Source organism: Staurois parvus, unplaced genomic scaffold, assembly GCF_062004578.1.
Source record: "Staurois parvus isolate SC_StPar_1 unplaced genomic scaffold, SC_StPar_1.0 ptg000019l, whole genome shotgun sequence".
Lineage (NCBI taxonomy): Eukaryota > Metazoa > Chordata > Amphibia > Anura > Ranidae > Staurois > Staurois parvus.
Window position 1 is genome coordinate 27,560,931 of NW_028317815.1, and position 72,089 is coordinate 27,633,019.

Below are 72,089 nucleotides of genomic sequence, written 5' to 3' on the forward strand. Positions count from 1 at the left end.
CGTGGATGACAGGATGCTACGCATGCGCAGTGGGACCCGCGGGCGCGCCTCGGGCGGCCAATGACAGCCCGGGGGCGCGTCCCGAGCGGCCAATGACAGTGCAGGGCGCAATATTTAAAGATGCCCTGCACTGTCAGTAATCGCAGCAAGGTCTGAGTTCCTGAGTCCTGTACCTGTGTTTTTGACCCTGATTGACCCTGACTACGCTGCCTACTCCTGTGTTGACCCGGATTGTCCTGACTACTCTGCCTTCTCCCATCCTGACCCCCGGCTTGTTTTGACCTCTCTACGGACTGACTTATCCTGCTGACCCTGCGTGTGACCTGGCGATTCTCCGCCTGCCTATTCTGTACCTCACCTACCCCACGGGATCCCTGCTCGTGATCCATCCTGCTAGGTCCTGCCGTCCTCCTCACATCTGGCTCTCCCGGTACCAATACATCCCCGGAGGTTGCCCCTGCCACTGGTGGGCCTGCTCGGAGGTCGTGACCTGGTCCCGGTCTGTTTCAAGTCCATCCCCACCATCAGGGGCCCTGGTGAAAGCACAGACCGGGACTTAGACTCCACGCTTTGGGTAGGTCTGTCAAGTGGGCAGCCAGGGGCACCACCTGGCGGATCCTAACAGTACCTTGCGGCCATGACAGAGCCAGGAAGAGGACCGGCGTCCCTAGAGGATATATGCCAGCACCTGGCGACTCTGACCCAGGCCTTCCAGAATTTTCACAGCCGCTGCACCCGTCTTGAGGACCGCATGGAGACGTTTGCCACCCAGACTCCCCCTGCTCCAATTTCCGCAACTGCGGAGTCACCCGCTGCTCCAGCATCCGGAGCAGTTGCGGCACCCCTAGCTCCCGAACCCCGCGTTCCCCTGCCAGAATGATTCCGTGGAGACCGAAGCCGCTTTCGGGCCTTCCGGAACGCGTGCACTTTATTTTTTGACCTGCAGCCCCGCACGTTCACCGTCGAGACCGTCAAGGTGGGGTTTATAATCTCTCTCCTTCAGGATGAGCCCCAGGATTGGGCTCACCGCCTGATGGAGAAGCGTGACCCCCATCTCGATTCCGTGACTGAGTTCTTTCAGGCCATGGCCGTCCTATATGACGACCCCCAGCGGGCTGCTTCCGCAGAGGCTACTCTATACTCTCTGCGGCAAGGCCGCCGGGCGGCCGAAGAGTATGCGTCCGATTTCAGGCGTTGGATGGGAGATACCAGATGGAACAATGCGGCATTATGTCACCAGTTCCGCATTGGGCTGTCTGAGTCGCTAAAAGACGAATTAGCACGAGTAGGACTACCGGACTCTCTTGAGAAACTGATAGAGTTGGCCATCCAAATTGACCGCAGACTGAGAGAGCGTCGCCTGGAAAGGAGTAGCCAGGGTCAAAGGGTGGCATGGATCCCACCGAGAGAAGCAGCTCCAACCCCAGGGAACCATGCCCGGAGCACGGAAGCAGGGGACACCTCAGAACCCATGCAACTGGGACTGGCCCGTTCCACTTTATCGGCCGAGGAACAACAGAGGAGATGATCGCAGAACCTATGTCTGTACTGTGGGGAAGCTGGTCACCAGGTGCGCTCCTGTCCTGCAAAAATGAGTAAGTCCGCTTCCTGTTTTCCTTTACCTACAGAAAGGGGTGACCTATCTAGTTACCTGGCAATACCTGTGTCGTTACAGCTCCCCGGAGGAACCCTGTCGGTGACCGCAATCATTGATTCGGGAGCATGTAGTTGTTTCATTGATCTTACTTTTGCTCACCGGCAAAAGATTCCCCTCCAGACCAAAGAAAGGGGGTTTAACATCTTCCTGGCAGACGGGTCTAGCATAAAGTCGGGAGTGGTGGATCAGGAGACTCCCCCTATTTTTACCACGATGGCTGACCATCATCAGGAGTTCCTCCGTCTGGATGCCATCGCATCCCCCCTTTTCCCAGTCATTCTGGGGCTTCCTTGGCTGCGGGCCCATAACCCCCAGGTTGATTGGGAGAAGGGAACGGTTCAATTTTGGTCACCATACTGCCGGGATCACTGCCACGTCCCAGGGCCCGTGCCTCCCTGGTTTCTCCTATGCATGGATGGTGATACGGATCTGTCTCAGGTTATCCCTCCGGCCTACCACGATTTCTTAGATGTGTTCAGTAAGCGAGGAGCAGACATTCTTCCCCCACACCATTCCTACGATTGCCCCATAGACCTCCTACCCGGATCTGAGATTTCATTCGGTCGCATTTTTCCTTTATCGGAACTAGAATCAGGGGTTTTGAGGGAGTATATTGATGACAATCTGCGGAAGGGATTTATTCGCCCGTCCACGTCCCCGGCCGGGGCTGGGTTGTTTTTTGTAGAAAAAAAAGACAAATCGTTACGGCCCTGTATTGACTACCGAGACCTGAATAAAATCACAGTAAAAAAAATCGCTATCCGTTACCCCTAGTCCCTGAGCTCCTCCAGAGGTTAGGGTCAGCAGCGATTTTTACTAAATTAGACTTGCGGGGGGCATATAACCTTGTTCGTATCAGGGAGGGGGATGAATGGAAGACAGCCTTTCGTACGAGATTCGGTCATTTCGAATATTTGGTGATGCCGTTCGGGCTCTGTAACGCACCGGCCACCTTCCAACACTTTATTAACGATGTCTTTCGTGATTTCCTCGATGTCTTCGTGGTTGTCTACCTAGATGACATCCTGATATTTTCACCCTCACTGGAGGCTCATAGGGAGCATGTGGCAAGGGTCCTAACACGTTTACGCCAACACGGGCTTTACGCCAAGGCAGAAAAATGCTGTTTTGAACAGTGTAAAATAACGTTCTTGGGACTGGTCCTCTCTCCCGCGGGGGTCGCGATGGATCCCCAGAAAGTCACGGCGATCTTAGATTGGCCAACACCCAACGATAAGAGGGGGGTACAGCGTTTCATTGGATTCGCAAACTTTTATAGAAAGTTTGTCAGGAACTTCTCAGGGCTGGTCTCCCCAATCACGCAACTGACTAAACAAGGGACTCATTTTAAATGGACCCCTGAAGCCCAGACCGCGTTCAACACGCTCAAGAAATTGTTTACTTCTGCTCCCATTCTCTGCCATCCGGATTCTTCTCTTCCATATGTTTTGGAAGTGGACGCCTCCGAAAACGCGGTAGGAGCGATTCTTTCCCAAAGGAGTGGTACCAAGGAGTTACTGCATCCCGTGGCGTTTTTCTCCAGGAAGTTGACTCCGGCGGAGCGCAATTACGATATTGGAGATCGGGAACTCCTGGCCATCAAGTCCGCTCTAGAAGAATGGAGGTATCTCCTGGAAGGAGCCACACACCCAATCCTAATATTCACGGATCACAAGAACCTCGAGTATTTAAGGACGGCGAAACGACTGAGACCACGCCAGGCGAGATGGGCTCTTTTCTTCTCTCGGTTTACCTTTCATATAACGTACCGACCTGGGTCTAAGAATACAAAACCAGATGCTCTGTCCCGCATGTTTGAGGACCCCAACGATACAGTGTTACCTGACACAATTTTGCCATCCGGAAGCTTCCTCGTCCTGCAAACGGAACTTCGCTCCAGACTGATTGACGCTTCCGTTGGACTGCCAGTCCCGCCTGGGTCGCCTCTCCAGAACCGCGATGGTCTGCTTTGGAAGGAAAATCGGATCGTGGTGCCAGAAGGAGTTCAAACTTTCGTCCTGGGGCACTGCCACGACCATCCAATGGCAGGGCACTTTGGGGTGACGAAGACTCTGGAGCCACTACAGCGCTCATTCTGGTGGCCAAACATGGTCAAAGACTGCGAGCGCTACGTCCAGACCTGTCCCACCTGCCAAAGGAACAAGCCCTCCAGAAGCAAGGCCTGGGGATTGTTGCGTCCATTGCCGATACCCAAACGGGCCTGGCAAATGATTGCCATGGATTTTGTAGTCGAACTCCCACCGTCTCAAGGCTACACTGCTATAATGGTGATCGTGGATCGCTTTTCAAAGATGGCTCATTTTGTGCCCTTGGAAAGAACCCCGTCGGCACCGGAGACTGCACGGATATTCATCAAGGAAGTAGTGAGGCTACATGGGATACCCGAAGACATAGTATCGGATCGGGGAGTCCAGTTCACATCAAGATTCTGGAAAGCCTTATGTGAAGCATTAGGAATCAAACTGTCACTGTCATCCGCTTACCATCCACAGACCAACGGGCAAACGGAAAGGACCAAACGTTGGAACAGTACCTCAGATGCTACACCTCCTATCTTCAGGACGACTGGCTAACACTGTTGCCTTCTGCAGAGTTTGCCTATAATAACTCGAGCCACTCAGCGACGGGACAATCACCGTTTTTTACCAATTTCGGATATCATCCTACGTTTCTCCCCGACCTAATGCCCGAAAGTCCGGTACCCGCATCTCAAGATGTCTTGCATTTCTTTTCTGTCAATAACAAAACGATTCAGGAGGCCATCACTAAAGCCCAAGAAGATAGTAAAAAGGCGTTCGACAGGAAGAGAAGAGGAGAGCTGTTGCTCCAGCCGGGGGATCAGGTTTGGTTGGCTACGACCAACTTGAAAATGCTGTGTCCTTCCAGGAAGTTAGGACCGAAGTACCTTGGACCGTTTCCAATTAAACGGGTGATCAATGAAGTGGCCTACGAACTTGAGCTCCCGGAGTCTTTCAAAATACACCCTGTGTTCCATGTCTCTCTCCTGAAACCATCCAGACCAAATTCCTTCCCGGATCGCCAATCCAGACCTCCTGAGGCAGTCACCATAGGTGACCAAGAGGAATATGAGGTAGAAACTATTCTCAGTTGCCGAAAGAGGGGGGGCCAGACGCAGTTCCTGATAAAATGGAAGGGTTATGGCCCTGAGGAGAATTCTTGGGTACCCATCCAGAATGTTCACGCCCCCAGGCTCATCCGGGAATTTTTTCGTGGCCACCCGCGGTGGAGAGATCAGTGGGGCTCCCGGAGGGTGTCCATAGGGAGGGGCAATGTCAGGGATCGCGGCGTCCTGCCGGCCGGCGCATGCGCGCTGGCGACGGCTCACGCCGGGACACAGGCACTAGGTCCCGGCGAGCCGTGGATGACAGGATGCCGCGCATGCGCAGTGGGACCCGCGGGCGGCCAATGACAGCCCGGGGGCGCATCCCGAGCAGCCAATGACAGTGCAGGGCACAATAGTTAAAGATGCCCTGCACTGTCAGTAATCGCCGCAAGGTCTATCTGAGTTCCTGAGTCCTGTACCTGTGTTTTTGACCCTGATTGACCCTGACTACGCTGCCTACTCCTGTGTTGACCCGGATTGTCCTGACTACTCTGCCTTCTCCCATCCTGACCCCCGGCTTGTTTTGACCTCTCTACGGACTGACTTATCCTGCTGACCCTGCGTGTGACCTGACGATTCTCCGCCTGCCTATTCTGTACCTCGCCTACCCCACGGGATCCCTGCTCGTGATCCATCCTGCTAGGTCCTGCCGTCCTCCTCACATCTGGCTCTCCCGGTACCAATACATCCCCGGAGGTTGCCCCTGCCACTGGTGGGCCTGCTCGGAGGTCGTGACCTGGTCCCGGTCTGTTTCAAGTCCATCCCCACCATCAGGGGCCCTGGTGAAAGCACAGACCGGGACTTAGACTCCACGCTTTGGGTAGGTCTGTCAAGTGGGCAGCCAGGGGCACCACCTGGCGGATCCTAACAATACCACTGTCAGCGCAGGCAGAGATATATACCGAAGTTTAAAACACACACACAAAAGCGCTTTTCAGAGGCAGGGATTCTTAGTTTGCATTAAAGAGCTTTAGAAACAGTTCTCAACACTTTCAGAAAGTAAGATTTATTACTAAAAGGTCAAAAGGGTGCAATAAAAATATTTACAGAAAAAGATATAGCCAATATATATATCTAAATATACAGAAAGCAATAGCACAGCAAAGAGATAACAGAAGTTTAGAGGGATAAAGTACTTGCCGTCAGCCTTGGTTTTAAGCAGATCAGGTTTCAGAGCCAAAAGGATGTCTTATCTCCCAACGTTAGTTCCAATGTTAAAAGGGAGCTTCTTCAACTTTGCTCAACTCAGCTTTTTCCAGGAACTCCACAGGGTGTCTCCCTGAAGCAGAGAACCAATCACTTCATTTGGGGAGGGGGTTGTGTAGGCGGGGAGCTCAGGCTATGACCAAAGCCTTCGCAAATTATACTATGACAAATAACTTTTCCTAGGTACATATAGCATTCTATCCACCAGTAGATTAATACCCAGAATCTTCTGCTGAACATCTACATATGAAATATGATATACCTGCTTGGATGGTTAAGGAGATATAGTTTTCTGCTCTCCTGTATATGCCAGCTAGGGGGTGCAATATACCAGGCGACTTGTTTTAACGTGAGCCATCCGTATATGTGCTCCTTGCTTATGTAATTATGTCCTATTTGAAGATATAAAATTATATGGAAAAGTGAGTTTTTAAATGTAAGTCTGTTTTTACGACTACCTGGAATGTCTGTGAACTCAGTGAAGGACTTGGTTTATGGTGTTATGATATCCCAGATTGCGAAGCTAACAGGCATCTAGTCACCTGCTCGGCTGGGGTTTTATAGCCATGGGGCTCTCTCACTGGGGCCTGTTGCCTTTTGAACTCTGCATCAAACAGACCACATGTCACTCAACAGAGAGGGAGGGGGTATATCGGAGGAATCTAATTGGGAGAGAGAGATACAAAATGGAGGGGTTTGGAGCAAAATGGATGATCGTGTCCATCTCTGTGTGCATGATTGCTACACAAGAATACAAGTAACTAATAAAAAGTGTGTGAGACAAGTTCTAGCTTAACTGGTGTCATTGCCCATAGCAGTGGGATCCTCCTGGGTCTTCTACCATAGCATCCCTTTTCATTCAGATTGTGATGTATAGTGCGAGCTGACACATTTGTACCCTGTGCCTGAAGGTCAGCTTGAATTTGTTTGGAAGTTGATCAAGGTTATTTATCCACCATTTGAACAATTTTTCTGATCAGGTTTTTCTTTTTCGTCTACGTCCAGGGAGAACAGTTACAGTGCCATTAGCTGTAAACTTCAAATTACAGGAGCATCACAAATCTGGCATGCAATTATTTCTTACAATTTTGAGAAGGTGCCAATAATTTTGTCCAGTCCATTTTTGGGGTTTTGAGTGGAATGTGTCAGATTTGTCTTTTTGTTTCTCCACTTCTTTGTGTCATACCAATACAAACAAAAGAAGTAAACATGAGAATGCCTAAACATTTGTAATTGCAACAATTTTTTTGGTGAAGTGGTGCATTATCTGACAGAAATTCAGGGGTGCCAATATTTGTGGCCATGATTGTATGTAAATATGTAAATATATTTTTGAGTATGACTGTTTAACATGTTCTAAGCCCTGTCATTTTCTTCAGGTAGTAATATTGTATATACAGTATATATTTGAAAAATGCACTGCTTAGTCAGCCTCTGTTACTTCATACACCTAAGTATAAATTTTAGCTCTGTATAAGTAAGCTAGCACAAAGATCTCAGTCTAACAGTTGGATTGGCATGACATTTCTTTTTATTTTGCTATAGTTAAATATTGTCACCCATTAAGTTTTGATTTTACAAGGTCATGTAAGATTTCACAAGTTAATAGACATGATGTGTAGGTGCCTTACTGTCCTAGAATTAGCATGCAGCTTGTCAGTCAGGCAATAGTACCAAAAAGTTATTTAGCAACATTTCCCAAGGCTCGCTAGATACCCATATTTCCTGGTAGATCCTAGTAAATTGTTGGTATATTAAGTTATTACGTAATATGGTGTTGGACCGCTTTTGGCATTCAAGACGGCTTGGATTTTCTATAATAGAATCTAATATCACTTTTCATGCAAAAATCGTTCCAGTTCTCGTAGATATGTTAGAGGCGGAAAACGAGCCCAAACCTTGTTCTCCAAAATTGACCATAGTGGCTCTATGATATTGAGGTCCGGCAACTGCAGTGACCAGAGAAGGTGCGAGACTTTGTCAGCATGCTCGTCAAACCACAATTTGACGACATCAGCTGTGTGAATCTGAGCATTATGGTCTTGCTAATTCCTTGTCTTCAGGAAACAATGTTTGCACAAAGGGGTGCACAATGTAGGCCAAAATTTGTACATTTCTGGCAATGACTCTACCTTTCAAGGTGATTATGGAGCTTACAGAATGCCAAGATATGGCTGCCCAAACCATGATTGTGCCACCATTATGCCTTAATGTTGGCATAAGACGATCCTGGTCGTAAGCACGTAAACAAGTCCTGTGGTTGGGAAAAATGTGATGCTTAATTCATCGGAAATTATTAGTCTTCCATTGATCTCTATTCCACGATTTATGATTGTTGCTCCACTCGTTCCTCGTCTGAGCATTAATATCGATCACACAGTTCCCTCCACACAGTTTTTGTGGGCACAGGCTTTGGGAGACTGAGATTGACCTTTGCAGTCACTTTTGCAGCAGTTGTTTTCTTATTCCAGGTCACAATCCTGTGCAATATCCTTTTGTCTCTTTCAGTCAGTTGACTACGTCAACCGTGCTTATGCTTATCAGATGATATTTTCCCTGAAAATACACTATATGATCAAAAGCTTGTGGACACCTGACCATCAGACCTATAGTATACAAGTTTGTTAAATATGTCATTCCAAAACCATGAGCATTGATATACAATTGAACAACACTTTGGGGCTATAACAGGTTCCATTGGAAAGTGTGTCTGTGGCAATTTGGCCCATTTAGTAAAAAGAGTATTTGAGGTCTAGTACTGAGATTGAACAAGAAGGCATGCAATAGGCATTTGAGTATATCCCAAATACTTTAAATGGGGTTGAGGTCAAGGCAACTCAGGTTCCTCCAAACCAAGCTCATCAAACCATATAATTCTGGACCTGAATTTTGGGCACAGTCACATCCTAAAACTGTCATCACAAGATTGGAAGCATACAGTTGTTTAATTTATCTTTGTATGCTGTAACATTAACAAGAACATTCACTGGAAACATCTGCACTCAATAATTAGGAGCGGGTGTCACATACAGTTATTTTTGCCATATAGTATGTGAGATTATCAGGCGTCCACAAACCTTTTCTCATATAGTGCAGGGGTCTTGAATTAAAATTTACGGAGCTCCGGTCAGAAAAATTTCCTTCCAGCAGAGGTCTGAATCTCATTAGCAATATAACACACCACAGTTCCCGGTACATTATGATCTTTAGCGGACCTTTCTCACTGTAGTCCCCTCTACATCACAGTCCCCTCTTTAAAGAAGTCCCATAGTGTCCTCTTTTCCCCTTCACATCACTGCCCCCCTGTACATCACAGCACCCCTTAACACAACACTGTGCCCCTAACACAACACAGCAACCCTTAACATAACACAGAGCCCCTTAACATAACATAGTGCCCCTTAACACAACACAGCACCCCCTAACACAACAGCATTCTCCTAACACAACACAGCACCCCTAACACAACACAGCACCCATAAAACACACAGCACCCATAACATAACACAGCACTCTTAAAAAAACACTGCGCTCCTAACATAACACAGTACCTCTAAAACACACAGCACCCCAACACAACACAGTGCCCCTGTCAGGAATCCCAGAGATCACATTGCCGTATGGTCTTCATTTCCTGTTCCCTGCTCGTCTGTTCCTGCGTGAGATACCTTGTTGCCGACCCTGCTTGATCCTGACCTCTGTTGACCGTCTCCTGCTCTGATCCCTGGCTCATCTGACTATTCTTTTGCTTACTCCTGATTACCTGACCTCCTGTTGCTGAAACCTGGCTTGTGACCCGACTACTCCCTGTCAGCTGCTCTGTACCGTTCTGCCTCTGCTGTTACCGACCCGGCCTGCCTGACTACGCTACAGGTACTCTGTCATTCATCCATCCTGCACGAATCCGGTCACCACTGCCCAGGTCTGCCAGCCTCTTCACATCAGGCTCTCTTCCGATACATACCTCCAGCGTTTCCCTCTACCACAGTCGGGTGCACTCAGGGGTCACGACCTGGTCTCAGTCTGCTCCAAGTCCATCCCCACCATCAGGGGCCCTGGTGAATAAGCAGATTGGGGCTTAGACCCCGCACCCTGGGGAATCCCGTTCTGTGGGTTGCTAGAGATACCGCTGGGTGGATCATGACAGCCCCTAACAACACAGTGTCCTTTAACACAACACAGAGCCCCTTTTAATGCAAGCCTTTCCCTGTAGAGTCCTATGGTAACTAGGCAGGGCAGAGACACTAATCCTACTGGAGTGTCCTCTCCTGGACTCTGGCCCCCCACCGAAGTCATCCTCATGGTGGGCAGGGTGTAGGGGTTGGGAGCTGCCTAGGTTGTTGTGTTGGCAGGTGGGCGATTGCCTGGCTTGCTGGTGTGGGGGGCTCCCACTTTCTGTCTCGAGCTGCAGAGAACGGAGGTCTTTGCATGTTGACTGGCTGGGTGGTTGCCGGCTCCTGCCCCTTGATCCCATTCTGCAGCTCCTTGCATCCTGCCCACCAAGGGGCAGTCCTATCTGGACCGTGGCCATGCCACTTCTGCTGCTGCTGCTGGGTGTCCTCTTCCAGGCCTCCATCCCCGCCACCGGTGTCATCCTCATGATGGGCAAGGCTTGGAGGGTGGGAGCTGGTGATTGACTGGCTTCTTGGTGTGTGGGGACTTACGTTCTTTGCGGCTCGAGGCGGGAATCTTTTCATCTTGGCGGGCCGGGTGGTCGCCCACTTGATGACATTGTGATTTGGGCAGCTCCTGCCCCTTGGTCCTGACCTGCAGCTCCTCGCACCCCACCCGATGTGGGGATGGCGCCGGTGGCTGGGCGGGGGGCCCGTGGGAGGGCACCCGGTGGTGGCTTAGCTGCGGTCCAGACGGGACTCTCCCTCAGTCCAGTTCCGAACTGAGGTCCGTGATTTGATGACCACTGATATAGAGTATATATGTCATCGTAAACTTTGGTATTGTACATCGCGACACCACTAGGTGATTACCAACAATCTGCCCCTCTGAAGCTCAGTAAGCTCTGACATGACTCTGTAGTAACAGCAATGCACACAGTGAATGATGAAATTGAGGCTTCCCACCTGTTAGCTAGGTATCTCATCAGACAGCGGAAGCAAAAGAATGTAGCTTCCTTTTTCAATGCAAACATGTCACTTTAACTCCTGCAAATCATGTACTGTTTCCATATTTTTGTCCAATCCATTTTATATATATATATATATATATATATATATACACATACATACACATACACACACACATTTCCAGTTTATGTTGATATTTATTGAGCCAAAAACCTCTGTAATCGCTATAATTGTCATATTTGTATGATAATCCTGTATTGCTTTAGGTACATCAATTAAAATAAAATTCTAAGCAATCCTAAAATATAACATTTATACCTCCTGCAGTCTTGACTTTATTGAATTTTCTTCCTCACTTTGAGGGAACTTGTAGATTTTAAATAGAAGGTGAAAATGAAATAGTGCATCTGTGGAACATTCCTCCATAGCGCCAGGCTTCGCTCTTCTCTAATCCTTTAAGCACCAACGTTCTCTGTGCTGTGGGTTAAATATAGTTGCTCCCATCTCCTGTTATTAACAAGCTGTGATATGAAAGCCTACAGCACATAATGTAAGTGTTTTAACAGAATGCTTAACTAGATGTCTGTCACCTCAGAGTTGAAAATGAACACCACCAGTTAGCTTTATACAGTACATCCTGCTGAACACTATTTGCCTGGAACTAGCTAGGACGCAGAAGAAAACTGCAATAGATAAAAACGTTTCTACTGCTCAATGCAGAAATATACTTATCTTTTATATCAATGTATATTGAAATGTAGAATAATATGGAACCATCTTCCAATATGTATGTACCGGTACCTTTATTAAAGTATTCATTTAAGTATGACTGTAAAAAACAAACAAACATAAAAACAAACAGTGGCTTAGTGGTTAGCACGTCTGCCTTGCAGTAAATGGGTCATGGGTTCAATTCCCGACCATGGCGTCTCCTGCATGGAGTTTGCATGTTTTCCCTGTGCTTGTGTGGGGATACTCTGGTTTCCTCCCACACTCCAAAGACATGCTGGTAGGTTAATTGGATCCTGTCTAAAATTGGCCCTAATATGTGTATGTATGATTGTAAGTTAGGGACCTTAGATTGTACACCCCTTGAGGGTTAGGGACTGATGTGAATGTACAATATATATGTGTAAAGCGCTGCGTAAATTGACAGTGCTATATAAGTACCTGAAATCAATCAAGATATGCAGGGTTAAGTAGCTTAGAGTGCCAGCATCTTTTCAGAAGACTATACAGTGTGCTTTCACTACACTGTCCTCTATGGACCTCAGTGTATGTCAAAGAAGCTTCTGTTCATACTTCAGGCATGCATAGATTATGTGCAGGTAGGCAGACGCAGCACTTTGAAACATATTGACTGTTCATTGGTCATATCAAAAGTATGTACAGAGACTGCTTCCAGTGTGAAAACATGCAGCACAATCACTGCACTGTATTGTCTGTTGACTAGAAAGATCTAGACCAGAAAAACACATACTGAATTTTTTCCAAACTATAAGGACAATTCCATCATTAGTAATCATGGGGCATAGTATGGTCAATTTCAAGGCAAGTATACATTTGAGCAGGTCAGCTGATGTGAGTATGTGAGCTGATCAGCAATAAGTGGAACAATTCCTGCTCTACATAGGCATTCCATCAAAAAATTTGGTTCTTTAGACAAAAAAAATAAGTCAGAAGGGCATATGTTTTAAAATGGGATTCCCTTGTGCCCACTGCAGATGATTTCAATAAATGCTACCTACACAAGTGAGCATGTACTGGTATGATAGGTGTGATATGTGTCTGTCAGTCATCCCTAGTTATAAAAAATAATAGCAGTATTGACCATCCAATTGCAATCTTGGTTATGCCACAAATAAACGGATTTTTTTGGCAGAAAGCAAAAAAAAAAAAAGTATATCAATGGCAACCTGGTTAGTTTTCTGCAACATGTGTTCAACACTGGCAGGTTATGACACAGGCACAGAGACCAAATGAGAATATCAAGCAACCTAATGTCTTTAACTACTTGAATAACGGGGACTTTTACCCCCTTCCTGCCAAGGCCAATTTTCAGCTTTCAGCGCTGTCACACTTTGAATGACAATTGCACAGTCATGCAACACTGTACCCATATGAAATTGTTATTTTTTTGAGACAGATAGAGATTTATTTTGGTGGTATTTAATCACCACTGGGTTTTTTATTTTTTGATAAACCAAAAACAACTGAAAATTTTGAAAAGAAAAAGTTTTTTCTTAGTTTCTGTTATAAAATGTTGTAAATGAGTAATTTTTATCCTTCACTGATGTGCGCTAATGAGGCTGCAGTGATGGGCAGTGATAGGCTGCACTGATGGGCACTAATAGGCAGCATTGATGGACACTGATGAGGAGGCACAGGTAGGTGGCACTGATGGGCATTGACAAGCATTACTGATGGGCACTGAAAGGCAGTACTCATATATGGCACTCATAGGCAGCAGTGACTGGCACTGTTAGGTGGCACTGATGGGCACTGACAGGCAGCACTGAGGAGCACTGATAGGCGGCACTGACCGTGCCCTGATGATCAGTGTAGATGCCCCCTCTGAGAAATTCTGATTAACGGCTCTCCTCACGAGCTGTCAGCGTGACAGCTCATGAGGAGAAAAATGCCAATAACCGGCATTTCCTTATTTACATGTGATCAGCTGTGATTGGACACAGCTGATCACATGACAGAGGTGAAGTCTTCGGCTCTTTCCACTGATTGGTGATCCGCTGTGTCCCAGAGACACAGCAGACCACCGATAGCCGTGCTGCAATCCCCCCCCCCCCCCGGGACTGTGCTCGCACGGTTAGAGTGGGAGGACGTCATATAACATCCTCCCAGAACCAGGGAACCACCTTGAGCCCATCATTACCTTATAGGCGGTTAAAATGTAAAGTGTCTCTAACACTTTAGCAAATTCTAACATTTGACTTCCTCCCAGTCCCACCCTGAACCCTTCGCACTTAACCTAAACCAAAAAAAAGGCCTTTAACTTTTAAACACATTTTCAGTGTATCTCCATGAAAATGTAACAATGTGCATGCAAATACTGCAAAATTCTGTGTATTTCATAATCATCATCAGCCTAGTTTATCTCCCTTCTCTGCCCTTGGATTTTAAATATTAATCTGCTATTTCTTTTCGATCCACTTAATTTCCTGTTTTTAGGATCAGTAATTTGCATGTAATAGTACTTGTACTTATGCACGCCCAGGGACATAAAGTGGTTCTAAAGGCTCACCTTCTGTGTGCAGCAGCTCTCCCAGCCTCCACGATACTTACCTGAGCCTCATCGTGATCCAGCGATGTGAATGACAGCCTTGGCTATTCTGCGTCTCTGCCTCCTCATTGTCAATCACAGCCAGTCAGCCAATGAGGAGAGATAGGGGGTGGAGCCAAGCCATGGCTCTGTGTGTGAATGCACACATGGAGCAGCAGGTGCCCCCATAGCAAGCTGCTTGCTGTGGGGGCACCCAAGAGACAGGAGGAGCCAGGAGAGCCTGTGGGGGACCCCAGAAGAGGAGGATCCAGGCTTCTCTGTGCAAAACCACTGCACACAGCAGGTAAGTATAGACATGATTGTTATTTTACAAAACAAATTAACCTTTAGAATCGCTTTAAGCTCTGAAATGTCTTATAGAAACCAGATCTTTCTTTATGTGTGCCTTTGTCCCCAGCCCAATGCTGTGGTTACGTTTTTCAAATCCTATGACACTAGTTTCATGTAATGACATTGCGATCAGATGATGGAACCACAGCTTGTTGTGGGGGGACCAATGCATCCAACACTCCTAATAGTGGTAAATTTGGAAAAGTCTGGCTGCAGCACTGGAATAAAGGTAGTAGACACAAGCCACCAAGGAGGCATGCATTAACATTTTTCTATTGCATGGTGCCTTATATTTTTTCAAACTGAATGGGTCACTTTATAGACCAACTCTGTACTCCCATACCCGTAATCCCTCCCCTAGTCTTAGATTGTAAGCTCCATGGAGCAGGGCCCTCCTAACCCTCTTGTATTGAACTGTATTGTTGTTGTATTGTCTCCCGTTATATTGTAAAGTGCTGAGCAAACTGTTGGCGCTATATAAATCATGTATAATAATAATAGTCTGGCTGATCACATGACTCACTTGGTCCTTAACTCCCCTCAGTCTTCTACTGGTGGTAGGTTGTTCTGGATGATGCAGAGAGCAGTGATAACATGACACCCTGCACTTATATCTTTCTTCAGTCTTCCTGGATGAATAACAGTGGATACCATTCAACCCAAAAGACTAAGGCTACATGTACACTGCAGCTGATAAACTCACTTTTAGGAACTTTTCTACATTTTTTTCAGCAGCCCCTGAACTCTCCCTAATGTTTTCCTATGTGCCCATGTACACTATGTCGTTTACAATCATTTACAGGCTGTTTAGTTTACAGTCTTTTTTTGAACGCATCAAACTTGCGTTCAGGAGTAGATTTTATCAGCGTTTCAAATGCCAAACGCTTGTAAACGTGTGTAAATGCATGTAAATGTGGCTAACCGATTTTATAAGTGTTTGCGTTTTTAACTCTTCCATTTCCAGATGCTGTCCAGCATGAAAAATGCATGCAAAGGATTTTCCCGGTACTCAAATGGACCTGGTACACCATGCTTTGAAGTTTCACATGAAAGAAAATATGTTAGACACTGCTGCAATAATTTCTGCACAGAAATGAGCTGGAACACATCCAAACACCACAAAAAAAAAAAAGACAGCTAATCTCAACAAATACTGCTCTCTCTGCTTCTGCTCTCTCTATTTATCTAAAAATGTCTGAATTAGTTAATTTTTTTACGTTTTTTCAGTGTACTCTGGCCATTTTGGAAGGTCTCCTGAGGTTATCTTTAAAAAACACTTCTAAACACAAACGCTCATAACAAAACATAACTCTGATGACTAAAGGTGAGTATTGCAGTTTGAGTATCTTTTTTTTTTTACTCATAGTTGATTTGAAGGTCTTTAAATATTATCTTGCTGTTTAAATATGCAGCCAGCAATGATTTTCTTGAACTTGAAAAAATCAAATGTGTCTTCCTTGTAATGTTTTTGTCGGTTTTGCTACCACACTTATTCACTTGGTTCTATCTAAGATTATACAACCTTTTGTCTATATATGAATTTGGCCAATCCTGATGTGGCTAATACCAATAAAGTTAATACCAAATGATAACAACTGTGTAAAAAATAAAGATCTACTTTATTTACACAGAAAAGAAGCTTGCAATTACTGAAATATAACAAAATATAATGTAACTGGTATAATTTTATAAGTAGTAATATTACAATGCAAATACAGAATGTTACCAATACAAAGAGATGACTACAGGAAAGAAAGTTACAGAAAAGAAACACAGAATGATACATTACACAGACATCCTGATGACTGAGCTTCAAGAGAAGGAAAAGGGGAAAGAAACAAATTGAGCAATGGCATACTTTTATATCCCCTCCCCCTCCATTCCAAGTAAAGGCACACCCTTCAATAAGTTTCAATATTTTGCCATTTCTGTTCAAAGGGGGGCTCTGTGACTTGTGAAAGTTATTGGCCAACTGTATAGGCCAATGTCCAGGGAAGCATACCTCCTTTGAAGCCAGTTCCCAAAGGAAGATCTATGACAATACTCCCTAGGAGGTGTTAGAAATGACTACGCCAAGGCTTATTCAGATAGGTTGCCATACTGCCATAAACCTCTGCAGGAACCCTTGTAAGGGGGGGTGTTGAGATGATGCAACAGATGGTAAATAAGTTGCAGGAATTGAGACCCCTATCAGAAGTTCACAACAATGTTAAAAATTATTGTAGGCCCAAAATATCTATCACAGTAACCAGAAATGTCATTTTCAATTGACAGGATTTTGTTAATATATTTTAAGTTTATTTTCTCTTATTTCAAACCGGAGACTTGTCATGTGACTAAAGCAGGCAGACCCTAACACTCAGCATTAAAGTGGTTGTACAGGCTGAAGGTTTTTACCTTCATGAATGCTATGCATGAAAGTAAAAAAACCTTCTGTGTGCTGCTCCCCCCCAAAGCCCCCATAATACCCACCTGAGCCCCCTCTTTATCAAGTGATGCTCAGCTGTCCCAGGTCTCTCTCTCCTCATTGGCTGAGACACAGCAGCTGGAGCCATTGGCAGCCAATCACAGCCAATGAGGAGGGAGCTGGGGTGGGTCTGAGCTGTGTCTCTATGGGGTTTATTTACTAAAGCTGGAGAGTCCAAAATCAGACTCCCTTCTGCATAGAAACCAATCAGCTTCTAACCTCAGCTTGTTCAATGAAGCTTTGGCAATGAAACCTGGAAGCTGATTGGTTTCTATGCAGAAGGGAGTCTGATTTTGGACTCTCCAGCTTTAGTAAATAAACCCCTATGTGTCTGATGAACACACAGAGTGGGGTTAGGGAGCGAGTACACATCAGTGCCCCAATAGCAAGTGGCTTGCTCTTGGGGGCACTGGTCAAGGAGGAGGAGCCAGGAACACAGGCAGGGGACCCGAGAAAAAGAGGAATGGGGCTGATCTGTGCAAAACAACTGTACAGAGAAGGTAAGTATGACATGTTTGTTATTAAAAAAAAAAAAGTTAAATCTTAAATATCACTTTAATAAAGCAGGAAGTAAGTGGAGTACTGCAATGACATTTGTCAAAATGCTCACAATACATTTGACCAGGAGAGTTTTTTTTTCAAAAGTGATGTTACACTATTAAATAACAAAATCTACTATACACCATGATAAAAGAGAGCAAAATATATTTATTGTCCTAATTATTATTCTTTTATTCCATCACTTTTTAGTATGGATTTATTTTGTTATAATTCATCAAGGCCACTTATGCTTGTTACTGTGAAAGATTACATTGCTCTTATAGTTAGTGACTTTGTTACAAAGTAAAGGTTTTAATCATTTCATGTACTTTACACTGTGTAGTATATCCACTTTTGTATTTTCATACTGCTGTGTAATTGTACAATGCACTTTTTTCAGTCTGATTTGGCAGCTCTCAAGAGGTTAACTGCTTGCAAAGGTTAGGCTAATCAAGACATTTCCCAGAATTAAATAATGGACTATTCTAGAGGACCAAACCTAGGAGTGTGCAAGTGTTCAGCCCTGTTCTCTCCTTACCTTCCCTTTTATCTCAAAAAGACACATTTCCTGCCAGCAGCATTAATAATTAGTTCATGTTACTAAAGATTATCAGTAGAATATTCTGCTGCTTTGAAAGCAAGTGCAACGGCATTTTATTGTCACTTTGCTGCATAGAGTGTCTCTTTTTTTCCTCCCTAATACTATAATACAATATCTCAGCAGGATACAGTTCATTCATAGTGACTTGGAAAAGTTAAGCAGAAAGGAAAGTTTCACTGACTAAGGCGTTGCCTTCCCTACTGCTCTGCTATCTATTGATTACAAACTTCCAACATGCTTTGTAGTTCCATCATTGTCACTTAATTTAAAAAAGAACTCCAAACAAGACAAAGACAGTCTGAACAATAATGTTAGGCATATGTGGTATAATTTAGCAAAATATGGCTAGTATTTATAACTGGAAGAATATAGAAGTCAGGGAATAGTAATCTGACATATGAAATCTGGGAAACTTGAACAATCTCTATTGCAGTGGGGCTGCAATAGTGAGGGTTAATTGCTTGTTTAGGTCTAGGGGACATAAAAAAAAAAAAAGATACACTTACCCAGTCCTCTGATCCTCTATGCTGCTAGACCAGTCCCAACAGCATCTTCCCCCCATGCTCTGGTGGTCCTGATGCCATCATGATGATGCAGGGTCCATAGCCCTGCATTGAACATGATGATGTCATGGAATAGTCCATCAGCAGAACATGGGAGGGCTTTGTCTGTTGAAGTTGCAGAGGATCAGGTAAGTAAAAGAGCATTTACTCTTCCCTAAAATACACAGGCAGTTAAACATTGCAGTGTGGGAAAAGCACCACAGTAAGAAAGAGTATTCAGAGATCCCAGAATTGGGCTTTAAATAGAGTACATATTTTTATAATGCTTTTAAAAAGAAAAAAGAAGAAACAGTCAGAAATAAATGATCACATTTGCACGTAAACATGTATACCTTCTAAAAAAATTGATTTATCTTTTTGTACTATAGATCGGTTTACTTGTCTTGTGAGCTGCTTTGCAGATGTACTGTACACTTGTTTTAAAACATCTAAGCAGCCCCCACCTACAAAACACTCTCATATACAGTATCTTCACTAAAAATTAATTAACCAAGGTGTGGTGCTTATTAGTCCTATAGTGTAAAATCCTTCATTTGCTATCATACCAATATTCCATCACTCATACATACAGTAAATAGATGCATATGAAATTGAATATAAATAAACCTACAAATATTAAAAAATATTAAAAATTAAAAAAATTTAATAAACCCATAACATCCCGATAGAAATGATTATGAGTTGATTCTGTTTTGTTTATTCAATGTTGATTCTATTTATATTCAATTTCACTCGCATCTACAGTATGCATGTATGATTGGTGGAATATCGGTTTGATAGCAAGATTACCCTAGAGGACTATTAGTGCCACACCTTGGTTAATTAGTCTGGTTCATAACCTTCACTCACTGAACTCGGCATTCTAGCATTTTAGAAACCTCTTTTATTGTGTTAGTTAAATGCAGGGCACTCTTCCAGTCTAGAACTGTGGCACAACACTGCTCTTACCCATTCTCTGCAGAAAGGATAAAAAGAGCCGCCACTAATTGCAGACTGTTTTAGATTTATTAAAAGATAAATTAAAATGCACTCATATGCATAAAGTAAAATACACGCACATCTAGGATCAAGTGAAGTCTGGGACCAACAGGTGTCTCTACTGCGGGCAACGCAGTTTTCTTCCTAGGTCCATAGGCAGCTTGGTGATGAGAGAGGACCGGGACAAGGACTGGGTCGCAGGTGGAGCATAGATGTAATGCAGCGCTGGGCGTAGTGACATCACCAGATATTATAATTCTTGTGTAAAATGTACTTGTGAGCCACTGAGGAATACAAATATCTGTGTGTATATAAACAAAAATGTTGCAGGCTTCTTTGCTCACCCTCACGTGATGTGCGTTTAGAAAAATAGCTATAAAGAGATTGGATGCCGCGCTCTATTAGTTGTTTTAAAACAACTAATAGAGCGCGGCATCCAATCTCTTTATGACATCACCAGATATGATGCAACAGTGTTTCAGAGCATGCTCGCAATGGAGTCAAGCAAACAGGACCAGCTGTCTTTTACTTTATGCATGGGAGTGCATTTTAATTTGTTTTTTTAATAAATCTTAAACAGTCTGCACTTAGTATCACCTTTTTATCCTTTCTGCATGTTCCTTGGAGACTGCTCCTTCTTTGTTACAGAAGGCCCACCTTTAGTGGAAACCTGGGAGGTGTTTTGGCACAGAACCTATTGGATACACCAGTGGACTGTCCCACTATTATTTTTTACAACAATCACCTTGCACCAATTCACCCCCATGTACTTACCCATTCTCTCCAGACCAAATATGTCAACATGTACAGCTCTACTTCAGGCCTCACATACATCCATAAGACTTTTAATATCTACTATGTTTTTTTTTTATTAGTCTGTGTGCAATGAATGTAAACATCTATTTACAAGAGTTTTCTAAGGAGACTATTTTCAGCAAGTCCCATATGACATATGAATAAGAATTTATTGATCCTCTAATTGATGCAGTGAATTTTATTTTGCAATTAATAGAACAGCCTGCTGTTTCAGGCATTGGATTTTATAGAACTGTGGCTACAAAGACCTTTCCTTTATATTCTGTTTGTAAAACTGTCCATTATGATGACTGGAATCAATCTGTAAATTCCCATCTCTTTGATGATTGACTGATATGGAAGAGTTTTTTCTCTTTTCAAGAAAATTTGTTGACAAGTGGTCTCTCCCCAATGTAGATACTCCACTCATCCACTTTCACAAACATGCCACAAAACAGTTCTTCTTGCAGTTTACTTTCACACTTTCCATTAATAGTGTTTTTCAGGTATCCAAACCTGTAGATAGAAGTATAACCCATATGTTGAAGACTTACTACTGTACAAACCTGTGTCCCTTAATGGATTTCAAGAAATAGAATAGAATCTAATTTTTCAAGCCCGCTAAAAAAAAAAATAGCTAGGTTACCCGATTCTCACTGATTTGGGGCAACTGACTTAAAGATTGTCTCCTAAAAGTGACAGAGTCAGTCTGGCCTCCTTAGAACCTTGGTGTGCTGTTGACCTTCTACAGCCAGCAATTTCAGCCAGTGCTTATGATCCAGTTCCTCATTTCTATCCTTTCCCTTGACACTTGCTAAAGACAGGAACCCAACATCATCTTATAGGGTTAATAATTGCATCTGACTTCAGATATATCAGGCAGAAAGTGTAGAACTACACTTAGTGTAAATATTGTAATCTAGCACATTCCATGCAGCTTCCTTGTATAAAAACCGTAAATGATACAATGACATTCACCAGTCACATGTAAAACTTCTCAATGCGTCACCAGAATACTGATGTAGGAAAATAGGGATTCTTTATAATCACAGAGTCATAATATGAAGTTTCAAGATCACAAAGGACTCCTTCATTAAGACAACAGCAACGAATTACACCTAGGACTGCCATAACAAGAGGACTGGAGCAGAAAGGCATGCCTGGAGAGTATTGGACACAATAGGAAGGGAAACTCAAGTGGGAAAAGCATTGGTGGACCTCATATAATCATTGGTGTAAGTAACATGCAAGTGGCTGGGCATCATCCTAGAACAATCCTAGTCTATACAACATGGAATGTGTGGCCTTTGTGTCATTCTGTTCCTGGTGACCAAACTGGCCATTGGTAAATATTTTGACAAAGGGACCATCTGTGATGGTCAGTATCATACTTGCTATATACTCGCTATAAATAGGTTATATGCTGTATTATTTGCAAAGTGTAATTGTTTTCTTTATTCATTCAGGATACAGTGTATTTTGAGTGTTATATTAACAGTAATTACATTTGGAGTATGCTTTTTTTTTTATTTAAACTGAGCAGGATAATGGAACACCTGTTATCTTATGAATACATATACACGTGCATGCTCTCATATTATTACTGTTTCCACTGCCATCATAACAATCTTCCTGATTTGCCTATGCGTGAGTCTTTTAAAAATGGGTCATCACTCCAAAGCCTGAGTCATGTCATGTGATTTGATCTTTCTGTGCATAGTTAGGTTGGGAGCCAGGTCTCTATCCAATGGAAAATAAATGAGTCAATTAACTTGGACAGCAATCTGCACAAACTTTCCTGACTATAGTCACTTCGATGAAGCAGTCATTTGAGGGATTGCCAACACTGGAAGTTCGGTTTATGCTTGTATGTGTAACATGTGAAGGGATGCACAAGGAAATCATTTTTAGTAGCACATAAAAGAATAGAAAATGCGAGAGATTAAAGGTATGCAATAAAATCTCACCACAGCTTTTATGATACAACAATAATTTAAATCAACACAAAAAAAGGTAACAATTAAGTACAAACACCAGTGCACTGTGTTATGCAGCTTTGTAAATTAATTTTTCAAATAGAGAGCCTGCATGTGCAGATCAGAAAATACATTCACTGGACCTTTTGCTGACACACCAATTATTTTTGTGCTGATATTCTGCTTCTGGGTAGCACAGATTTTGTTTTACAGTATTTTTCATTAGAATTGAATTGTGTTATCTAAGTTAACATGTAGACATGTAAAGAAAGGAATATTTCCAAATCAAACCAGATATATTCATTTTTTCCAACCACACTGACTCTTCCAATTATTTCTATTGTGATTATTGGGTGAATGGATGAAAAATATCAGTACTTATAAATTAAAAATGCTTGCATTTGATTTGCTCATTTTGCTGAACTTTTAAATCCAACAGACTGTAGCATAAATTATATGTATGAATTTTCTGGAAGCAGCTGAAAATGGACAGTAGGCAGGTGGCTTTTCAACAGAAGACATAATTTAAAGTTACATTATTCCTTTGTACAAAAGCTTCTTATCCACCTTTATAATCAGTGTTTGTCATTGAACATACATCAAGAGATTTGGATTCATTTAACCACTTGCCCTCCAGAGGATTTACCCCCCCCCCCTTCCTGACCAGGCCATTTTTTGGTGTTACAGCACTGCACCCAAATAAAATGTATTTACTTTTTTCGCACAAATAGAGCTTTCTTTTGGTCGTATTTGATTGCCTGTGCATTTTTTATTTTTTACACTAAAAAAAAACCCACAAAAAATGACAATTTTGAGAAAAAAACTATTTTTTACTTTTTGCTATTAACTAGTTCCAAACCATGCTATAGCTGAAGGACGGCTACAACGCGGTTGTGGAATCCTGGGACAACGTCCATGGACGTCATTCCAGAACCCACCCCCCTGCACACCCCCAGCGGTGTGCACCCGGCTCCGGCGGTGATCTCTGTTTCCTATGGACACAGCTGATCATGGGGTACAGTACATGGCCAATCACAGCGGCCTTTTACCACGTGATGCAGCTATGTCCAATGACACAGCGATCACTAGGTAAATACATTTGTCACAGCGTGAGGAAAGTGCTGCCGAGAACCGGCAGTGGTCAGCGAAGGTATCAGCACTGATCATCAGGGCACTGGTGATCAGTGCCCAGCAGTGCCGCCTGCCTGTGCCACCCACCTGTTCCCAGCAGTGCCACCCACCTGTGCCATCAGTGCCGCCCACATGCCCTGCAGTGCCACCCACCTGTGCCTAGCAGTACCACCCACCGGTGCCCTGCAGTACCACCCACCGGTGCCCATCAGTGCCACCCACCTGTGCCCATCAGTGCCACCCACCTGTGCCCATCAGTGCCACCCACCTGTGCCCATCAGTGCCAACCACTTGTGCCCTGCAGTGCCAACCACCTTTGCCATGCAGTGCCAACCACCTGTGCCCAGCAGTACCACCCATCATTACTGCTCACTAGTGCCACCCATCAGTGCTGCCCACCAGTGCCGCCCATCAATGCCATCTATCAGTGCAGCATCATCAGTGCCAGCTCATCAGTGCCACCTATCAGTGCCTTCTATTAGTGCCCATCAGTGCTTCCTATCCATGCCACCTCATCAATGCCCATCAGTGCTGCCTATCCATGCCCATGGGTGCTGCCTATCAGTGCAGCCTCATCAACGCACATCAGTGAAGGAGAAAAATTACCTGTTTGCAAAATTTTATAAAAGATACAAAGAAAAACTTTTTTCTTCAAAATGTTTGCATTTTTTTGTTTATAGCGCAAAAAATAAAACACCCAGTGGCGATTAAATACCACCAAAAGAAAGCTCTGTGTCTCAAAAAAATGATAAAAGTTTCATATAGGTACAATGTTGCATAAGCACACAATTGTCATTCAAAGTGCGACAGCGCTGAAAACTGGCCTGAGCAGTAAGGGGGTATAAGTGCCCAGTAGGCAAGTGGTTAAACATGTCCAGAAAAAAAATGTAAAAAATCAAATTTCATCATAAACTTAGGCCAAAATGTATTCTGCTGCATGTCTGTGCTAAAAAAAATCCTAATACGTGTACATTAATTGGTTTACATTAAGGTTATAGCGTTTACAATTGGTGGTATATATAAATACTGGGATTTTTTTTTATTATTATTTTTACTAGCAATGGCGGTGATCAGCAACTTATAGCGGGACTATGGGACTGCAGCGGGCATTCTGACACTGGGGGAAACTGACTTGGTGTCACTGACATTCCCAGTAATCAGTGCTAAAAAAACAAAAAGCACTGACACTGTACTAATGGCACTGGGTAGGAAGGGGTTAACATGTGGGGCAATCAACGGGTTAACTGTGTGCCATTTTACATACTGGGCTGTTTTTGTGCTTCACTGCACTACCATGCAAAGCAGTGTGCAGGAGCTGCCAGGGAAGAGGAACAGGACCCGGTGATTGACAGCCAAGGCCACGAATGGAGGCGTGCCCTCTACTCGAAAATGCTAAATCACATATATATATATATATATATATATATATATATATATATATATATATATATATATATATATATATTTATATATATATGATTTTGCACACCCGTGCCACCCTGTAGCAGCACTTCTGCTATAGGGCGGATGGGAAGTGGTTAATAAAGAGTCAAATAAAATGGTAATTATGGGTCTTGTCCATAGGTTTGTGCACACAGGTAGCTTGAATTAGAAAAAAAATCATAGTGTGTTCATGCTGTATTATATTACTCAGTTTGGCTATTGATGCTGCTAAGTGTTATTATATAGTGCTAGTATTTTATGGAAAAGCTAAAAAAATTATAAAAGCATTTCATGTATTTTAAGGAAGAGGCTGGATGAAACTGTTATCTAAACAATAAGAGATGGGTGGGTTTGAGGTAATTAAACATCAATCTATGGAAGAGAAATAAGCTTAGGAATTCCAGGCAAAAAACCTACAAAAACTACACTTAAAAATGTTCCCCTCCTGATTAACCAGTTAAAAAAGATCTGTATATTTGCCTATTTTCAGGTCACTCTGGTCCACTCATGTGATCCGACTCCCCCCTGTGAGCCAGTGATGGATACAGGGCAAGAGAGTGAGCATTAACAATGGATGGGCAATCGTAGCCTGTAGATGACATCACTGGTCCCAGGCATTACCAGCCTTAAACAGTAGTGGGCACTTCTCAGTCATTAAAAAGATTTAACAGGTCATATAAGACTAGTAGAATAATATGAATAACATTCAGAGCATTGCTGAAATCCTCTAAAATCATTTAGCATAAATGTTTGTAAGAATTTTATTTTAAAAAATTTTAAAATAAATTGGGTAAATGTCTGGATATTGAGACTTGTGGACAATTTAGGCTGTTGTCATTGCATAATGTGTGGCTTTATTGAAAAAAAGATAGTAAAAGGTTGGACTAACAGATTTTGTTATCTTTAGAAGCACCTTTGCAACATGTTGTCTATATTGCCCGTTATACCTTTATAAATAGCAATCCAAATATTAAAGGATTATGTAAAGCAAAACAAGGGATCCATCAGTATAGCATTAAGATCTGCAAGACTATAGATTATAAGCAGACTGGATTCTAAGTAATTACTTAGTCCTTAACAAAGAGAGGGAAACTCCAAGCATAGAGATCAATTCGGACTCCAAAATGTATTAAGCCAGAAATGATCAATATTCAATTGAATGAGTCATAAAAAACATGATATATAATAAGTAAGGCTTCTGTTTCAGTAGGATTCATTTTATAGCCAAGAGGTTGTCGTACTTTACCCACAATAAATATCACATAGGTTGCACAATCAACATTTTTTCTTTGAAATAGCTACTGAACGTTTGGAAGCCTTTGTATCTTGAAAGCCATTATTTTATCACAAGCATAATTAGTTTTTAAAAATTGCTTCATTCTCTGCAGTCCTTAATAGCCACTCATAAAAAGACTCACAAGCTATCAGTAATTTAGGACGCGATAACCTTTACAATGTTTTAGTGAATTGACTTTTAGCTACAGTACAAAATACATAAAGCAATGTAATCAAAATTTAAATAAATAAAAAATAATCAATAAGGCACAGAAATTGAACTACCATAATCTTAGTGTTTTAGTGAAGTGACCTGCTTGTCTGGATTAAAATTATATTAAATTCTGCTTTTGTTTTTTTTCTTATGTTCAATATGTATTCTTAGCTCAAAAAAGTACCTTCTCTTTCGTTTTCAGCCTTTGATGGAGGATGTTACCTACAAATCTGAGACAGAGGAGGATTCCCCTATTGAACAGCTAAGGCAGGCTCACCTGCCTATTAAATCCACTAAGATGCCTCAAATCAGAAAAAAATCACTGGTTGGGGGTATTCCTCGATTTGGTTCATCACAATCTAGCAGCATTGGACTGGCAACCTGGCAGCATGGACAACCTTACACGGGAGGAAAGGTTGGCACTCAAGGAAGCTTCCTTGAGTGCCAACCTTTCCTCCTGTGTAAGGTTGTCCGATACACATGATGTGTTGTCTAAAAGTGCTCAGATAGTGGTGCAGCCTGACACCCTTCTAGTAGGCATTGATGTTGAGTCTCTATATACATCTATCCCTCACAATTGGGGGGTTAGTGCAGTAGCTCATTTCCTTGATAAGCACTATCCCAGGATGGGAGCCCAAAATGAGTTTATTATTGAATTGTCAGAATTTGCTCTCAATCAAAACTTTTTTCAATTTTTGAGCACATCCTACCATCAAGTTCGAGGTACCTCGATGGGAGCCCCCTGGGCACTGTCATATTCCTGTTTATATCTGGGATGGTGGGAAGAACAAGTTGTCTACCTCTCTTCCAGATACCTCAGCCACACATTCTTATGGCTGAGATATATTGATGATGTTCTCATGCTATGGGTAGGCACAGAATCCGCCCTTCATGAATTCATGTCTGAACTCAATGACAATGATCGTAACATCAAACTCACCTATACCTTTGACTATAGACAAATTTTGTTTCTTGACCTTCTGGTATCCATTAATGGTAAGGCCCTCCACACCAGTACTTTTACAAAACCCACCTTTACTTCTGGCTTCAAGCCATCCTCCACATTCCCTAATCTGGGGTATCCCTACTGGACAGTTCCTCCGGATCCGTAGAAACTGTACCGGTGAAGACACCTATAGGGTGGAAGCACAGGAGCTCTACCACAGGTTTCGGGAAAGAGGATATTCTCATAGCACACTTAGACGTTCTAAATGTAGAGCCTCTGGGTGCAAACGAGAAAAGTTGTTATGTACAAAGACAGATAACCCGATCCCCAGTAGGCAGTCCCCTGTGCATATTATTACTCGTTTTGGGACACAATAAGATGCTGTATGGGCTATTCTTACAAGGCACTGGCACATCCTCACCCAATCCCCTGAATTATCTTCGATTGTAGGTTCTAGACCCGTTATGCTTGCTAAACGTGTTATGAATTTAAGAGACAGTCTTGTAAAGTCGGAATTTACACGTACTCCTACTAGGAACTAGCTTACTGATTTAGATCCACTTATTAAATGTACCCATGTGGGCACTGTCATATATGTCGATATGTCGATCGAACTGACAGATTCACCAATGTTAACAATGACCAGGTCTTGCATATCAAGCACTTTATGAATTGTGCTACACCTAGAGTAATCTACATGCTCCAATGCCCCTGCAGTATATGTTGATAAAACCAAACGCCAACTATGAGTACGCATTGGTGTACATATCAGCAGTATATGTAACAAACATGACTGTACCCCAGTTGCGGAGTATTTTGCTCTATTTCATAATGCATCCCCTGCTGGTCTGCATGTGAAAGCCATCTATGCACTTCACCTCTCTAACCACAGAGGAGACTTTGATACCATTCTCTTGCACAAAGAAAAGGAATGGATATTCAAAAATTGGATCATTGGCACCTGTGGGCCTCAAAACGAAATTTAGTCTCCAGGTTTTCTTTGAACCATAGCTGGCGGTTCTATATATCATTCTCTCCCACGGTCTCAATATATCCATCACTACCACATATTATGAGTCATCTTACTTCATTTGTACCATTATTATTCTGTCACTTATTATTTCATATATATATATATATATATATATATATATATATATATATATATATATATATATATATATATATATATATACACACATATACATATACATATACATACATACATATATACACACACACACACACACATATATATATATACACTGTATAGGTTTTTTTTTCATTTTTATCATTATTCTATTCTTTCCTTTATCTTTATCTTTTTTCTTTTGGGGTAGTCTCCTGCTGCAGATAAAATGTATGATTTAAGTTGATATGACAAATACATCTTTGATTCTATTATTTTCATTTGATTCCTTTTCCCTCTATGTATACTAAATCTATATATGACAATTGTAGCACTTCTGGATTACTGGCATGATCATATAATTAGCGGTGGCCATTTTTCCTGTGATTACCCGTAGTGACTTCCTCTGTCTGCTATACAAGTCCTCAACAATATGGCCACCACTTCCTGAAGAAGCTCACGTGACTCAGTGAGAGAAACACGTTGACGTCACAGCGTGGTGATGCCTGCGCTTCCGGTGTCCCGATCTCTCCACGCGGTGAATACCACCTCACCACCATACACTGCCATGCACTCCCCGTCTGCATTATATAGCCTCACTGCACATTCATCCACATCCGTTATCCTAAGGGCTCAACCTGGGCCATCTGGTTATTCATCCATATGTGGAGCCAGTGGTGGGATTGGCAGAGAGTGGTGGCAGACACTGCATGGTTGGTATGGTAGATGAGCCTGGCAGCAGCATTCATGATGGACTGAAGGGGGGATAGCCTATGTAAAGGTAAGCCATTGAGGAGGGAGTTGCAGTATTATTATTATTAATATACAGGATTTATGTAGCGCCAACAGTTTGTGCAGTGCTATACAAAATAAAGGTCGACATTACAGTTACTATACAATTTGGTACAAGAGGAAACAGAGGGCCCTGCTCGTTAGCGCTTACAATCTAAGAGGAAGGGTTGAGTAATACAAAAGATAAATAGCTGTGGGGGATGAGCTGATGGAAGAAATAAAAAGCAGTTTACTAATTAGAAGCAATATAGGCTTCTTTAAATAGAGGTATTTTCAGGGATAGTCTAAAGGTGGATAGATTAGGAGATAGTCGGACAGATTAGGGTAGGGAGTTCCATAGGATGGGAGAAGCTTGGGAGAAGTCCTGGATGTGAGCATGGGAGGGGGTGACACAGGAACCAGAGAGCAGAAGGTCTTGGGAAGATTGAAGAGAGCGGTTTGGTTGAAATTTTGAGCTCAAGTTGGTGATGTAGCTGGCAGAAGAGTTGTGGATGGATTTGTAAGTTGTTAGTATTTTGAATTTTATTTGTTTAGCAAATGGAAGCCAATGGAGGGATTGGCAGAGAGGGGTGGCAGACACTGAACAGTTGGTAAGGTGGATGAGCCTGGCAGCAGCAATTATTATGGACTAGAGGGGTGATAGCCTATGTAAAGGTAAGCCAAAGAGGAGGGAGTTGCAGTAGTCGAGGCAAGAGATAACCAGGGAGTGAGTAAGAAGCTTTGTGGTATCATTGGTTTAAAAGGGGCGTATTCTGAGATGTTGCGAAGGTTGAGGTGGCATGATTTGGACAGGGATTGGATGTGGGCCTGAAAGGATAGCTATTGATCTTGACCGAGAAATTAGGGGAAGAGGCACGTGGGGGAGGAAATATTATGAGCTCAGTTTTGGATAGATTGAGTTTTAGGAAGTGGTGTGACATCCAGTCTAATATGTCTTTTAGTAAATCAGTGATATGTGAGGAAACTGATGGGGTGAGCCAAAGAGTAGAGCTATAGATCTGTGTGTTATCGGCATAGAAATGGTATTGGAAGCCATAGGAAGCTATCAGCTGACTTAAGGAAAAAGTGTAGATTGAGAATAGGAGAGGTCCAAGGACAGAGCTTTGGGGGACCCTGACAGTAAGAGGAGTAGGAGAGGAAAAAGTAAAGTTGAAATTGACACTGAAGGTGCGGTAAGATTCGAACCAATGAAGAATACAGTAAAGTCAGGAGGCCAAGTAAATAGTTTTTTATGTTTCAATATTTTTATTGAATTTTTCAGGGAAAAAAAAACAAGGGAATGAGACATTGTTCATTCATACAATAATGCAATAAAACATTATACAGTTGAGCATTGTTGTTGTTATTTTATTCGTTAGGCAATGGTGGAGTTGGTCTCATTTAGTGATATCATCAAAGGTATTTATATATGTATGAAGAACCTTGGTGAGGAGTTGGGTTGTTAGGGGGGTTATTGGTAGGGGAGATGGAGGTGGGGGGGGAGAAGGGGGGGGGATATAACTGGGTGGATAAGGATGTACCAGTCAAGGTTTAGGAGGTGTTTTTAACTATTTGAGTGTTATCAGGGTTGTGCAGAACATTTTGGGTGACTTAACCATCGGGTCCATTTCTGGTTAAATTTAAGGTGGGAGGAAGTATTGGTGGCGGATTTTTTCTCCATTTCGCATTGGAAGTTGAGGTCTATAATTAGTGAGGTAATTGAGGAGGCGTCATTTGTGTTCCATAAACTGGTGATATTTATTTTGGCAGCAAAGAGAGTGTGGGTGATAATTGTGCAGGAGTGAGGGGGGAATTTCTCAATCCCGATATGTAGAAGTGCTAATGAGGGGTTCGGGGTAATCGTGATTTTGGTTATATCAGATATTAGTTGGAAGGTAGTGTTCCAGAAGGATCTAAGTGATTTATATGACCAAAGAATATGTATCGTTGAGCCTGTTTCCCCACATTGCCTCCAGAGTGTTTTGGGTAGCAGAGAGAGAGTTTGACCGGAGTCAGGTACCATTGGTGGAGTATTTTTAGATATGACTCCCAGTGGGAGCTACATCGGGTAGCTTTATATGTAATGTTGAATGCATTTTTCCAGCATTGTGAGGTTTTTGGTTCTGGTAGTATTTTTTCCCTATTGGTAAAAGAAGTAGTTTGAAGCGTGAATTGTAGGTTAGTGAGGTATGTATAGAAGGTAGAGATGCCTTTTCCTGGGTATTGAGATTTGGTGAAAAAAAAGGTATGCTGTAATTGGTATTTTGGTAGTGTGAGGTAGTATTGTTGTTTGTAGGCAGTGAGCAATTCTTAGGTATGTGAAGTTTTCAGAATTAGGTAGATTATATTTTGTTTGAAGAGTTTGAAAAGGGCATATAGATTGGTTGGCGTAGAGGTCTGAGATATTAGTTATGCCTTGTTTTGTCCAATGCTATAGGTCTAACGAGGGTATAAGAAGATGCAGTATATTGGTGAGAGTGGGGGTTTGTTTGATGTCCTTGAATTTGGGGGACAAGAGGTCACGCCAGGCTTGTAGGGAGACTTGTATGCAGGGATGTTTTAGTATGCGGTTGGTGGAGTTAGGATTATATTTGGGGTTTAAGGGGGTGAAAAGGAAGGGTTTCCATTGTGGGCCAAATTTTTTCTTTCGATGGGTTCCACCAAAAATACATTTGGTCTAGAAGAGTGTAGTAAGACTTGAGGTGTGGGAGTCCTGCTCCTCCTTTAGTTGTAGGGCGTATTAAGAGGTTTGTGGTGCATCTGGGCTTTTTTGAATTCCATAGGAATTTAGTGAGGATTTTTTGTAGGCTAGAAAAGAATGAGTTGGGAATTGGTATGGGGAGTGTACGGAATATGTATAGAATTTTGGGTAGAATGAACATTTTTAGGGTTGCCACTCGGCCTAGTTTGAAGAGTTCTGAGGTACAGAGTGTGGTTAGTTCTCTGGGAATAGTTTGAAGTAATGTTTTATGGTTTGCGGAGTATAATTGATCCGTTGTTGGTGTGAGTCTGATACCTAAGTAAGGGATGTTGTTGGTTTCCCATGAGAAGGGGAATTTACTTGCTAGTAGGGTTTGGAGTTGGGGTGAAATGTGAAGGTTTAGTATGGAGGATTTGGGTTCATTAAGTTTGTAGTATGATGCTATCGAGTAGTTATGGAGGTGTGAGCGAATCGTTTTAAGGGACGTTTTTGGGTTGGTCACCATCAGTATAATATCGTCCGCAAATAGGCAAATTTTGTGTTCTACGTTGAGATGTGCGATTCCTGTGAATGATCGGTCCTCTCTGAGTTTGGATGCTAGGGGTTCAATAAGGAGTGTAAATATTATCGAGGAGAGTGGACAGCCTTGTCTGGTGCCATTAGAGATGTCAAAGGGGTCAGATAATGTGCCGTCTGTCAAAACTCTAGCGGATGGATGTGAGTATAGTGATAGGATGGTGTTCAGCATCCAACCTGTGATACCAAATTTTTGAAGAGTGAGCTGCATAAATTGCCAATGTATCAGTCGAATGCTTTTTCTGCATCCAGAGATAAAAGTAAGAAGGGGCATTTGGTGTTTTCTAAGTTGTGTAGGAGGGTAATAAGTCTTCTAGTCGCATCAGGTGCTTGGCGACCTGGGATGAAACCTACTTGGTCTGGGTGGATTAAGGTGGGGAGGTATGGGAGAAGTCTTCAAGATATAATTTTCGCATATAATTTTATGTCAGTATTGAGTAGTGAGATTGGTCTGTAGTTTTGGACAAGTTGAGGGTCTTTGCCGAGTTTTGGTATGGTCGTTATAATGAATTGTAACATCTCCTTGGGAAATGAGCTTGTTGTGGCAGCATGGTTAAAGAGTTTGGACAGATATTGGGATAGGCCTGTGGATAAGTGTTTGTAGTATTAGTTAGTGTATCCGTCATTTCCTGGAGATTTGTTGAGTGGGAGTGTTTTAATGGTTGTTTCTATTTCCTTGGGGGAAATAGGGATAGAGATGGCGTCAAGTTGGTCTGAGGATAGTTGGGGGAGGTTGGTCATGTGGAAAAATTGTTGAATGGATGTGACTGTCGGTTGGACGGCGTTTGTGTCATTTGTGATGTTGTACAAGTTTTGATAATATTCTGCAAAGGCGTTAGCTATATCTTGCAGGTTTGTGTATAGGGAATTTGTGGACGGATGTTTAATTGAAGCTATTTTGGATTTTAAACGTTTTTGTTTTATTGTTTTGGATAGTAGTGAGCTGGCTTTGTTGCCTAATGAGTAGAATTTGGCTTTCATTTTTGGGAGATTTAGATCATATTTGTATAGTAGGAGGGATCTTAGTTTGTTTCTGTCTGTTGTGAGGGATGAGGAGGTTGCTGGGTCTGGGAATTTTTGTTTTTTTCTTGGTTTGTTTTAATTGAGGCGAGGAGCTCATCTATTTGTTGGCTTCTATTTTTGGTAATGTGGGCATTTAGTTGTATCAAAATACCTCTCATGTATGCTTTATAGGTTGACCAAAGAATGGGTATGGATATATCAGGTGTATCGTTAAGTTCAAAAAATGTCTTGTGAGCATCTAATATTTGTTGCTTGTATTCCCGATTTTTCAACAAGGTCACATTCAGATGCCATATTTGGGGGATATTTGAATGTTGTTTGCCGTCGAGGGAGATAGTAATTGGAGCATGGTCTGACCATTTGATAGTTCTGATCTTGGAGGAGGTGACGTGTGTTGTAGGGTCCATTTATCGGTGATGAAGAAGTTGATTCTGGAGTAGGATAAGTGGGATGGAGAGTAGTAGGTTTTTATCCTTTTCTGCACTGTGTTGGCATCTCCAGATGTCTAAAGGTCGTTGGAATGAAGGAATTGGTTAAAAGGACTGTTTTGAAGATCTTTTTTTGGATGAGGAGTCCAGAAGAGGGTTACCGCTGATGTTAAAGTCTCCGCCGATGAGTAATCTGCCTTTTCTATGTTGAGTGATGATGGAGTTAAGTTTGTTGAAGAATTGGAGTTGGTTGGTGTTGGGACCATAGATGTTCACCAGTGTATATGGAATATCGTTGATTTTGCAGTTCAATATGTGGTAGCGGCCTTGTGGGTCTGATGTTTCAGAAATGAATTGGAATTGTAGGGAGTCTCTTATGGCTGTAATGACGCCATTTTTCTTTTTGGGATTTGTTGCCATGTACATTGTGGAGAGGTGGAGAATGTTGAGTTTAGGAATTTTGGATAAACAAAGTGGGTCTCCTGTAGGAATAGAATGTCAGGTTGTATGGAGCGGATTTCTCTTGAGAGTAAGGATCTTTTGAATGGGGAGTTGAGGCCCTGGACATTTACTGAGGTTATAGTAATCATTTTGATGATTGTAGATGGGTAGAATCTCGTAGCGATGAGGTTTCAGGTATTGTGGAGATGTGTGATTTTCCGCATGACGGAGGTGGTGGACCATCAAGTATGTAGTTTATTGGGTTTGGGTTGGTCTTAGTTGTAGTAAGAGCGTTCACTTGTATAAGTGGGTTTGTTGGGAGGGGTGATGCTAGCGACTGTTGACTGGTAAATTGGGGTATGAACAGGGATAAAAAAGACCTGCAAAAAACACAGGTAACATGTGTAGCAAGAACAGTTACTATAAACTGTGGAGGCACGGGTAAGCATGACTCATTCGAGAGCCCATGCTTAAGACGAACTTGAAAGTTTAACATATTCGATCTGGGGCCGATTGCCAGCTTATGCTTTAGTGAGTGAGGCCCAGAGTGTTGGGCAAGAAGAGAATAGATTTGTGCATGAGGTTATGACCATTCTGCTTCCATCCGTTGTGGCCGGTTGGGTGTTGGTTGGTGGGAGTCTGCTGGGATGATGTTCCACGTTTTCAGTAATTCGATGCCTGCTTCTAGAGATTTGATTGTGTAAAATTTACCTTGGTGTTTGTAGGAAAGCCCAATTGGTATCCAATCCCATTGTTCCGTAAAGCTTTAGTTATGGTGAAAAGCTTTTTACAGTTGGAGAGTGTGGCCTTGGATAGGTCTGCAAACAATTTAATGTTTCCTTGGGCTGAGGGAATGGAGGTAGAGTTCCTTGCTGCAATCATTATTCTTTCTTTCACGTGATAAAAATGTATATGCGCCAGTGTATCCCCTGGGACCGTCGCTGGTAGAAATGACGGTTTGGGGATTCGATGTGCTCGATCTATAGCTAATTCCACGTCTGTGAGGGCAGGGATTAGATTTTTCATATATTGTTGAATACATGGGACAATGGCGTCTGGGGTGACGGATTCTGGGATGCCATGGAATTTGATGTTGTTTCGCCTGGAGCGATCTTCTAAATCTGCCAATTTGAGATTAATTTGTTCGATGTCGGCCTCATGGTCTGTGTGTGCATCTATGAGGTCATTGTGTGCGGTACACATTTCTCCTAGCTTGTTCTCAATATGGCGGATGAGCTTTTCATGCATTTGAACCGTATTTGAGATTTGAGATAATGATGTCATCATGTTATGTAGTGTTTGATGCAGAGAAAGGAGCATGTTTTTCATGGAAATCTCTGTGATGGGTTGGTCAGAAGCAATTCAATTAAAGATGGAGCATTTTCTGTCAGTGTTGGGGGAGAGGATTGTCTGTCAGGGGGTGATCCTGTGTCCAGTCTGGGCCTGGATTTAGCACGGCTGCTGGATGTGGGGGACAGGGGGGGGGGGGGGAAGACAACTCACCCGGGTCCCCTGGGTACAAAAATCCCTTCAGTCTGGCATCTGGGTGGTATGCTGTCTGTGATCCTGTGTTCTCCCCATGCTGTGCTGAGAAACCTTTGCTGTGCAGCTAGCGCCATCTAGGCTGCATGTTGTGATTGCAGGGAAGAAGCTGGTCATCTTCCCTGGATTCCCTGGGGTTTTGCGGTGGTGGGTCATAGCCCGTTTGAATGGCGAGAGGTCAGGGAAGCTGTCAGTTTTAGTTATACGCCCTGGGGTCGTAGTGTGCCGCTGTCACCTCACTGAGCGTCCATCTCCTGAGCCGGCCTTGCATGCGCCCCCTAAATAGAGTTTTTTGAGGAGGAGGGAGTGGTCAACTGTGTCAGAGGCAGCGGCGAGGTCCAACATTAAGAGTACGGAATAGTGACCATTGGATTTCGTTGTTAGTAAGTAGTTTGTGAGTTTTAGGAGAGCAGTTTCTGTGGAGTGTTGTGGGCAGAATCCAGACTGAAGGGGATCAAGAAGGTTATTCTCAATGACTAAATTAGTTTCTAAAGTTTCGTATTACATTTTGCTAGACAAATTGCACCATGAGTTAAATAAAATCTAATTTTTCTAGGCTCATTTTCTCAATACTAGTAAACACATGGACGCCTCTGAAATTGGTACAATAAGGTGAGCTCTTTTGAAAAGTAATTGATTTACAGTATACAGACCTTTATACCATACACAAACATATATACATTTTAAATTCAGCCACTAGAGTTCTAGGATTAATGAACATTTTATTATACATTTACAAAGCATGTATATGTTTTCCACAACTTACAAAAAGTTTAAAAACATTGCATGGATTATGGTGGAAGGAAATACATTTCCTGTTCAGTCACCTACCTCAATAAGCATGACAAACTTGTAGGAAGAATATAGGCAGCAGGTGTTCATAGAGACAGGCACTGAACACCTGCTGAGATATGGGAGGGAGTCCATCAAAGGGAACTAAGAGACACATATGGCTAACAAAGCACTTGCAGGAGAATCACTGCTATAATTCATCACCTGTGAAGAGAGGAGAAAAGAAATACTGCATGGAAATGGAAAATAAACAAGGTACCGTATATTTGCTGTGTGTTAGATGTTGCATATTGTTTTAAAAAGTTATCCAGTTCAATTTCTTGTCCTTGTGAATGTGTGGTTTAATTTCTGTTCAATAAAGAATTACAAGATATATGTCTGCTTGAGTCTTACAATTACTGTATAGTCACATGGTAATTATTCTTTAAGTATTACAAACAGATGTAACTATGTAGTAAATAATGTCTCAGGAATGAATTGTGGGTTTTATAAGATCTGCTTACCTCATGCAAAGCATGTTAAACATTATTTGAGGGTATTTGCTATCACATCTTCCTTGCTGTGGTGCCTGTGTCAGCAGAACAGCTTTTGAGTAAAATGTTAGTATTATAGTGAATGATAACAAATAAAACATAGTTTCATGGAGTTACCAGTTAGAATAGAAAATCTAGTTGGCAGTATAGATGTGTTTCTAGGATCATAAAATACCTTGAGACCACTAGATCAGCAAGCTACTGCAAATAACACATTTCTGCATTCCTCCACAATTACAAATGGCCCATGGATTGTACATGTAAGCCCTTTCCTTGGCAAGGATGGGCCAAACTGCCAAGGGTTCCGTTCAAGCACAATATATATATATTATATATTGCATTAGTACCTGTTGCCCAAGGATTTGACAACCATTGCATATTAGCCTAGAAAATGATTATTGATTTGGCAGATTTGGCTTTCATTGACTTTGGGTTCAAATTCAGCATTTGAACTCCTTGGAAGTTTACCATATTGTGCTTGAATTGAACCCTTGGCAGTTTGGCCCATCCCTACCAAGGAAAGGGTTGGTAATGTTTTGCAGTGTTGCTAGCAGATTCCTTAGGTTCAGGATCAAGTTTCCAAGGAAACAACTTGCTCACATTTTACGCAGCAGTATTTGCCATTGAATGGTTGTACAAGGAATGTATACATGGAGCACGATGGACATAGTACCCACTAATGTAATGGGGATGATAAAAGAAGATTAGAAATAACATTTTACAGTAAAAAGTGTTAACCCTTTCACTGCCAGAGCTGTTTTTGCATTATTTTTTTTTGCACATGTTTAAAAAATCATTTAAAGCCTGGAGATTACACAAAACACCCAAATATTATATATTTTTTGAAAACTGACACCCTAGAGAAAAAATATAGGTAGTTCCAATTTTCTATGTTACATGATATTACCGCAAAGGTCCAAGAAACACAAAAATGTCAAAAACTAAAGTGAATTTTAGGGCAGACAAATGCAATAAATTACCCCGATTTTTGGGCAAATATAAAAGACAAGGTTGTACCGCGTAAATAGATATCCAACAAGTCAAACCTTAAATTTGTGTGCACCCATGAAATGGTGACAAATTTCACTACCCTATATTTTCTAAAGGACATGTTTCAAAAGCACCTACAGGTCATCAGTTTAGCATTACAGAGGACGTCTTGTGCTAGAATTATTGCTCTCCCTCCGGTGTGCTAGGAAATAGGTAACATGTATATCGCAATGTTTTCAGGTGTAGGAGCCACGGCGCATGCTTTTACATTCATATGTGCATATATGTGGGGGCCTCAACATTTTGTGGGGGGATGTTATGTGCTTGGGTGTAACTTTATTTTTTTGCAATAAAAAAATGTTTTTCTGCTTAACTTTTTTTCATCACATTGCGAACATAGTCCCCTGTGTGATGATTGTTAGGTGACAGGTTCTCTTTAAGACCCTGCATGTCTTCTCATGGTTCCACTGAATGTATTGCAATGCATTCCTCCCTGGCTATCCTAGTCGCGGAGGAATGTCCTCCCTCCCCTCCACCTGCTGGTACCTGCTGTCGGCCCCGGGCTCGCAGATGGGCAAGTGGATCCTGGATTACATGGCGTGGGGAACGTGTGCAGGGCAGCATCATAATTTTTTTACACAGTCCCGGTGGCTGCAGGGTTAATCTTCCTATTTGATTCTATTCCGATCACTAACTGTTCCCCAGCTGTTTGGGATCTCCTCCTTCTGATCGGAGGTTGGGAGGCCAAATCATGGTTTACTATGGGGTCCCATCTACTTATGTGCAAAAATAATGCATAAATAACTATTGTATTATATTTTTGTGTATAAAATGTGAATGTTGTTCCTACATGTCTAGCTGACACCTCTTAGTTAACCTCTGTTTTACATCATTGTTAGAATAAATAACATAATTGCGAATAATGATAAGTCTTACTATTTATTTTACTTATTAATTCTTTTATCTAAGGATAGATCTGTGTTTATTGCTGGATAAGATTATTAAAAGATGACCTGCTCTTAAAATATAGCAATAAATCACAGATGTGCAATCAAGTGGTTGTTTAAAATAAAGTAATTTAAGAAAAATACATAATACAAAAATGTAAACCCTACTTGCATGAGAATATGTATTTAATTAAGTTTACAAACGTGACAGACTTTTGCTGAAGGCACCCACAAAAGAGCACATAAGTCATATAGCAGCTGCAAAGGGCAAAGCTTCACAGTAGAAGATAAAAATCAAATTTTGCTATTCAGCAATTTTAGCTTCTATTAGTTTGGATATTGTACATTGAGTAGTACAAATCAGCAATTTCTTAAACTTAATGAGGCATAGCAAATAGCAATGCAGCATACAGTGATGGTTTAAACTTTCATTACTCTAGCTAGACAGATCATTACTTTTTGATATGGTCTGATGAGCATATTGCTTATCCAATATGCTTCCTTCTTTGAACCCCAGGAAAATGAAAGGACAAGCATCAAAACAAGCTTGCAGTAAAGATGCTGGGCATTTCTGCATTGCACTGGTTAACTGGACTTCTATGCGACATCTGAATAATGTTATCTCTAGGGAAAAAAATCTCTGCACGATTGCTGTGACTAGAAAGGATCAAAGTCTGCATGCCTATTTTAACCATTGAACTATACAAATTAATACTAAAAAATGCAGACAACATTTTAATGGTTACTGTTTAACAAAAATCAAAAATAATGGTAAGCATAATTTAATAAAACTGTAATATTAATGTGAAAGCCTCTTATTGTCTAGTATGCTGATAATGATGATGGTGTTTATTATTTTTTTATTATTAGTATTATTATTAATATTAGTGTTACTATTATTACCATTAACATATGGAGTCTAGTCTTCACATTTTTCTCTCTACTACTGCTCACAAGCCTCTCCCCATTTTCAGAATACCCTTCCACATTCTATTTGGCATTTTCCAATTTGTAAACCCCTCTTTGCACCTTTAAAGCACACCTCTTAAAAGAGAAGTGTGGAAATTTAAATAAATAAACACACATACTTACCCACAGTACCTGCTGCAGCATCGGTCCAGTGCTGCCAACTGCCCCCCTGCTGGCTCTAAGCACAAGAACTGAGTGATCATGTAAACACTGATTACTCAGTTCTTGGTCTTTACTGATCTGACTCTCTGCTCTGCTCCTCCAGAGCTCACTGGAGCCCCAGTCTGCTGAGGGGTAGGAGCTGCTGCCTCAGGATCTCATCAGCTCACTGAGAGGCTGACACCCAGCTGATGGTCATGAATCTTGGTGGATCCCAACATTATTGTTGGGATCTGTCCAGAGTCTGGAGTGGCTCTGTGACATTTGCCAACAGCGGGGTTTAGCTCACTTTCAGCTGATTCTGAGTCATAGGAGAACAGAGGTAAGTTCACTCCTGTGACCCAAATTAGAAGTATGGCCCAAAGAGCTTTGGTTATGCTTGCCTTTTAAGACAAGCATCTCATTCAGCATTATATATTTCCTTTGATTACTGAGCCAATATGGTTTTTGTTATCTGCTATCTGATAAAGCACACATTTAGCCTTATATATTCAATTATAACCTTACCATTACTTTCTACTTTTCTAGATTGTCACAGGAGATTATGGGATATTTTCTTATAAGATTCTTTACTAATAAGATAACTCTTCGTCATTGGGACAATTATATCACACAGGGGATGTCTTGTGTGTATGACCTATGATAGGTATCTTACAGTTATAATCTTAAAGCTGTCCTGTCACTAACTGTACAGGTCTGCATGAATACATTCCACACAAGTCGCAATATATAAAAGAGTATTATTGTTAAGAATAACTCTCCTTTTTATTGATTTTATTACTTTTCATTTACATCCATGTGTTGTGTGAATGTGTAGCAACATATGGTGCATTAATTGCAACATGCCAAAACACACAGCAACACACTATAGCGCATTGCAAAATTTGTGGTACATCCAATTTTTAGAATACTTTGATGCATTGGCAGCCTATTTATTTCAATGGGATGTCTTAACACAATGCACATTGACACATGACATAAGGCACAATAATGCACAATAAACATGTCAAAAACCCTAACAAGTCTATGAGCTCCAGGCAAGTGATTTTGCCTAGACTAGGATTATGTTAATAGACTGCTGCTCACAGGCTGAAATCTGCTTTCCCCCTGTGATCAGACTGAAACAGTGTAAGCCATCCATAGATGGATAGCTTATTTGTCTGGTTCAGCAAGAACCAGGCAAATTTTGATCCACCTATGGACAGGCTGGTTGTACTGAAATCGACCTATTGATTGACTTCAGTACAACCAGCTTGTCTGTTTTTTTCATTTGATCACTGTCAGCGGCTATAACCGCCAGCAGTGATCATTGTATTCTAACAGCTGGGAACCCCCTGGCTGTCAGAATACAATAGTGCAGTGACTGTGTTGATGGGGGAAAAAAGCAATTTTCTTTCCATTAACCCATGGTTGAAGGATGGAAAATTGCATAATGTATAGCCTTCTTAACTTTGTAGTGAGTTGCAAGGTAAGAGGTTGCACTGGAGCCTGATCTGTATCAGATATTTGCAAAAGTAACCACACAAGCTCTAGGATATAGGTGATTGTGTCATCTCTGAGCCAGAATCTTAGCCCAGGAAGCAGGTGTTAACCCTAGCTAGTACCTGAACAAATTATGATTTTTCCTTTTATAAAGAAACCGGTATTGCTAGAAGTAATAATATGTTCTCTGGGGTATGTTACACATACACATGACCTGGTATGAATTCAGTTAGCTTTTAAAATATATATCTGATGCAAGGATTGCTTTGAGTTGAGATGTTACAGAGCTACAGAGTCTATCATTGAACAAAAACTTGATCAAAGTAAAATGACAAGATGAATATCACAGACTGAAAGCTGGTAAAGGTTCATGTATTCACAAGGGTATTAAAACATTAAATAAGTGCACTTTCTAACATACGGTTAGGATATGTTATGTATGTGGTTAATTTGTTTGATAAGTTGGTGAGGTGACACTTTAAGCCATAAAATGCACCCAGGAAAATTACAGCAGACAACATTATGGCATTGTGCCTGAAATTTTAACTTGCCATTTCATGAAATCAGGACGCATATTGTGGCAAATAAAAGCCTGCCATGCTTTTTTGTTTTATTTAAGTGGTTTCACTAACCTTCTGCTAATTGAATTCAGATGCAAATGACTCATCCTGGTCTCTGAGGCAATAGGCAAGTAGTGCATATGTTATAACGTGTGGACAGCTGAGTAATTTAATTTATTTTCTTTTTATAGATACACATGTGACATCTAATTTAATCCAGTGTCATGTTCCTTTTTATTCAGTCTCCCTTGTTTTATTATCACTTCATAAATACTCCTATAGATGTAAAAGCTGAAAATATCAATGCAAAATCAAGCAATGCATGGTCTTCATATGCACATTAACACCAGCTAAAGACTAATAAAAGGGAAATTTCCAGCTGTTAAATGCACACCACATGCATTGAAAAGCTAATTGAACTTCATTTGTTCTGTTTTATCCTCCATATTTAATTGGAAGAAATAAAGTTCAATGAGCTACAAAAAGCTTTAACAGAAATGTATGCTTTAATGTTTGTGGGGTACAATTTTAAAACCTCATCCAGAAATTAAAATTGAGAAGTTATTTCATATTTGCAGCAAAAAGGCTATATCATATTATCAAACACTAGGGTTGAAGTTAAATGGAAATGTTTTACAGCACTGCTTATTTACTGAAAACTAGAAAATCTTTGTTTTTACTTTGACATTTTCTAAAAAAAAAATTACAGCTGCCAAGGAAATCACACAGTCACTATAATTTGATATAACCGCACTACTATTAGCTGTAAAATAAGCAACAATTATAATTTTATTAACATATTTATATTGTGCCAATATAGTTTTATCTTGTTTACACATGCGTTACCCTCTGAAGAGCATTCTGCAGTGGATCGCTTTTTAGAGAGAGTTTGACAGGCGATAAGGAAGCGTTATGTTGCCTCCTGTTTTAACCCTTAAAACCCTTTTGACATTTTGCCAATATACATTATGTCTATGGGCAGTACAGTGGCTAAATGGTTAGCACTTCTGCCTGGCAGTACTAAGGTCGTGGGTTTAAATCCCAACCACGGCACCACCTGCCTGGAGTTTGCATGTTCTCCCTGTGCCTGCGTGTGTTTCCTCCAGGTACTCTGGTTTCCTCCCACACCAAATACATGCTGGTAGGTTAATTGGATCCTGACTAAATTGGACCTAGTATGTGTATGTATGAATGTAAGTTAAGGACCTTAGATTGTACACCCCTTGAGGGTTAGGGACTGATGTGAATGTACTATATATATCTAAAACGCTGAGTAAATTAACGGCGCTATATAATTACCTGTATTAAGTAAATAAAATAAGTAAATGTCTGGTAGTAGAAAAAAAACAATGTACATAGTTACAGTTATTAAACATAAGCTGACATACGTAACACTATATATAGTATGAGTACCATAAATTGTCAATCCCTTTTGAAAAGAATATTCTGTCAGTCACATGTACTAGTCCAGTATTCACCATATTTTAATAAGCGCAAAAAGGGAAAAAGTAAGAGCAGAGAGGATGAGAGGAGAGAGAAGAAGGAGAGGGGAGTAAAAGAAAACAAAAAAAAGGTAGAGGATACAAGAAATATTTTTTTTCTGAGGAGCAGAAACAATTGAGTGCTAACGTGATACTTTTTTTATTTGCACTAACATACAATTTTGAGGACAAGCTTTCGGGGTTTTCAGGGTATGTCCCCTTCTTCAAGGTCCAGGCAGTACTATTTCACAATGTTTTAACAGAATGTTAAAAGAGATGTTGAAAAAAAAAAAGAGAAAAAAAAAAGAGAAGAAATAAAAAAAACCAGAAAGAAACACATACAAACAAATGTACACAGCAATGGTTATAAAACTAGGGTTAGACTAGAGATAAAACACAGAAAAAGCAAAGACTGGGGGGGGAACAACACTCACAGAGGGGGTCGTAAAACTGTTGGATAATGAGGGAGGAATCCAATGTCTAAATTAAGGCCATTATCTCTTGTATCAAATAGAATTATCATTCTTAGTTCAAAAGTTTTCCTTTCCTGAATAGTTTTGAAATTTCCTTTAAGAACTAAAATATTGAGGTCTTCCATAGTGTGGTCCGGTTGTGCGAAATGGTGTCCCACAGGTGTGCAAAGGTCATCTTCTTTATGTTCCTTGATGGTATGTCTGTGCAAATTCAACCTTGTTTGCAACTTCTGTCCCGTTTCACCAACATAAGATCCTTTGCTACATTTTCTGCACTGGATAAGGTACATAACATTACTAGAGGTGCAGCTGTATGATCCGGAGATGTTGAAGATCCCTTTTGAGTGTCTGACACTTTTTGATAGATTGATTTGGTTGCAGTTTGCAACATTTTTTATTGCAGGGTTTGCTTCCATTATTTGTGACCTGAGGAGGGAATAAAAGACCTAAGGGGCCTGCTGGGGGACCTCTCCCATCCTGAAGAAGGATAATGTAGAATAGAGTTTATCAATACTGAAGAAATTCATCAGAGAACTGAATATATCCCAATAGAGCCATCTAGCCCTATGTTCATCAGATTAATATTGTAAGGCAGAGGTGAGTTGCTTCATTCATTCATTGTATGTAGTTCAACCTGGCAAACCATTGCGCTACAGTAGGTGGGGATTGTTGTTTCCACATACTAGGGACACAGGCTCTAGCAGCATTTAGAAGATGTTTAAGGAGGGATTTATGGTAACGTTTTCTAGATAGAGGTGTCATATTCAGCGGCTGGGTTATCAAAGAGAGAGATGTCTTTAAGTTTTTGGATTATGTGTATGGAAAGGCAGTCCCAGAATATGTGCAAGAGTGCACCTTTTTGGGCCCCACATCTCCAGCACTGATCACTTTGCTGCTGAAAATTTGACAAGTACAGTAGGGGTCTAATATAGTAATATGGTCCTGAACAAACAGAGATGACTTTACACTATGGAGGCAATAAAGGGCATGCCTAACAATACCTGGACTACAAATAAGCAATTGGTGGAATACAAAGAAGCAATTGTGACAATATGCAGGACACAGATGAGCAATCACAACAATACAAGGACAACAAACAGGCAATAGTGGCAATACAAGGGTAACAAATGTGCAAAGGCAGAATGCAGAAAATGGGCAATCATGACAACATGCTGGAAATATATTGGCAACATATTTGTTTGTGATTTTGAAACTCGATTTTTTTTCTTCACTCATATATAGAAATTTAACTGTGGCCTGCTTGTGTTAAAGTGAATGGGTTAGCTTAAGCTGGTATACTTTGTGGGAGATTTACTATAACTGGCGATTGCAAAATCTAGTGCTTTTCTGGATAGAAATCAGCTTCCAGGTTTTTTTTTTCAAAGCTTAATTGAACAAGCTGAAGTTAGAAGCTGATTGGCTACCATGCACAGTTGCAACAGATTCTGAGTGCACCAGTTTTAGTAAATATTCCCCTTTACATCATGCTATTGCATCTGTGCTGTCGTGATACATTAGCTCTAATTATAACTGGTACAGTAAGTGAAAAATTAAATGACAGGTTTTACACATGTAAAACCTTTGTGTATGACTTACATTAAACAGGTTAGTCTGGACTGAACTGCAAATGTATTTACCTTACACTAAACTGACATAAAATTCTTTTGAAAGCAAGAATAACATGACACTCTGTGCCACATGTGGGCCTGGGGCCAGCATGGCGGGTGTTTGAAGATTATTCGCCCACCACGTGATAGAAACAAAGTTAAGTGAAAAAAAATGTTTAAAAAACTAAAGTCACATGCTCTAAATTAAAAAAAAGCACAGAAAAATGATGATGATTGGTGAGAGATAATTCTAGCGCTATCATTCATGATTCATTCTAAATTTATCACCTGTAAAGCCTTTGTCTCCTATGGACAATTTTAGGTACCAAAATTTGTCATCGTATCATAGACACATGCAATTTTTAGGCTTGACCTGTTGGGAATCTATTCACTCAATGCAACCTTATCTTTTATACTTTACAAAAAAAATTAGATAATACAGTATATTGTGCTTTTTAAAAAAAACAAAACTTTTTGCTATAAAAAAATAGGCCAAAATGTATTCTGCTACATGCATGTATATATGCATATATTGATTGGTGTGTGTACACACACACACACACACACACACACACACACACACACACACACACACACACACACACACACACACACACACACACACACACACACCACTTTATTAGGTACACCTGTTCAGTTGCTTGCTAACACAAATTGCTAATCAGCCAATCACATGACAGCAAATCAATGCATTTAGGCATCTAGACATGATGAAGATGACTTGCTGAAGTTCAAATCGAGCATCAGAATTGGGAAGAAAGGGAATTTAAGTGACTTTGAACATAAAATGGTTGTTAGTGCCAGATGGGCTGGTCTGAGTATTTCAAAAACTGCTGGGATTTTCACGCCCAACTATCTCTAGGGTTTACAGAGAATAGTCTAAAAAAGAGAAAATATCCAGTGAGCAGTAGTTGTGTGGACAACAATGCCTTGTTGATGTCAGAGGTCAGAGAAGAATGGGCAGACTAGTTTGAGATGATAGAAAGGCAACAGTAGCTCAAATAACCACTCATTACAACCAAGGTATGCAGAATACCATCTCTAAAAGCACAACACATTGAACCCTGAAGCAGGTGGGCTACAGCAGCAAAAGACCACACCGAGTGCTACTCTGTCAGCTAAGAACAGGAAATGGAGGCTACAATTCACATAGGATGATTAAAATTGGACAATAGAAGACTTGAAAGATGTTGCCCGGTCTGATGAGTCTCTATTTCCCCAGAGATGGTTGTGTATGAAAATCCCAGTAGATCAGCAGTTTTTGAAATACTCACACCAGGCCGCCTGGCACCAACAACCATGCCATGTTCAAAATCATTTAAATCCCCTCCCCATTCTGATGCTCAGTTTCAACTTCAGCAAAATATCTTCACCACATCTAGATGCCTAAATGCATTGAGTTGCTGCCATGTGATTAGCACTTTGTGTTACCAACCAATTGAACAGGTGTACCTAATAAAGTGGCCGGTGAGTATGTGTGTATAATATATATATATATATATATATATATATATATATATATATGTATATTTCTTTTTCTTTTATACTAATAGCGGTGATCAGCGACTTATAGTGGGAGTGTGATAGTGTGGTAAGCAATCTGACACTAACCGATGTTGGCTGGGAGGTTGACAAACTGACACTGACATCGTCAGTAACACAAATACAGTGACCAGTGATAATACTACAGACTGTCACTGTACTAATGACACTGGCTGGGAAGGGGTTAACATCTTGGGGTAATCTAAGGGTTAAGTGTGTGTCTAGCAAGTGTTAATGTGTGTAATATGTGCTGTACAAAAGACCAGTTTGCTTTTTCTCTCTGCTATACCTCGCATAAAAAAAAAAAAAAAAAAAAAAAAAAGAGTGCACTTGACTGGCAGAGCTGCCATTGATTACCTGGGATACAACTTTGTAGGGATGAGTAGAGAGAGGAATGTTCCTAATTTTGCCAATGGGTTAAGAAAGGCTGATTCTGAAGAGCAGAGAGAGTCAGCTTGTCATCAGATTTCACAGAAAATATGGATAGTGGACCCTCTGTTGTATTTATACATTGGCGAGGGTGTGAACCCTTAAAAAGACACAAAGGTCTAAGCAGGCATAACATGTCACTGATGTACCAGGTTGTATCCATCAGACACAATTGTGCAGATGGCAGATGACAAGGAACAGAACCAGACTGTTACAGAAAAATAGATAGTGGACCCTCTGGTTATCTCCACATTGGAGAGCTATAAGCCCTTAAATGGCTGAGGCATAGAGTTTATGCATACACGCTAGTTCTTCACCAAAGTGCCCCTCAGGGAGTGATGGACTTTACTTGTGGGTTTTCCTTGTTATTTTTCCCTCAGACACACTCGTGTAGATGACAACTGACCATGAATAGAGCAAAAGTGTGCTATCAGAAACAGGGACAAGGTCAGGGTGGGTGGCAAACAAGAATAGTCAAAAACAAGCTAAAGTCAGTTAGCATGGAAAAAGGAATGCTGAAGATAGCATGGAAAGTAGGCAATGGCTAGGATATAAACCTAATGCTTGGGCTACAGGTGTTGTATCTGGAACAGCTAAATAGTAAGCTTGATTGATAGGCTGGGTGGGGCTCATCCTCTAGATGCTATACAAGCCAGCCCATGCTGTAGTAAGGAAGGAGAGACCACATTCTATACAGCTGATCTGTGACACAGATTAGGCCTTATATAAAAGAGTGTGGGCCAACGATCTATCAAACCAAATAAAAAAGGCAGAAATCTGAGCTTTAAGAGTGCTAAGAGCCAAATACTGTTCCAGACAGCAATTTTTCAGCCCACCAATACTATTTAGCTGAACTAAAACAGTGACAATAGATCATATCTCCTAAATTAAACACAGGGCAGCCTCTTCTGCTCCCACAGACATGTATACCTATAAAAAGGATCTTTCTATAGCTCTACATCAATAATGAAGATATCCCCCTTAAGCGACATAAAAACCCTGATCTATAGAGGATTGATATGGATGCCAATCTAAAGGTTTTCTATCCAGCTTGCTTTGTTGTGGTGATTGCACGGAAGCCAAGCAGATCAAAGCTCATGAATATTTTATGATTACAGATATAATATACAACTCCAACACAGAGTGATAAACAATATTAGAGCCTAAATGTGAATTAAATAAAGAAATAAAATTCAATCTAGTGTGTATCAACCCGTTTCAGCTGCAGTTCAAAATAGGTGTTTACCTTAAACGCTCAAGTATTATGTGCAGTAGGTGAATTGCGCTTTTACCTGTTGCACATATTTTCTGATTACCAAACTAGACATTACTCCCTTACCTGGCAAAGTTGAAGAGCTAGACAAGAATGCCTTAGCTAATGTTGCTTAAACCATGAAAGTTGTAGCAAAATCACCATTTTTGTTGTGGAATAGAAAACAAAAATATGTAAGGTGTTGCAAGTTTAAGAGCCAGCTATAAATCAGTTGTTACTGACAGATAAAAATGATTTTGGGTATACAGATCTGTGCACACAGGCAGAGCAAATAAGATGAAAAGATGTACCCCAGCACTGCAATTCAAAGAACCATAGCTTGTTAGGTAGATGCAAAAACCCAATATAAAATGTCATATAAGCGTTAACAGCTGGTGACAGGGCCGTGGATAACGGGGTACCACCAGTGTTCCTGTACAGGGCCCAGGCCATCAGGGGGGCCCAGGCAGCTGGGTGAATTGGATGTGGGCAGGGAGGGCGATTGGCATGGTAGGGGTGCAGTTACTGGAACCGATCCCCTGTATAGCTCTCTGCAGCAGCTGTAAGCTGGCTTCTTCTCCTCTCCCTCCCTCCTGCTGGCTTTCAGCTGCTGCAGAGAGAGCCATACAGGGGAATGGTTCCAGTAATTGCCCCCTTGTCGCACCTTCTCACCCTCCCTTTGCACCATACATTTCCCGATGCTGTGTGCCCCCTCACTCCGCAGTGCTGCCAGCTATCCTCCCCTCCATCCTACCAGCAGCTGCAAGCACACAATAGGATCTTTCAGGATGGAGAACGGTGGAAGAGTCCGGTAAATATGTCACATTTTGCCAGCCCTTTCTTTCCTGGATGAACACAATGAGTGCTCAGTATCAATCACGCACTTTGCTCATTCATAACTGAAGCATAGTAAACTTTTTTTTTTGGGGGGGAGGCACTGTCAGGTTGGGTGTATGGGGCCCCATGGTTTCTAACAGCAGCCCTGGTTGGTGATATTGATATAAAAGGTCCTTGGCACTTTGTGTTATGGGTTGGCAACATTCTCTGCCCCATTTCAAGCAAACTCTTGCCTTCAAGTCATGCTGTCACATGCTTTCCCAAAGGAAAATATATGCTTCTGTGCTGATGCACATTTCGCAGGAATATTACACTGTTTTTCCATACAAGTCTTTAAAAATTGAAGCCAACAACACTAAGGAAATATGCCCTGTGAAAACAAACATGCAGGCACTCAGCAGGGAAATGCATGTGGGCTCAGGGACAGACTGTGAAAAAAACAAATTGCAGCCAGCATTTTTAAAAAAAACACATTCAGCCAGTTATGTTATGTAGACAGGGCATGTGGAGAAGCTGTAAACAGGCTGTGCGACACACAGTGGCATTCAGGTGTAGAAATTCTCCCCCCCCCCCAAACCTCCAAATTCCCAAAGATACAGGGCAAAGGCAAATGATATTCAGCAAACTGTCTGTATCTACTTTATGAGACCTACCCTTATCTTTCCCTATGCACGCACTTTATGCACTCTCTATTCTCTATGCACTCTATGTGATTATTGCAGGTGCTTATATAGCGCCATCAATTTACGCAGCACTTTACATATATACTGTACATTCACATCAGTCCCTAACTCTCAAGGGGTGTACAATCTAAGGTCCCTAACTTACATTCATACATACACGGGCCAATTTAGACAGGATCCAATTAACCTACCAGCATGTCTTTGGAGTGTGGGATGAAACCAGAGTACCAGGAGGAAACCTGCGCAGGCACAAGGAGAACCTACAAATTCCAGGCAGGTGATGCCATGGTTGGGGTTTGAAACAATGACCCTAGTACTGCCAGGTAGAAGTGCTAACGATTTAGCCACTGTGCTACCATATTGGTTTACTTTGTCTGCACCTACCTCCACCACCAACCTTCACCTAAACATGAAGCTCATTTATATTTATAGGTGAGGCTTGTGGGGCTGGGGCAAGGAAATATGTCTAAGGCATGGGTGCTCAACCCGTGGCCCTCCAGCTGTTGCGGAACTACATGTACCATTGTGCCTCTGCCTTTTGGGAGTCATATTTGTAACTGTTAGCTTCTTGCAATGTCTCATGGGATTTGTAGTTCTGCAACAGCTGGAGGGCCACAGGTTGAGCACCCATGGTCTAGGGCCTCAAACAGATTTCATTTTGCTGTATCTGGCCTCGACAAGAGGGGCCTTTGCATGATTTGTAGGAGTTTTATTGTTGTAGGCAGCTTGGTGGCTTAAATGACATACAGTCTGTCAAGAAAGGTTTTGGATTTAGTTTTTTTATTATTAAAAAGTTATACTTTTGTTGATTTAGTTTTACTATTAAAATTAAGCTTGGATACTATCAGGTCAAGGAATTTTCACATTTCCTAATTTATATAATGGTTGCTATTAGAAGCATAAAATAATTCATTTGTAGCAGTATTTCTCCCACTGCTTGACACGTGTACAAAAAGAGATACAAGCGGATTACTGATTGGCTGCTATGGTTTGGAAGAATTTAAAAATAAATACAGTGGAACTTATTTTTTTGTAGTATAGATTACAAAATGAAATTGAATATGTAATTATTAACCAGAAGAAACATCTCTGAATTATTTTTTTGCCGATATCAGTCAGCCTTGATCTCTGCAGAACCTTTTTATTTTCACATGAATACGTCCTATTTACCTAATGTCAGCATCCATTAAACAACTTATGTCAAATATTTCCAAGTCATAAATGGCTTATGCATCTACAGTAATCTAGTGAGTAATATGTGCAGATAAAAGTTAGAAGTCATCTTCCAAATTCAGCACATAAATAGTGGAAGTAATTAAGCAATGTTATTCTGCATCTCTGGTTAATTGTGCACTGTTGCAAAGAATTTTGCAAGCACAAGATACAGAGCTACTTGAGAATATGATAAACCAAAAATGAATGTGTAATATACAAAAAAAAGTACATAAAGCTTCAAATGCAATAGACAGTAAGCTATGCACTTAATAAACTTTCTTAAATGGATATTTAATTTATTAAAAGGTATATTTGAAAGATTATCTTGTCACAACAATTTTGATAATTGATCATATGCTTCCAATCTTAATCCATCTGCTATCATTAGATATTTGGAGTCAAGTGGACATTTAATGCTGAATAAACAGACTTTTAATTTTATGTCACAAATATTGACAAAACAAGAGTAGTACCTGACACAAACACCTTAAACTTCTCCACTGCAGATGAAAAAATGTAAAAATATTAGGAAGAGACATGAGCCATGAGACTATAAAACACTCTGATTGCATTTCTTCAAAATCTATGCATACTATATGAACATACGGTATACTACAGTATATACCATTATAATGTCAATGTGGGAAAAAACTGAAAATCAGATATGTTATCTTAGGTACTGTTGTCTTGGAAATTTTAAGATAAGCAACACCTATTCTAATGTTCTTCAGTGGCTCCAAATCAATAACGACTACTGCAGTAGGAAACTGACAAAAAAAGATACACTGAGCATCTTTTCAAAACCTTCTTCTGTTTATTCAGTAGATTTGAGTTTTTTTTAATAAACATGTAGATATAAATAAGCAATTAAAAGGTATCACATTAATATCACAATGGTGATTTTAGGGTAATAAGCAGAGTAGCTGAAGCAGTACGTAGATGAGGTAGTTTCTTATCAGTGTCTGAGTATTGTGAGAATGTGGCAGCAGAGTTCGTATAATGTCAAGGTTGTTGGCTTCAGTGGACAAAGCATACAAAACAAAATGCATGTATATACAGAGTTTAAATTTATTTAACACTGATAAGGACCTACTTTGCCTAGTAGAACAAATATATTTTGTTGTACTTTTGGATAGCGTAACAAAATTTCTGCTAATTTCCTAAATGATCACCAGGACAGGAAATGGGAGGAACCTCCCCAACATGGGGCTCAAACAGAAATAAAAGTACATTTTTACCTCCACAATGACATGTCCTTGGGTTTTGGGCTTCTGTACAATAACCCTATGCACAAGTTATAGCAATTGATCAGACATCTAAACCATTTTTATTTTATCAAGGCAAACTTCAGGAATGCCCCCAGAGACATCTTTTATATACAATAGCGAAGTAGTCTCTGGCATTAAAGGAGCCTCCCTATATACAAGGCCTTTTTCAATACAGTCTGTGTGAAAGAATAGGGCTGTATACAGATGATGTAATATAATATTCTGGAGACTCGAACCAATCCATAGAAGTCATATTAACACATATTTCCACATTTGACCATAAATGTGAATATGTAGGATGTGTTCCCTGACTACTTTGCTTTGTTTTACTTGCACTTTTTTTTAGCTTTCTCTTTCAGAACTTTGCACCCAGAGAGGATGTGTATTGCATCACCTTTCAGTTACTCCTTGAGGAGGCTCCAAAGGTCTGTGTCAGGAGAGGTTCTGAATGGGTCCTTTGGTATCCTTCACCTTTAAGAGAAGGTCCCCTCTTGAGAAGGCTATGTTCCTGGTTTAAAGCCCCAAGGCTGGAGTCAGAAACCTGAAATGTATCACCTCTCTGTTGTGAAGGCTGTATGTCTGGAGACCCTGTGGTTTAAGATTGTATGCTAAAGTCATGGAACAGAGATTAACCCAACCCTCTTGTTTTGTGGCTGAGGTGCAATGGGAGAATTTTGGTGGAATGCTTTTGGATGCTGAGATCCAGCCACCAACTTATGAGCTGAGACCCTTGTGAGTTTTGGGAATTCCCCATTATTTGTCCTCTTATCCTACTAGTTCAAGTAAAGCTTTGAACACAAAATGTGATATGTCCTGGGGACTAGGAATGCCCTGAGGAGGAGTCTCTTATGTTCACGAGACCCTTTTAGGTGGAGTTACTATATTGTATCAGGAACATCAAGACACTAAAACTAAGAACTAGCTCTTAGTGGAGGCTCTAGATCCAATGTAACCCTGGTGCTGCTACAGCTTTGGGATTGCTAGACTGGGTATAATCTCACTTGACCCTCGTGAAGCACCACTATAAATATTCAAAGGTGTTACCTCTGATAAAAACAGACCCTAAAGTTACATCTATGCAAAACAACCTGGGATACAGAGATCACATAAAATACTTAGGTGTCAAGCAATCTTAGTTAAGAATAATAATTAATAAGTTTGGAATTTGGTCTTAACATTCTGGATATACTGGTATATACCAGAATTAAAATGATATTGCTTCTCAAGATATAGTTTGTTAATTCTAACATCTGATATGTTAGATATTTAGAAAGTTACATGGTCTTTCTATATTGTTAAGAAGACTGGCAGATCAAACTCAAGCTTGTATATCCTAGTATATCATGACATATCGAAAATGGAAAATGGAAAGATGAATGGTAACAATATGATAAAGTCTTATACAAAAATTACTAAAAGATGTAAAGTCCAATGTGGTATACTAAACAGGTGAACGATCCAAAATGATAAATTGTGACTTTAATCAGTATGAGCACTGCTCCAGCATCCCAATGTGAAATTATGGAAAGATTGCCCACTCACCGGAAGCGCAATCTTAATGCGCATATAGAGATCCCAACTAGCCAGAGGTCCTAATCAGGTACTGCCTGGTGATAGAATGATCCTCAGGTGGTCCCTCAGGTGGTAGGTAACGGGAATACTGGTCTGGTCTTAGGGCTTGCTTCCTAGGCCTGGACAGGTCACCTGGAGTACTGGGCTGAGGTGTGGGAGCTCAGTGCAAAGCAATAAAGATATAGGTGGTCATAGTGTAGTATTCCAAAGGATTTATTAAGTATAAATTAGTAATGTATCAAATATAAGCATACATGGATAAAATAAACGCACAAGGTGACTGAGTAGTAGTAGTAGCATGAATAGCTGAATACACTGACCAGTGTGAACCATTAAGTGGCCGCCGGACCTCCTGATTCGGCGGCGTGACGCCAAGGCGTGCAAGGGCTCCTCCTAGATGCGTTTCGTGTAAAGACACGTCTGCTGTAGGGGTGAGGCCTACACAGATGGCATCACCCCTACAGCAGATGTGTCTTTTGGTGTGGAGCACGATTATAATAAAGGTTAAAGGGAAATATTAAAAATGCTAAATTATTTTAACCACTTGAGTTCTAGCGCCTTTACCCTATTTAAACCTACTTGAGTTCCAAGGCTTTTTTCAAGTTTTGGACATGTAATAAAATTGTTGTAGAGTTTCTGCTTTGTTTTGCAGTCCACCTGGCCAATCTTGATATTGTTTTTGGAGACAGTTAGCACTTTCTTTAAAAACATTTTTAATTTTTTATTGATTTTTAGCTAAAATACATTGTTTTTAAATTGTAATAAAAAAAAAATCAAAATGTCCCCTTTTTTCCAAGATATGTGGAAAAAGTGTATTGGTATAGAAACAATATAACATGACAACAAAGGTCCTATCTTTGAAAACATATTGAAAACCCCCAAAATTGCACCATTTTGAACAGAAAACAATTTGAAGTGTTAGATTGTGAATGTTTTGAACATTTTTAAGTAATAGTTTTATATTAGGATTGCTTGAAATTAAAGTAAAAAAACGAAAATGAACAAAAAAAAATTGTTGTTTCTAGTTGCTTTTAAAATTTCTTATGTATTTAATTATGTAACAATGGCATAAAATATTTTATATCACTACTTGTATACATGAGAACACCACATAAGTATATCTAATTCTCTTGATTTGAACATGGCAGGGCCCAGAAACAAGGGAGTGCATTCTGGCTCTCAATGACTAAAAACTGGCATGTTCATTTTTTTGCCTCCAAACTGCATTTACAGTGGTTCAGAAATTGCAGAAACTACAGAAGCTACATCAAAATGACCCTGTTTAGAAAAGTAGACCCCTGGAGGTTTTTGGAAAAAATATAATATTGAATTTACACCCCAATTACTCAGAATGCATTTAGCTGAAACATTAGGGGGAAAAAATCATATACAACATATTTAACTAAAGCATAAAGCATTTCAGTGAAGTGTTTCACAAACACAGAGATGACATGGTAAAAAATGCATCCAACAATATGTGCAGCTCCCTATCCCATGCACAATGATATTATATAGTTATGCCGACTTGGTGGGAACATGGTAGTGTCCAGAAGGGTGCACATTCGGGCTGTCAATGTCAGCTCTGCATTACATTCAGTTTGGCTCAAAACTGGTAGGACTCTGTTGTGGCGATGTTTTAGTATTACAAATTAAACTAGAAAAGCTACAATTTCTGGGGAAATTGTGTCTAGTGTTCTTGCCTCCACCAGTAGTCTACAACTGGAGTGGGCGGAGTAACTGGGTGGAGTGGCTTGAGTAAATATTAATGAAGGCACAGTCTCAGTTTAGAAATTGCCCTTCAAATTTGAGGTGACTAGAGTGCAGTATCAATGAATGTCACTTGGCGGCGTGAGTTGCAAACAAATGGTCATATTGTGAAAACTATCAGGATTCCTCCATTCAGTCCTATGGGACCAATTTCACTACAAAAAGGCTGATATTTTGTGAACCATTCGGCGAAACATTCAACAAAGTAATAGCACACCAATCGGGAACAATCCGCACGTTTCGGTATATTACTGTCTATGTAGTGTAAAAACTGTGGGAGGAGTTAGGGTGGTTAATTTGGCTATTATAATAGGAATATATATGTGAGATAACAGTAAGTGGTCTTGCCATGCAAGAACACTTAATTGTTTAGGTTTTGCAGTCTATTGTTAAGTATTATATATCATATTTTTTTTTTCAGGACAAATTGGGATTTCTTTTGGAAGCAAACCTGGATATATATCCTTTTATTATATAGTATTATTTGAGGATAAATAGAAAACATTTTATTTTTCTGTAATTTTCACAAAGCAATGTGATTTTAATGAAACATAGCAGAACAGTAAAGCTCAAAGTGAATGTATGCATTTTACTTTAGCAGAGCATTGTTCCCCTTTCAATACTACACTGCGACAGTTTCAGTAAATTGTTAGTATAACATTAGGATGGGTTGATGAGGACACAGATTAGCATGACTGTGACTTTTCATAGGTATGTAATCGCTAAAGCTTTGAATGACGTTGCATTCACTAACATCAACATTTGATGCTTGAGCACTGAACACAAATGTCATCCAGATTATCCAACATCATTGTTGCATCATTATCCTGATGGAAAATACAGTGCTCAAAAAAATTAAAGGAACACTTTTTAATCAGAGTATAGCTTCAAGTCAATTATATTGACTTGAAGCAATATTGATCTGTTTAGTTAAGTAGCAGAGGGAGTTGTTGATCAGTTTCATCTGTTTTGGTGTTAATGAAATTAACAACAGGTGCATTAGATGGGCAACAATGAGATGACCCCCAAAATAAGAATGGTTTTACAGGTGGAGGCCACTGACATTTTTTTCCCTACTCATCTTTTCTGACTGTTTTTCACTAGTCTTGCATTTGGCTAGGGTCAGTGTCACTACTGGTAGCATGAGGCAATACCTGAACCCTACAGAGGTCGCACAGGCAGTCCAATTCCTCCAGGATTGTACATCAATACGTGCTATTGCCAGAAGGTTTGCTGCGCCTCCCAGCACAGTTGCAAGAGCATGGAGGAGATTACAGGAGACAGGCAGTTACTCTAGGAGAGCTGAACTGGGGTGTAGAAGGTCCTTAACCCATCAGCAGGACTGGTATCTGCTCCTTTGTGCAAGACGGAACAGAATGAGCACTGCCAGAGCCCTACAAAATGACCTCCAGCAGGCCACTGGTGTGAATGTCTCTGACCAAACAATCAGAAACAAATTTCATGAGGGTGGCCTGAGGGCCTGATGTCCTCTATTGGGTCCTGTGCTCACTGCCTGGCACCATAGCACTCCATTGGAATTTGCCAATATAACACCAGAATTGGCAGGTCTGCCACTGGTGCCTTGTGCTTTTTACAGATGAGAGCAGGTTCACCCTGAGCACATGTGACAGACGTGAAAGGGTTTGGAAAAGCCATGGAGAACTTTCTGCTGCCTGTAACATCGTTCAGCATAACCATTTTGGTGGTGGGTCAGTGATGGTCTAGGGAGGCATATCCATGGAGGGATGCACAGACCTCTACAAGCTAGACAATGGCACCCTGAATGCCACTAGATATTGGGATGAAATCCTTGGACCCATTGTCAGACCCTACACTGGTGCAGTGGGTCCTGGGTTCCTCCTGGTGCATGACAATGCCCTGTCTCCTGTAGAAATAGTATGCAGACAGTTCCTGGAGGATGAAGAAATTGATATCATTGAATGGCCCCCATGCCAGGTTGCACCTCAGACTGCCCAGGAGCTCTGTGATGTCCTGTTCCAGATCTGGGATGAAATACCCCAGGACACCATCTGTCGTCTCAGTAGGAGCATGCCCCGACGTTTTCAGGCATGCATACAAGCACGTGGGGGCCATACAAATTACTGAGTACCATTTGAGTTGTTGCAATGAAATTTCAGGAAAATGGACTAGCCTGCTGCATAATTTTTTCACTTTCATTTTCGGGGTGTCTTTGAATTCAGTCCTCTGTAGGTTGATAATTTTTATTTGGGGCATCCATGTATTCCTTACACATTACCCAGTTTATATCAGTATAGATATCCAGCATAATATTTTTCTCCATTGAGATCTGATGTGTTTTCAAAGTATTCCTTTAATTTTTTTGAGCAGTGTATTTATTTGGCTTCAGGCACTGCTTGGGTCAGTCCCTACAAACTAAAAGACTGGAGTTTTTCCACGCTCAAAAAGAACAGGTGTTGTATTCCGCTGCCTATGTAAATGAGGACAGTGTTTCTATTTATTTGAAGTTCATTGTTGTCTTGTACTGCTGTACCAAATAATATCTCAAGAGAAGAGGAGGTTGGATGCTACATCTGGAGATATCCAAAAGGAGATAGTTGAGTCCCCTTAAAGGAGAATGCGCATTGAGACCTATGTATTATATAGGTTAATTTATTCAGGTGAGCGCTCTGTGTGAACAGTGGTGGAAATTGCTATATAAGAGCAATCACGGGCATATTAAAAAGGCATTATTCACCAGAATACGGATTGTATTTTATGTCTTGCTATTAGCATAATTTACCATCAAACAACTGCTCCTGACAATCCCAGCATTACCACATACCGGTATGTGTATTCTAGTTGTTTTTTGTACCCCGATGTGCATTTTTGTTTTTTTTTTAGCCTACCTAAAACACACTGACACTGATACTAATTTAAAAAATGTTTTTTTAAAACCTACCAAAAATATACTGACCCTGACCTGAACTTGATCTTTGACCCTTACCTTGACCCTAACACTAACCCTAGCACTGACCCAGATCAAACTTTGTTCTACCTATTTTTTTTCTTTAATTTTTAAAAAAATTTTAACACTTTTATTTGTTTACATTTTCTCCCCTGCAAGGAGAGAAAGATACACTGTATTTGTATCTTCATTCAGAAGAGGAAGTAAATACATGGGTGGGCTGCACAGTGACTGATCATAATGATCAGTTGACCTGAAATCTGGAGTCCCAGGTCCCAATCATTAGTACAAAACCCAAGGTTCTCAGTGAGAGCCCTATTTCTGTGCTGGGAGTGTGCTGTACAGAGCACTTCCTGCACAAATAGAGGTACGCATATAGGTGGCCCTGCAGATAAAGGCCCACTTCTGTGAGGCTGCATATATGCGTACGGCTGGCACGAAGGGATTAAAAATATATACACAATGGCAAAATATGCACAATTAAAATATGAGGAGTTTGGTAATTGAGAAGGTAAATTTGAAATGGCTATTTTTTTTTGTAGAGTCCTAAGTGCTTTGATTACACACCACTGAAACTTGTAAGTATTCTTAAAGCCTAAGGTCACCTTTGTGAAAAAGGTAATAAATGCACATATGTTTTGCAGAAAAAAATGTGCATTTATTATTTTTTCAATTGACGCCTGTTGAGCATTGCACCTGCGATCAGTGCATTATGGGTGCAATAGGCTCCTGCAGACATATCTTCCAGCTTTCTTAATCTATTCTGTTAGAAAGCTGGAGGACATGTCAGTGGACTACAAGGGTGCTCATCAGCACCCTTGAAGTCTATTGAGAACTACAAGCCAATGGACACAATGAAAGATGTTTTCTTATTCACAGATTCCTGGGAATAAATGATGCAGCTGTGTGCGCCATTTTTAAATGTGGCAGCGGGTGTGGGGAGAGGAACCCCCACATGCTGTCACAGGGAGGGGGGATTAGCGGTGTGTGGGAAGAGGAGCTGGAGCGTGCTACACATTACACCCTAAGTATGTGTGTAACAGGAACCAGGCTTCAAAAGGTGAATATATCCTTTAATGTCCATTGGTCATGAAATATGGTCAACATTCTTCCTCTCTTTATAAGTATAAGCAGTGATATGCCAAGCACAAGGGTTATATGTGTCTTTCCATATTGAGCTCTGTGTATTAACAATTTTTCTTGACATGTTTATTCATTACAGTTGTCATCACATTTGTAAAGATGGCAACAATAATCATGAAAGTGCATTTATAGAAATATATTGTATAATGTTGCTTAAAGTTCTAATGCATGGTACCCTTCTTGTGTCCACTGTTGTTCTTGACATTGCACTTATTCTTCTATAATTTTAATCAATAAACATTGTGTTTTAAGTAAAACTGTATTCCTGCTATCAACAGCTAGAACTCTTACCAATTTAAGTTAACTCACTTTAACATTGGTACTAATTAATCCATCAATGCATCAGCTTTTTTTTTAATAATTTCAGAGTAAGTAACTGCTATATTGTGTTTATCTGGTCCTTCAGTTTTGTTTTAGCAAAAAAGACTTTTTTTTACAGGTTCATAATTTATTTTATTATTCATCGGCATAACCATGAGAACAACATTGTCTGCTTGAATAATTATTCTTACACAGGGAGAAAAGAGCCTGTAAATTACCCAGTGCCAGCTTAAAATCTAAAGTCTAAATCTTTTCAGGATAAGGTGCAGCTTTAATAGTAAATAAAAGCTATTAAAATTAGATTTCACGGACTTCAATTCCCACAATGTTTTCTGGGCATCAGATTTGATGACCATTAACAACCATTAGAAACCTTCAATGTAAAAATATCCTTTGAGGTTCGAAAGTAGAAAGAAACAGTTTTATAGAGGACATTTTGATGCAAGTTGGAATTGTTTCAATTACATTTCAACCAAACACCAATAAGAAAGGAATGCCTTTTATTTAATTTGCATATTCAGATTTTTTTCCCATCAGTTGTTATATTTTTAAACCCTAAAAAACATTTTTACACCAAGTTGAATAGTTTTTATACAACAAAGGCCTACAGAATTACAGGAAGATGATTGTTAAACTACAAATTAGCTTAAAAAGCAAGGTCTTAGTAGAGAAACGTCAAAACTCATTGCAAGACCAAGAAACAACTGATATGACTTAGAATCGATGGCAATAAAAAAAAAAGTAAACTACTAAAATCAAACAATGAATTTAACACGTAAATATGAATATTCAATTTTAAACTAATCAGAATTAAACAGACATTCCCAATTCCATTTGCTCATCGTCTATTAAAAAAGTGGAAAATCCTCTTACTAAAGAGCAAATGAGCATACAAAGCCAAGTTCACCGGAGATTAACTCAGCCCAAGACTGAAATGCTTTATTCTGGTTGTTTGCTAAGAGGAAACTAAAGAGCATTTCCATTTAGGAAGTGTCTGTTTAAAAAGTGAATGACCAGCCTTCATGCCTATATAATGATGGTCTTCATTATGGAACTATATTTCTTTGTGGCTATAGATCCATTAAGCTTTACATATTAAATACAGAGAACTGAAAGATTACTACATCTCATTATGATGCCAAAATGTTTTTCCCCATTTATGATCGTGTGTGTCTACTATGTGGGGCTACTATACTGGGAATGCATGTTCCACATTTGTTGAACACCCAGCTATGTGCAGAGAATTTATAAAAACTGACATTCCCTTTGCAGGTCATTGGATGAATGAAGTGTGTAGAGTTAGAGTGAAAAATGTATTCCTTTACTGAATCAACCCCAGGTGCTCAGTTTCTCCTTTTTTTCTAAATGATGGTGGGTCAGTGGCAGTGCACAAAACAGATTCCCTTTACACCTCATTTAACCACTTCAATACTGAACACTTTCACCCCCTTCTTCCCCAGGCCAATTTTCAGATTTCAGCAATGTTACTTTGAATGGCAATTGCGTGGTTATGCAACACTGTACCCAAATTAAATTTGTATCATTTTGTTTTAGACAGATAGAGATTTCTTTTGGTAGTATTTAATCACCACTGTTTTTTTTTATTTTTTGCTAAAAAATTTTGCAAAGAAGTAATTTTTCTTCTTCACTGGTGTGTTCTGATGAGGCTGCACTGATGGACACTGAGGCTGCATGATGAACACTTCTTCATACATTATACCTGTTTACCTGTGGCCCCCTCTCTTCTACGTCAGTTCAAAGTACAGAATATAGACAGCATTTCTGAGCTGCAGAAGGCTTGTGCAGGGATCTGATGTCACACACAGCACAGCATAGAACAGGAAGATTAGTGTAATCTGACACCTGAGTGGAAGGAAAGGACACACTCTCCTCTACACGGTCTTATAGGGAAACATGCACAACTGAGGCTGTCAATCATAATAATTGTATATGTGTTCCTATCCTCAGAAAAGTGCAACTGAGGCACCAATGAAAAATCAATGTTCACTAGAATAGAGTCAAATTTAATGGAATGGATCAAATTCAACAGAAAAAGTGAGAGGTTAGAAAAAAAGTGTATACATTTTCAAAATTTGATTAAACACAGACAAAGTGATTACTGACCAACAGGCATATATTCATCAATTTTCAAGTCATCTTTATATATATATATATATATATATATATATATGTCAACCAGGGGCGGACTGACAACTCATGGGGCCCCCGGGCAATAGGGGATCATGGGGCCCTTGTGTCCTTGCCCACACTCAAAGCAAATCCAAAATAGCCTATAAAAAAAGGTACCAGGGGCATTTCATGGGGCCCCCTTCTGACCCTGGGCCCTCGGGCAGTGCCAAGTGCTTGAATGGCCAGTCCGCCCCTGCTGTCAACTAAACGGAGGAATTGAGGTGCACAGAAAATCAGTGCCCAGCTGGCCAATGTAAAACTCCAAAGATCTCTAAAACATAATGTCCATAAAAAGTCCATAAAAGTCACTAACAACGCCACCATCTCTCCCACCCCACACGCCAAAGTCCTGGGTGTCACCCTTGACTCCCACCTCTCCTTCCTACCCCACATCCAACTGCTATCTAGATCTTGCAGGCTCCACCTCCGCAACATTTCCAAGATACGCACATTCCTCACCCCAGACACCACCAAACAACTCGTACACTCCCTCATCATCTCACGCCTGGACTATTGCAATTCCCTTCTCACTGGCCTACCCAAACGAACGCTATCCCCACTCCAGTCGATCCTAAACTCAGTGGCTAGACTCATCCACCTCACCAAGTGCTCCACATCTGCCTCCCCCCTCTGCCAATCTCTTCATTGGCTCCCGATTGCCCAACGCATCAAATTCAAACTGCTAACTCTGACCTACAAAGCCATTCACAATGCTGCCCCGAACTACATAACTGACCTGATACCCAAGTACTACCCTACCCGTGCCCTCCACTCCTCACAGGACGTCCTACTCTCTAGCTCCCTGTTCTCCTCCTCCCACGCCCGATTACAGGACTTCTCCAGGACTTCCCCCATCCTCTGGAACTCCCTACCCCAATCCATCAGACTGTCACCTACCCTCCTCACCTTCAGGCGCACCCTGGAAACCCTCCTCTTCAGGGAAGCCTACCCCAACCTCCCCTAACACCCGTCCTCTAACCACTAACCTCCTCCACTCCTCCCACCACTCCATCCCCCAAAGCCATCTCCTCCTGTACCACCTTCCCCTCCCTCCTAGATTGTAAGCTCGAAAGAGCAGGGCCCTCGAACCCCTCGTGTATTGTATTGTTACTGTCTTGTCTCATGTTCTGTCCCCCTTGCTACTGTACAGTGCTGAGCATACCCTTTGGCGCTATATAAATACTGTATAATAATAATAATAATAATAATATTAGCTGGTGAGCATCAGCGGCAGCTATCCTCAGAGTTGGCCAGCTCAGTGTACAAGAATAAGAGAGAAAAAAGGGGAGCACCACCTAAGTGCAATATTATAATAATTAGGTGGCGTTTCCCTTTTTTATACATCTGTCATTTTCCATTTCTTGTAAGTGTTGTTTACTGGTATACCATATAACGTCTGTTAATACCTTATTGCATTTTATTTATTTTATCCTTATATCATTTTGTTAGCATTTGCCATATGTTTGCACACTCAAATGTGTAGATTTAAATGTACTTTGAAATGTAATTTCATCTACGTCTGTGATTTTTCTCCCTTACTGGCCATATTCAATAAAACATTTCATGGCAAAGTACAGTATTTATCACAGAGTTAATGCCTGAAATGAGTAACTTTATTATTCCACAATATAATTAGAAAAACAGCTATTTTAAAAATTTTAATTACATAACCAGATCTTATTTCATACTACCCATATATTTTCACTGACACCACTTCAGTGGGTATTTTTCCAATTATTTTATTCTATAGTAATTTATTTAGAAAAAAAATAAAGATAACTTTTGGTTTAGATATTTTATAATTACATAATTACCTGGCAAACAGAAAAGGAAACAAACATCAATATTCTATAAAATAGTTTTACTCATTTAAAATAAATATTACTTAAGAAGTCAGCAAGCTTTACAGTACAACTCCAGACAAAATTTTTTGTATAGTGTTCCAAGGGTTAGACCATTTTACAGGTTTTGATTACTGTCTGTAGTCCCAATAACATAATTTCCTCACCCTTCGTGAGTGGTCAATGATACACAAAGTGAGAAAAATCTCTCCAATGAAGACTCAGACATAAAAACAACACTTTCTTTAGCAGGGTGGGTAAGAACAATAACCTACACCTGTTTTACTGCTGTCTGTATTTTCTCTCACTTTCTGTGTGGTAACTAGGACAGAAATTGTGGGGACATTTTACCAACAGGGACAAAACCTGCAAAAAAAAAAATTGATAAATGATCTCTTTCCCCTAATACTCTAAAGTAAAACTAAAGATCTATCTGGAGTTGGGCTTTTATTATAAAGTCCACAAAACTGAACTGTGGAGGTGATGCCAAGAAACCACATTTGCCTATAATTAAAACCTTTGGGAACAGAAGCAAAAGTTGCATCATCAGTATCAATAAATTGCTGTAGTTCTGACTGCTGAGAGTATAGTCATGATTTAGTTTTGTTGTATTTGTATGCATAACAGATTGATAAATCTGATAATGTTACCTTGAATTCTGGTGCCACTCAGTCCTTCTTAGCCCTTCCAAGCACTCTTCCTCTGAATACAAATTTATTTTAATCTCAGTCTCAATTAATCTCCAGTAGCTCTACTCTAGGTCTTTTTTTAAATCTAAACTCTGGTTAGATCACATGAGGAGATTATGAAAACTACATAATTTGCAATAAAATAAAACAGTGCGCAAGAGGGAAAAAAGTGAAGGAAGTGAGCACTAAAAGTAAAAAAGTTGTCTGATGGTAGTGCTAATGATTATCATGATGATAAATCTAATGGTGGGAAAGGTATGCTTGGGCAAACAGCAATTGATTACTTTTTTTTGGTAATACTTTGCATAAACATCTGTCTTATATCAGGGCAATAATAGTTAAAATAATATTACATTTAAATTTAAAGTGGTTCTAAAAGCTTAAGGTTTTTTTTTACCTTCGTGCATGCTAAAACCTAGAAAACCTTCCTTTCCCCCTCAGCCCTCCCTAATACTTACCTGAGCCTGATCATGATCCAGCACTGTGTATGAGAGAAGCAGCCTTCCTGGGTCTCTCTCCCTCCCTCCTCATTGGCTGAGCCAGTGGCTCCCGTTGCTGTCAATCACAGCCCGTGAAGAAGGAGCACGTTGGGGTTAAGCGGGCAGCTCAGGAAGAAGCACGAATGTGTGTCCCCAGAGCAAGCGCCCCTAGAGCAAGCATCTTGCCCTGGGGCCACTCAGTGGTGGGAAGAGGCCAGGAACACCAGTGAGGGACCACAGAAAAAAAAAGGATCTGGGATGCTCTATGCAAAATAATTGCAAAGCACAGGTAAGTATAACATATTTGTTAATAAAAAAGAAAAAAAAACCTTTACAGTAGATTTGCTTTAACTTCTCTACAGCTCAGTTCTCTTGTTCTGGAAGGGAGTCTATAGAAAAATTCACATTCAAATACAACCAAGTTCTTTATTAAAAATGTATGACTTCAGAAGAGTATGTTACTCTTTCCTAGGGTGACAATGTGAGGAAGACTGTGTTAAAATAAATGATGCCTCATAGCTGAATTGCTCTGGAAGAAGTTGTGTTGTCCCTAGCTTTTTCTCACTCTTAGGTTGTCATACATATGATAAGCACTAAAGATAGTGGTTTACGAGCTGCAGTAGTTTTGCCCATCATCTCCACTCGCAATTTTTCTCCATTTTATAATCACATAATATGAAATCAGTCGGTAAGCTGAGGCTGTTTTTCCTTCCCCTCCCCATCCTACTCACATGAATATTTCCTGTTCCTAGAAGCAACATAAGCAACTGTTTCTTATCCTCTACTGTGACATATGTGCAATTTTAAAAGCAGCCATGTTACATTGTAACTCATGAGCCTGGAAGAAGTCGTCATAAAGTGTTCAGTTTATTAGTATATAATAACTAACAGCTAACAATCCTGGGTAATGTGCTCAGGGTAAGAAAAAAATATAACTGCTTTGAGCTTGGGGAAAAAAAAAAAAAAAACACACCATGAGAGACGGTGCCTACTTTAACTGACTTAGAAGAGATGCTATCCTTCCCTTGGACTAAGGACAATTTCTGAAAGCAGCAGGCCTGTGTGCAAAATCATAAGTTGAACCCCACTGCTGGAGAAAAAGAAAATGCAGTGCACAAGTATGACTATTATTAAGCTAAAGTTTGGGTGTGGCTTTAAGGGATGTAGTTAAACAGAATCTATGAATACTTCCATAGTATAGAACAGTGTTTTCAACCTTTTTTCAGTCAAGGTACCCTTTAAAATTATGGATAGTCCCAAGGCACCCTTTAAAATTATAAACAGTCTTGAGGCACCCCATTCTAAAATGTGAGAAACTATTCTAATAGTTTTATATAACGCAGCAACATCCACACATGTAGGACACCTAACATTAGAGGTGATTTATTCTTCCAAAGCAAATATGCTTTTGCACACTGGTACCGAGTAGTATTTCAGTGTTTCTCTTCTACCTCGGTTTTTCTCCATCACTTAGCTAATGTGACCCCAGCACTGATGGAGAGGGGCAGGGGAGGGTCATACTAGGATGATGCGCAGACAGCTGACATCCTCCTTATCAACTGGTGATGAAATTGGTTGTTAGAACAGAAGGTCGTAATGGTGCACAATGAAAACCTATGGCTTTGTGTAACTAAAAGGCAGGCTTGTTCCACCTGCTGGCTTGTATACAAGTTTTGGGAAATTTTTAGACATTTTTCAAAGGCACCCCTGAAGAAAGCTCAAGGCACCCCAGGGTGCCTGGGCACCCTGGTTGAAAAAGGCTAGTATAGAATAAGTTAGTGTAAAAGCGCCTTGGCAAAGCACCTTGTACCCATCTTGAAGACCCTCTTTTACACAAGTTATTAGAATCTGGAAGCCTCCTTTAACAAAAAGGGGACCCCCAGATACTGTCGTTGCATGTGAATGAGTAAAAGGTACATATTAATCCTGCCACCCGCAGACACCTCTGAACCCCTCTCTTAACACAGAATTACATATTTGGTCAGCTGGAGGTTTGACTTAACCATACACCCATCCATTCAGGTGTTCAGTGAACCTCCCAAACAGTTAATGAATCTGCAGCTTAACACAGAATTACATATTTGGTCAATAATATCATGGACCTAAGTCCAGGCGTGAATTTATATTATGGGACTTGAAAAATTAAAGGATTTGTGTGTTTTTTTATTTTTTTATTTTTTTTTGTGAATGAGTAGGGGTACTATGTATTCCATACTCATTTACATGGGGAAGGGGGGGGGGGTCGTATCTGGGAGACTCTATATTGTTAAAGGGGGCTTCCAGATTTCTGATAAGCCCCCCACCAACAGCCCCCAAGACCACCATTCCAGTGTTGTTGAGAAGAGGCCCTTGTCCTCATAGAGGCAAGAAGCTTTGCAAAGGGCAGGTGGCCTGGTATGGTTCAGGCAACAGGAGATGCACGCTCATCCCTCTCCTTTCCTGCCCAATTAGGCTACATACTCATGTAAGGGTGGTCTGGTATAAATTTTGATGGGACCCAGGCCATTTTTTTCATGGGGATCCCCTTAAAATCTATACCAGACCTGAAGTGCCTGATGGATTTGGGGAAACCTAAGCTGTTTTTTTTCTACACTAATTAGAGTGCTGGCAGGTGCTGGCCAGAAGCCCTGAGCAGGAAGCTTTCACATTTAGCAACAATAGTAATCCTGCTGCTCAAGTTTCAGTTCCTGCTGCAGCTGGAGGTTTGACTTAACCATACGCCCATCCATTCAGCTATTCATTGAACCTCCCAAACAGTTAATGAATCTGCAGCTTAAACATTGCATACAGTGGAGAGAACTCATATTACCTCCACTGCTGGTCAAATGTCCTTAGCCTATAGTGTTAGGCTAATTTCTTTCTAAAAACATTGGCCAGGACACCCTATGACTAAGAGCACTTGCTCGAAACGCGTCAGCGTCGGGCTGTAGCTGTTTTGACGCCTTACCGCCGGCACCACAAGGGGTCCCGGCAGCAGCTTGCAATCAGTCAGTAATCTATTTTTATTTGCTTTCTTGCTGTATACATACCCATTGTGTGGAATAAACATCCTAAGGCAATATTGCACTACTGGTCTCCTCTGTTGTTTCTTTCTGAGCTCCTGTGGGAGCCAGGTACATCCGCAGAGTGGTTACCATTTGGGAAGGCTAAGTGCAAACCGTGGGATAGCGAAGGAGGCATTGACCAGATCTGACCAGACCTTTTTGATGAGATGTCTGATGTCCTTATTATATCATACAAATGCGCAAAAAGGTTGCGTATCTGGTGAGTGCGCAATCTACACTTTAATTGTCTCACCTTATCCACAATCTGTGTCTTTTGGATACCAGAAGATCATTTGAGATCTCGTTCACACCTTCACTCTGGACTTATGTTTTAGACACAGTGTTTCTTTCACGTTTATATTGGCCACATATTCTAGTGGCACATACATAGATGCACAGTGTCACTTTATATATTTGTGTGCACTTTCTTACATGTTTATATATGTATTTATTGGTTTTAACAGCGCTGCACGTTTATGTTTTTTAGGCTAATTTCTTTATTACACTTCTGTTTAAATAATATAAAGGCAATGAAAACTGACATTTCACACATATTACAAATGTTACAGGTACTTGATTTTCATGTGAATGCTGAGATCTTTGCAAACCCTTGGTGTTGTTAACATGATACCAAATATGATTGGTGCATTTATAAAGGCCTTTTTAACCTATGTGCCTATCTGAAAAAGTATTTAGTACAACAAGCAGTGTTGTCACCTGAAGACGTACTAGGTTGTCCACCTGAATATTTTTTAAGGTCAGCCTCCAATTCTCTGATGCAGTTTTATGCGCTCTATGATGAGTAACAGTTCAATAAGCAATGCTCATGCTCCTTGATTATTGCACCACTCTAACTGTGAGGTCTTCTCTGCTGCCTGAAGCCCAAGTGCAAAGATTTTCTGCTGCTATTGGGGTGAAAATGTGTGAAAATGTCTGAAATATGACATCAGAGATAGTTTGGTCTTTAAGGTACTAATAAACCCAAAAACAAAAATGTAATATATTGTAGCTTAGCAATCTTTAAAGTGTATTTCTATTTTTGCATTCATTTTTTTTAATTTTCTTACCTTTTAGATGTTTCTCAGGAAGGGTCATGTCAGAATGAGCCTGTTCCAAGTCTGTCTTCATTAATATACAAAGCAAGAGGCCTAGCCTCTAAAAATGTAACCTTTTGTTAGGATAGGCAGTGTTTTACTGCCTGCACAGTAGAGACAGGGTTAATTATGGCAAACACAGCTACCCAGCCCTCTCATATGAGAACTATATAAATCCAAAACTGGGATCACCCACAAAGAAATCCATATAAATCCAAAGCTGGTTTAGAAGCATGCACGGGTCTTGCAGAAGCAGAAGATCAAAAATCCATCTTTATCCACATGGATGGGCTGAGCTTCATCAAAGTTGTGACAGTAAAAACACTGCTGTTTTTTTATCTTCCATCTCTGCAAGACCCGTGAGTGCCTCTAAGCCAGTTTTGGATTCATATGGATTTCTTTGTGGGTGAGCACCTGGCCATTTAGTTCAAACAGAGTGCTGTGGCTACCTTTGAAACTGTCTCATAAGAGAATTATGTAGGAGGATCTAGAATAGAGCATATAAAGGCTGCAATGTTTAAATTTTTTTTACGTTATGTTAAGTGAATTAGGACATGTAACAATTATCAAGTACTGTAGGTATTATCCCCAATTTGGTTGCAAACGTAGAAATACACTTTAAAATATATGTAAACCTTCACCTTGTAAAACAACATATTCCATTTAAAATATAAATGAAAGGCAAAATGTGTGTATAGATGTAAAGTAGGGAAAAAGGTATTTCTTTTTTTTTTTTTATAAGTGATCACATATTCTCTGTTCTCAGCTGCATAAGAGCTAGGGGAGGAGAAGCAGCAGTATACTGATCTACCCAGTGAAAGGCTGTGCAGGGGGAGTGTCAGGAGAAACCTGATTATTGGAGGAAAGCAGGTTGAGTTTCTGGAGAACTACAAAATTGACCACACTGTGATCTCCTGCTTATTGTGACCAGTTTTTCATAGGAAAGCAAAGGGACTGGCAGGAACACCAGGGATTTCACAAAACTGAAGCAATACAAAGAGAACAGGATACTTTTTCATACAAGTACATGGTACAGCAGGCACATACTGTATAGTAGCAGGAATATGAAATGTTAGATTTATATACTCTATTATGCATTAGTTGTTTTTTTGCTTTTTACTTATTTTTCACCTGGTGATACAGCCAGTAACACACTTCCTTTATAAGGATGGAGCAATGGAGTCACCTTTAGAAAGCAGCATTGTCAATCGTGGGAGTAGTTAGTTTAAGATGCACTAGCAAATATAGATGGATTCGATGAACAAATATGTTAATATTTTTCATTTACAGCACCCCCCTTTTTTCCTTTTGGGATAACAGTTTCACATTAATGAAGTGGCTAACTTTTGACTTGCAGCAATAGGGTCATCGGTTCATATCTCAACCACGGCACAACCTGTCTGGAGTTTTCATGTTATCCCTGAACCTTTGTGGGTTTCTTCCCACATGCCATAAAATTGGCCCCAGAATGTGAGGTAGGGACCTTAGATTGTAAGCTCCTTGAGGGCAGGAACTGATGTGAATGT